The sequence below is a fragment of the Eumetopias jubatus genome, unplaced genomic scaffold, assembly GCF_037043125.1.
Source record: "Eumetopias jubatus isolate StellerSeaLion01/CBP00866 unplaced genomic scaffold, mEumJub1_p1.0 scaffold_13, whole genome shotgun sequence".
NCBI lineage: Eukaryota > Metazoa > Chordata > Mammalia > Carnivora > Otariidae > Eumetopias > Eumetopias jubatus.
The window spans coordinates 92,579,788-92,650,004 of record NW_028274819.1 but is presented as its reverse complement, the minus strand read 5'-3'; the positions used below and the strand labels follow the sequence as shown (position 1 = coordinate 92,650,004).

General features: G+C 50.4%; 1 protein-coding gene, 1 long non-coding RNA gene and 2 pseudogenes across 2 annotated transcripts; 2 read left to right on the top strand and 2 right to left on the bottom strand.

The window, feature by feature from the left end:
* Positions 1 to 2,609: 2,609 nt before the first annotated feature.
* LOC114226085 (uncharacterized) lies at positions 2,610 to 5,015 on the top strand. The gene is made up of 3 exons (XR_003612669.2): positions 2,610 to 2,860; positions 3,487 to 3,611; positions 4,497 to 5,015. It is a non-coding gene; the product is annotated as an uncharacterized LOC114226085 (long non-coding RNA).
* Positions 5,016 to 15,645: 10,630 nt separating this feature from the next.
* On the bottom strand, positions 15,646 to 16,484 carry LOC114203896 (peroxisomal coenzyme A diphosphatase NUDT7 pseudogene; annotated as a pseudogene).
* Positions 16,485 to 29,640: 13,156 nt separating this feature from the next.
* Positions 29,641 to 34,786, bottom strand: LOC148162680 (protein PIP-1-like). Its single transcript, XM_088017404.1, has 3 exons — positions 34,729 to 34,786; positions 30,614 to 30,727; positions 29,641 to 29,765 (listed from the first exon to the last, which is right to left on the bottom strand). Exons 1-3 carry the CDS (start codon positions 34,784 to 34,786, stop codon positions 29,641 to 29,643), a joined length of 297 nt encoding a protein of 98 aa, XP_087873530.1.
* An 8,534-nt stretch (positions 34,787 to 43,320) lies between these two features.
* On the top strand, positions 43,321 to 44,363 carry LOC114203747 (peroxisomal coenzyme A diphosphatase NUDT7 pseudogene; annotated as a pseudogene).
* Positions 44,364 to 70,217: the final 25,854 nt, after the last annotated feature.

Here is a 70,217-nt window from a genome sequence, read left to right as displayed (position 1 = left end):
CCCAATTTTGTAACTTAAGTAGTTAGTAGAGGACATTGATGGGAAGATAGAAATCCATCATGATCTAAGCAACATTTCAACCCATGTAGTCCTCATAGCCAACGTCCCTAGGAAATTGGTCCCCCATTGGGTTTTAATTCAGTCGGGTACTGTTTTCAGCTGGCTCCAAACTGAGATCTCCAGCCAGAAGCAGCTAGACCAGGGATGTGAAGGGGATCGCATTAGACCAATGAGGAAGAAACCTCACATGGGAGTCTTAGGATTGGCAGCTGTCCTGGTGACTTAGGTGGCTGTCCTGTGCCCAAGACAGACGACTTTGCATAAGGACAGGAATAAAGAGAGGGCATCAAGTTTCTGGGTCTTATTACCATCCCGGCCAGGGTACTGACTTCCAGCCAAAAGGCAATCTTCTTCTCCCCATAGAGTAGCCACGAGCTAGAGGATTACAGTCTAAGCAATGGGCATGAAAATGTTCCAATAAGACCGTACTCCTTGAAGGGTTCCTGAAATGAGAGTAAAGGACAAGAAGAGAAAGTACTCCCCAAGTTTGCACCAAAGCTCAGAGTTCAGATGAAAAGACTCAAAGGCCCCATGTTGGGCTCAAAATGATGTGGTTTTGGAGTAGTGTTGTTGGGGTCCAGAACTGATGGCCAAGAAGGAATTCTTTGGTGCAAAAAGGTGGTTTTATTAAAGCATGGGGACAGGACCCTTGGGCAGGAAGAGCTGCTGCCCCGGGGTTGTGAGCGGTGGCTGATTATATACTTGGGGGTTGGGAGTAAGGAAAAAGGGAGATTTTCAAAAGGATTTTCCTATGCTAAAGAGCAAGATACCGGAGGATTTGCCACTGTCAATTTAAGGTTGTTTTTACCTCTAGCAAAGCATTAATATTAAGAGTGTTGGGAGGGGTGCCTGGGTGGCTCAGTTGTTAAGCATCTGCCTTTGGCTCAGGTCATGATCCCGGGGTCCTGGGATCGAGCCCTGCATCACCAGGAAGCCTGCTTCTCCCTCTTCCACTCCCCCTGCTTGTGTTCCCTCTCTCGCTGTGTCTCTCTCTGTCAAATAAATAAATAAAATCTTAAAAAAAAAAAAAAAGAGTGTTGGGAGTTTCTTTCTGGAAGTTAGGTTATTGATAAGAATGTTTTTTTCTTGTAAATCACTGAGACATTTGTAACTGAGGGAGACTCCGGTCCCCCAGGAGTGTAATCTCTGTAAATTAACCATTTGTCTTTTCTTCCCTTAGCTTTAGGGCAGTGGGGAGTGCCTGAGGAATGTCACACATGTCCCACCTAGGGGGTGGGGTCTTGCGGGGTGTCAGCTTGTGCTTTGTCCTCAGCTTGCCTTCTGCCCCCTCATCAATATTGTTCAAGTATTCAGCAGTATGTCTGTCACGTAGCAAGTTCTCTATCAATGTCATATGCTGTTTTGGGATGGCATAGCTGACTCAGCCTCTTCAGACTTCAGAGGTGGGCTGGGGAATAATTATACCCCTATGGGGTAAGCCCTCCATTTCAGTGGGTTTCCTGTTCTTAAGTTGGGAGAGAAGGTTAGTGCAGGAGGGGAGCAAATATGTGCATTCTTGAGGTCCGCATTTGGGTAAGGGTGGACCCAAGTTCTGGGGTGTGCCTAGGAGTGCAGAGGAGCCTGAAGCCAAAGCTACAAAACTATTTTTCCCCCCAGATCAGTGTTTTGTTTTTAAAGATTTTGATTTAAGTAATCTCTATACCCAGCATGGGGCTTGAACTCACAACCCCAAGATCAAATGTTGCTCACTCTACCCACTGAGCCAGCCAGGCACCCCTCCAGATCAGTGTTTTGTTTTGGGGGATTTTTTTTTAAGATATTTATTTATTAATTTGAGAGAGAGAGAGAGAGAAAGCAGGAGTGGGGGAGGGGCAGAGGGAGCTGGAGAAGCAGACTCCCTGCTGAGCAGGGAGCCTGATGTGGAACTGGATCCCAGGATCTGGGATCATGACCTGAGCTAATGGCAGACACTTAACAGACTGAGCCAGCCAGGCACCCCCAGATCAGTGTTTTTAAATTACATTCCTCAGCATATAAACAACCCAAAATCTCTAGTCTGGAATGCAGTCTGCATGGAAGATAAACCCCTTCGGTTAACACTTGTGACAAGGGATTGAGGAGAGGGAGAGTGAGATGGCGGCTCTAAGGCAAAAATAGGTGTTATTGTGGCAACAGAACCCTGCAGAGGGCGTCACCAGCTAAGGCTGGAGCCCCCTTACAGCTTACAGGCTGAGGGCTAGTTCCAGGTTCAGGTTGAGGCGGTGAGTACTGCTGTCTTGGGGTGGAAAAAATTTTTGTGGCTAGCCCTTGCTAGGGCTGCTAGGGGGAGCCCTTTGTTGTTAGACTGCTCTTTTGTCAAAGGAGATGTTCCCTATAGTGGGGTTTTTGTTGTTGTTGTTGTTTGTTTTTGCAACAGTCAAGGCATGTATCCATTTCCGAGAAAGGAGATTTCAGTCTGGGCTCACAGCATACTCAGGCAAGTGGCCTAAGGATGAGAAACCACGTGGTGGTGTGCCCCGCCCCTGCAAGGCAGGCAGGAAGCCTGGGCTCCCACCGGCCACTCTGCTCCTTCTGTGGTGGACGTGCAACCCTTTGCCCCCGCTCCCATCGGCGGCCCTTCCCAGCTGGGGTTGTAAAGCCGTATACTCAGGGCCTGTGTGCCGGTGGCTCTGCCCTATCTTCTTCTGCGCCCTGGTCCTTCAGGCACAATGGGACCTGGCTTCCCCCAACTGCTGCTCCTGCTGCCCCCGGTGGTGCTGTTGCTGTCCCTCCCCTTCCTGCTGGGCTTCCAGTAGAGACCCTGCTGTGCATCGGGAAGTACTTTGGGGTCTGGCTCTAGGTGAGCTGTGAATTGGCGGCCCCGGAGAGGTGAAGAGCAAGGCACAAGGGCCTAACCTTAACCTCAGGGGGCATCACAGCCTTTGCCCCCTCACTCCACTGGGTTTCCTCCCTCTCTGCCTCCCCTCCCCTTTGCTTCCTCCACTTTTGTCCCTGCTTTTCCCTTTCTCCTTCCTCTCCTCTTCCCAATTTTACTTCATCTCCTTCCCACCTCAGTTCTAATCCCTGACACTCCCCAGTTCCTCAGGCTTTCTTGCTGAGAGCCCTAAATTTGAGTTGAAAGGGAGCAAAGAAAGTTTTGTGGGTGGTGAAGGCAATGTGGGCTGCCTTTTGGGAAGGATTGGGAAAATGGTCACGGGGCCATATGGGTGGGGCTGGAGGGGCTACAGGGTAGGACGCAACCTTCCCCGGGCAGCACAGTCCATCCCTGGGAGGAGAGGGGGATCCTGTCAGTACTCGCAGGTATGAGCCAAGCATCCAGAAATCCCCCGATTTCAGCCACCTCCTCGGGCCTGGGAATTGGCATTGTCCAGGCTGCCAGTGGCCCAGAGGGTGTGCACGCTCCTGACCTGTGGGAAGGCAGGGCCTGGAGAGCCTCATTATGTCTGTTTCACTTTCCAATCCTAGACTATTTCCAGAATGGAAGAGTCAACATCTGTAGGGCTTTCATTACCCTGGGGTTTCCCAGGCTGGGCAAAGTGCCATCCAGACTGAAGGGAGCCAACAAAGCTCTCTGAGGACAGACCATGAAGGTAGGTGGGGTCTGAGATGTCACCTGGGTGACCTTTACCTGATCGTGAGGGAGGTAGCTCTCAGGAGCCCTGGGGTCAATAGCTGAGAGACTGGGAAGTGTTCTTTTTTTCCTTAAAAAGTTACAAAAGGGGTCGTGGCCAGAATGCATCATGGATTTCCCCGTGGGTGGTGGTTTTAACTAAATTTCACCATAGCTCTATAATCAGCTCCCTGGAATTATAATCTGGAAATTCCTTACAGGGCTTGGCATTTGGCTCTTCCCTGCATACTCCACCCTCAAGCCCTGGGAAAGCTATCCCAGATCCGGGTTCTGGCACTGTTTGCAAAATTAATGCTTCCATTGTTTGAGCCAAGGGCTGAAATCAAAGTGGCAGTATTTAAATATCATCTAAGCGTACATATGATAGTGAAAAAAGGGCTGTGAAATCCTTTGGGAAAAACAAAAGTTGCACAAGCGTCCTGGATCTGGTGCTGGACTGCCACTGGCCCTTGACTGGACCAACAGAGTTATCAGGGGGAAAAGGACTTGTTGAGAGGCACCTAGGTCTTTGGGGAGTCCCCAGGCAGACTCAGGGTTGGGAGGAACTGGGATGAAAATTGCAGTGGGGCTTGTTTGTGGTAGTGCTTTTGGGAACTTGAGGCCTTGGGGGCAAGGTGAGGGGTTGGGGGAAGATGGCCCACTAGGGGCCCCCCTCTGTCATTGCAGGGTGGCTGATGTCCCTTCTTACCTGGCAACCTGACTGCTCAGGACCATGTGCTGTTTCTTCCCATTGGCCGAATCACTCATTCTTTCAACAAATATGTATCGTCTATCTCGAATGTGGCAAACACTTGATCTTGGAGGCCACAAATCAGAGATCCTCTTTTCTTGTCTTTCTCTCCAGATGACAGTCTCCCATATGGATACCAGGACCGTGGGGACCTCTCCATGCCCTTCTTGAGACCAAGGGCTCAAATTGGTTTTGAATCCCACCGTGACACTGTAAACGATTGTAGAGAGTTGGCCCTTCTTTGACCCGCTCAGTTACTCGTTTAGCCCTTTTCTGTGCCCCTGTAGCCTCAAAGGATGGGGCCCCCCTGCCCCAGCACTGTTCAAGCCCCGAAGCCTGCTCCTCCTCAGCTCTGGGTAATGACATTCGTACAGCTTCACCCACCAGATCAAGGCTTTCTGCTTCCCATCGCCCTTGCTGCTCTTTGCCTCTGATTCCTGTCCCCTCCCTTTCTCTCTCTGTACCTCCATCCCTCCCTCACCCTTTTCCATCTCCCTGTGAATTGCTTTCCTTCCCTTTGAAGTCCCAGACCCTTACCCCTTCTCCTTAGTTCAGGAAAACATAAATATATCATTTTGCCTAACTGTCCTTGGAATCTCATGTTTATGTGAATTCCCCATACGTACATCAGTAAATTTGATTTTTTTCCCGTTAATCTGTCTCCTGTCAATTTAATTCTTAGACCACCTATAAGAATCTCGAAGGGTATATAAAAATTTTTCCTCCCCCACAGTGTATTTGGGAGATTGGGCTCTGTAATGTGAAATATTTATGATTAGCAAAATGAGTGGAGAGTTCTTCAAAGAATGACAAGAGCAGCTACATGACCTATGTGTGTCACTGGCAGGAAGTGCAGGGGGCCAAGGTAGGGACAGTTGCCCCAGGACCCCCACTCTCCCAGGGCTCACAGGGTGGGGGATGACCTAGAGATTGCAAAGGACGCCGGTAGACGGCAAGCTTTTCGTCCACTTCCCACACAGACTTCCAGTATCTCCCAAAGGCCACCCAGCACTGGTCCCAGGAGCTCCCCCCAGGCCAGGGGTCTCTGCCCCGCCCAGGAGTGTCGGCCCAGCCCCTCTGCTTTCACTTGAAGAGGGTAGACAAGCAGGGGATCTGCCGGCTGGCCGGTATTGCTTTAGGAAGCTCCCCTAAAACCTCTTTTCCTTTTGTGCAACATTCACCTTAAGGACAAAAACCATTTTGTGGCAGGATTCCTAGCTGACATACCAAACTCCTTTTGTCTGCCCTCTCTCTCCTTCTCAAAAGAGCTCTCACTTTCTTCTAGAAGTTTCCAGTCCATTTTATGGCTGCCCTCAGGGTGAGTTTTTGGCAAGCAGAAACAGAAGATGTTGGAGAACATCCTCCCCCACTTGCTGGTTTATCTTGAAACCTGAAGTCCTCGGCAGGATTTCCTAGATAGTGAAAGGAGGAGAGGAGAAGAGGGAATGCCTTGGGGGCTGTGGGAGGATGGGATCTTTTCTTTCCACCCTGATTCTGACAGAGCCCGAATGAGCGGGTGACCTCACAGGGACACGGTCTAAACAGAGAGGTGGCCCCTCATCTCCACGGATTTCAGACTTGGCAGGAACCAGGAAGGCCCCAAGCATGAAGCCAAAACAGGGAGCAAGAGCTCCAGCAAAATCAAATATTTCTGCTCTAAGTTCAGGCAAACATTCATAATGTGATTGTTTCAAACTTCCACTGATGTGTGTCTTTTTTAGAAACTCCTCCTGATGGTAATGAGAGGAGGGGAGAAGCCCCTGAAATAGCAGAGATGGTTGTTTTAGTATCCATGGTGGGGGTAGTGGGGTGTCAGATTTTGTATGATTTTAAGAGAACGAGAAATGAGGTATTTCTTGGACCCCAGATTATAGTACCAATAAATCCATACCTATTCCACCTATACTTTTTGCCCAAGAAAACTTTCAGAGAGCCCTCCAAATCATGCATAAGTAATTTATATTCAGTTCAGATGAGCTTGAGCCCCCTCTGGTTTTTTAGGTCTTTGTCACAGCTCCACTGAATGTTGGACCAATGTGCCATGCTATCCCTGGTCCTGTATTTTCTGCCAAACAAGGCTGTGTAATGGGTCTGTGGGAAGGATGGGGACAGGCTAGGAACTTTCTCATGACCTGTACAACTCAAATTTTATACCTAAGGAAGGAAGGGGGTGTCATAAGTGCTCATTTTCTAGCTCATCCATCTGATGCCTCAGATACTAGGTGCAGCCGGGGTTAACACCTGTCTCCTGGTCAAAGCCTGTCTGCTGGCCTTGAGCCCCTACACTCCGAGACATGCCAAGACTGGACTCACTTGTAGTGCAGGCTGCTGGGGGCCAGGTCTTCTTCCCAGACGGTCTACCAAAGGAAATACCATGCAAACCCGCTGCTTCCAGACGCCCCTACTCTTTGGGATGTTGAGCCAACTGGAGCCCAGAGGAGGAGGGGCCAGCAAGAAAGTGCTCATTGCTCTGAGTGTTTCCTAAGGATTGAGGCACAGGTAGATAGTGATGTTGGTCGTAGTGTTCACCTGCTTGTGGAGGCAGCAGGATGCCCAGCTTCTCCTTATCTCCTCTTCTACCATATTCCTCCCAGGTGTGGAAAGGTCCGAGGGCAGAGGTTGGGGGGATGGTCCTTGTGGTCTTGGTCTCTACGTTCCTAGTCCTGCTACTCGGCACTCATGCTGATCTGGGAGGGATCTGAGCATAAGTGTCCTATTCCTGATCCTGAGGGAGACAGAGAAGCCTGAGAAAGGCAGAGGGTGCTGTAACCTGTGGGGCACAAGATGCCCTCGCTGACCAGAGACTCTGCCTTAGAGGAGAGCCTGAACCTCTCCCACCCAGACGGAGGGAAGGAGGGAGGGAGGGAGGTAATGCAGACAGAGAAAGATGGGGGAAGGAGGGGAGAAAAGTGAGCCCAGGGTTTAACTCACATCAGTGGCAGGTGAGGAGGACAGGCTGAGGGAAGGAAAGGGTGGCATGAATTCGGGAGATGTACCTGCTCAAGGGAGGCCTGATTCCCTGCTTCCCAGTGAGCCAGGGGAGAGACTATGCTGTCCCAACTGGGGTGGGGGGTGCTGTGCACATGCTCCCCCCACCTTCAAACCCAGAGCCTTGGCCCTCTAGCTCTCTTCCCACCCAGAGAAAAGTGATCTTACTGACACTCCGGAGCAGGGGTCACAAAGCAGAGAGCAGCCTTAAAGGTTCTCTTCCCAGCTGCACCTGAGCCAGAGAAGAGGTCATCAGATTTGAAGAGCCCCCCGTGGTTGTCAAAGCTGCTGCACATACACGCCCAGCTGGACTCCTCCCCGCAGGTCCTGGGCTAGGAAAGGCAGAAGCCTTTGCTCTGCCAGTGAGGACTTGCGGACTCAGCATCAAGCACCGTCCTGAGTCACACTGCTTTACAGAGGCAAAATTATGCTTCAATTTAGTTAAGACTCAGACTTTATCTGTTCCTATGGCCCTGGCCTGGCCCTCTAGACCCACCAAGGACTGTGCCACGCCCTCCCTCCCGCCGCATCCCCAGCATCCAGCTAGAAATGTCCAATAGTGCCCGTAGCCTTGAAGTTCTGGGTCATGTGGTTTTTTTTTTTTTTTTGTGCGTGTGTGTGTGTGTGTGTGTGTGTATTTTAAGATTTAAATATTTCTTTGAGGTAGGGGTGGGACAGAGGGAGAGGAAGAGAGACTCCCAAGCAGAACCTCGGAGCCCAACACAGGACTTGATCCCGCGACCCTTAGATCCCGACCAGAGCCAAAACCGAGAGTCAGACCCTCAACTGACTGGGCCACCCACGTGCCCCTGGGTCACAGTTTTTAAACAAGAAAGGGCATGCACTAGTTAAAGAGTTCTTCTGGGCAAAAAGCAATGTGAACCGCACACATGTCCTCAGCCTCAGCTGGTACTAGTGATTTAATTATGTTGTCCCTGGGCACTGTCCCCAAACTGTACAGCAGATGGGCCTTTGGGGACATCCCCCTCCCGGGTAGGTATATCTATATCCCCTCGAGCTGTCCAGACACTGTGTTTGCTGACACTCCAGCTCAGCTCCAGGAGCCCCACCTCCACCACCACCTTGGCCCCTCTGTTCTCCCCTTTGCAGGGACTTCGGCCCCCACCGGGCCTTCGAGATTGAGGCTCCCTGCTCCCTCGTCCCCAGGGACAGCGGTCCTCAAACTGCCCTCACCTCCAGCTGGGGCCAAGGGAAGTGTCTGGGCATGGGGCTCACATGCTTATTTCTCTGAAAAACTTTGATATGAATGCTTCTGGCCTCACTTCGTCTGTGAAGGAAAGGTCATGGTTTTCTTCTGTGTTTCTCTTCCTGTTTGTTGAAGCTTGTGGTTTTACACAGTTCCTGAGAAAATGCAACCATGTTATTTCACAGAACACTGAAAATTATAAGAAATCAAACGATGGTAAGTTTGGAAGGTTCAGGAGGCAATCAGCTGAAAAGGGAGACACCTGTGACCTCATCGATCCCACTTTATTTATTTACTCATTTCAGCAGCAGGATGGAAACAAGCTGAGCTGTCCCTTATATTAAATCCTTGGAAGTGCCAACACGAGGTTCCCCAGCACTGCCTGGGTTCCAGGGGACTCGCGGACACCTGCCCCTCACAGTCCGGGCTCCCATGTGGTGACGGTATGGGGAATGGCTTTAAAAGCAAAGGGCCATCAATTCCAAGTCTTGAGCTGAGCGACACTAAACAAACAACATATAAATAGATAAATAGCAAAGGAGAGAAAAATATTGCAAAGGATTTCTGCCTCTTCAACAAAGAATCAAAACGGAGAGAGTGGGGATCACAGAGAAAATAGCCGTGTGGCCACCCCTGTCCCGTTTGCAGCTGCCTGACTCACACCTGGGACAGCTGGAGAGCTCGTCCAGAGGCCTGTCCTGGGCCTCACTTAGGAGCCTTCAGGAGGTGTCCATATTTGCATGTCCCTTGCGGCTCAGCATCCCAGGCTCCTCCAGCTTCAGCCGGGGGGATTCTGCTCTGCTGCATCCTGAGGGCAGCAGGGGACCTTATCGCTGCCCCTGGCCATCCTCACACATGAGCTCAGCGACCTAGGGTTCAGGTGGGGCAGGTGGAGGAGTCTTGGCTCTTACACAGTCACAACATGGTGAGCAAGGCTGCCCCCTGCAGGCAGCCTCTGCGGGGAGGACACAAGTTCAGCCTGGCCCCCTGTCCTCCTGTGGTGGGCGCAGCACAGGTATCTGGCCCCATCGGGATTCAGGGGCTTCTCCTCCTTCCTGGGGGGCAGAGTGCAGCTGGTGACCCAGAAGGCACAGCTCACTTAAATGGCCTGGGAGACTCACCCGGCCTCCTTCCCCTCTCTCCCTCAGGGCCCTACAAGTTCTGCCAGGTGTCTCTAGAGAGATGCAGTCACCTCAGAGTCTTCCTCTCTAGCCCCTGGCTCTCTCTTTCCAAGGAAACACCTGTTTCAGTGAGCACCGTCCTCCAGCAGGTGCTGTTGGGTGGAAGCCCGGTGTCCATGGGATTCTGTCTCTGCACCTCCAGCCCGTGGGAAGACAGGGGCTCGTCCAAGTACATGTGCCCGAGGCCTGCTCTCCCCTAACCAGGAAAGCCCCCAGTTTATTTGGAAATTCTGCATCCAGGCATGTGGGAATGACGCACTTGACTCTCTCGCATGGTCACCGTGGGTTCCAAGGGCTAGCTCTCCCTGGACTCATGACCTCACCCTATTTCTTCCAGGGCTTCCCTTGTGCCTGGGCTGATGCCACCCCAACCCCCCTATGAGGGAAGTAGCCCCTTTGCTGAGTTTCACCCCTTTACCTTCAAAGTAACAAAGGGTATCTGTGCACACGGGGATTTTTCAATCTTTGAACTCCTACTCTGTAGGAGCCTTCCTGCAAATCTGAGGCAGGTGTGTTTGAGGTGGCACAGGGCAGGGTCCCCCGTCCCCACCGCAGGACAAGCTCGGGGGCCTAGTTCTGACCGAAGTTTGCTTAAGGTTGCCAGGCTGCTCTAAATTCTTGTCAGCCTTGAAAATCACATGCAGGCAGCCCTGTCCCTGCCTCTCTGGAGCTTGCAATCAGGCTGTACTTCCGACCACTAAGAGCGGACTCCCTGAGCTGCTCGCACAGCTGGGGCCAGACTTTGGTGCATCTCCCGACGTGTCAACGCTCCCAGACGTCACAAGGGGGAGCCACCGACCAGCTGCCCTGCCTTCATTTGGGAGGCTTGGGCTCAGTGGTGATCTCAGATGGATTATCTGAGAATGGTTCATTTTGCTTCTCTTGATTGCCCAATTAAGTGGAAAATAGAGAAGTTTCAATGGTGGTAGCAGAAATGAGACCTGTAGTGTGCATAACTTAGTGCTTGATCTCAAACAGAGAAGCAATAACTGCGGAGCAGATAGAATCTAGAGCTTCCGCTGAAGGCTCACGGACCTCAACTTTGCGACCAGTGTGGGGATCCGTGCGCAGGAGGAGTGGGTTCGAAATGCTGAAAGGAACATCTTATGGGTTGTGTCCAGGGGAGACGTGTCATTAGGAATTTCCTTTTTTTTTTTTTTTGTAAAGATTTAAATAGTCCCTACCCCTAATGCGGGGCTCAAACGCACAACCCCGAGATCAAGAGTCACACATTCCACTGAATGAGTCCCCCAGGTGCCCCAGGGATTTGAGATTTTTAGTTATCTAGGAATGGAAACCTGCTTATAACATGAAGCTCATTTCCCCATTACTTTTTCGCATACATCTTCAGGATCCGTGGTGCCTGGAGCCCACCTGAGATGGCAGAAGGTTCTGCCCAATGCTGAGCCCCTAGCCTTTCACCAGCATTGCTAGGTTTTTGAGTGGAAAATCCCAGCCCTTAATCCTGTCCCAATTCCAAGGGGAAAGAGTCAGGGGCAGTGTGCAGCTCCCAGACCATGTGGATGGGATTGGGCATCTGGTGTGGTCCTTCCCCCAGTCCAAGGTCCATGGGAATTGGGGGTGGTGCCCTGGGGTCTCTCTCAGCCAGGACACAGTCACATTCTCGGTTACTGCCCATAGATCCAGCTGCACCCGTCTGTCCCGTTTTGTGTAGCTGAAGGCCCCCGCTAATGGGGCTCTCGGAGGCCAAAAAGCCACAGAAACTGGTGGGCCTAGGTGAGCACTGAGAACTGTCAGAGCACTTGCCACCAAACCCAAAGATGGCTGAGTTCAGGGGAGCTGGTCATGGAACCGGTCAGGTGGGCCCTAGGTCCCCCTCCCACCTCAAGACTTCCGGGCAAGGAGGTGCATCGGAAACCACGGCACAATCACCCCGGGGCACGTTCTTTTTGGTGATGAGTTCGGGTCTAAGAAACCCAGAGGGTTAGCCAAAGGGATGCTTCAACTCTAAAGACCCAAAGGCGCCTCCTTCGGGCACACCTGCTTAATTTATGTCGAAAACCTATGGTCCTGGAAGCTGCAGATATCTACCAAAATGAAAAATGTTCCTGTGTCCTGAAAGCTTGTTGTGGTCAACATCAGGTTGGGGGCCCCAAAATATGGTGCTCGGCACGCATTTGGGTCCCGATGTGGCCAGACAGAAGTGTGGGGGGACTGCATTTGTGGCCAAGCGTCGTCCTGCCAAACCGCTGAGAGCCTTCAGGAGAACGACAACGGCCGTTAAGAAGAACTTCCCCTTATATGAGAAAGTGTGAGAAGTGCACGTAGAAGTAACGGTTTCCAAATTAAACAGGGATGCCTATTTTAATTGGCATACAAAAGCCTCACAGAGTCTTCAAAATCCAAAATAGCTTCATTGAGAGGGTCCTTGCAGAAGGCCACTGAGAAACGACAGGTAGGGGTTGTTCAACATGACCAGCAATTGTTGCTGTTTGTCCCACTCATAAACTACAAACTGGTTCTGTGATCGAAATTGGCCAGATTGCGGAGCCTCGTAGAATTAAAAAAAAAAAGTTTTTCTGCCTCCTCCCCTCAACTGAAAGGGAATGAGGTCCCCAGAGGGACAGAGAAGCATCTGCCACCTTCCTGAAGGTATTTACTAAAGAAGATAATGTAGTTGGAGGCTGGACCCACCTATGACAGCATTTAAGGTGCAACCCAGTTCCTCGGGGAGTTGGCAGTCCCCGGCCCCACCTTACACCTCTCTGCAACACTACAATGCGGCCCTGGAGGCCAGCCAATCTTCTCGGAGGCCTTCTCCCAACCCGCAGACCTCCCTGTTTATCTCAAAGGGCTTGTGACCTGCGTTCTGGCCTGGGCCTCTGAGATGTCACTATCACAGGACAGACTGCAGGGAGGTGATCATACCAGAAGCCGGAGCTGCATTTGGAACTTGGGCCCCTGGGAAATCCTGAGTGTAGGGAGTCTGAAGGTCTCTGTTCCACCCATCTGCACGGTCTGTTCGCATGTGGTGGAGACGGGGGCTGTTTTCTACCTCCAGGTGGGAGAGCCGAAATTCAGAACTCTGTGTAATTGACATAAAGAAAATCAAGCACTTTCCTAAATTAAGTCTTCGTAGAAATTCTCAGAATGATCATAGGAAGTACCCGCACTACTTTTCAGGTTCGTAGGCTCTGGGATAATCTTTGGCCAAGAAAAGCTAGTTTCAGTTTGGTTTCATTAAATGAGGCCTGTCTTCAGACTTAGCAGCATTAAATATCGTGCAGAAACACCACTTGTACTCTACCTGGTCAAACCAGCTCACGTTCCTCACAAAATTTGTCAGCAAGAAAAGCAGCTTGGAATGATGGCCGACTGTGTCTAACGTCTCATGAAGTTGTTGTGAATGGTCTAAACGTAATTATTAAGAACAAGGAAATTAAACAGAAATAGCATAAAATATTTTTAGGTGGACTTTTTAAGTTTCTCCAAATCGTTGGGTCATCTGAAGCCTTCAGTGTTCCTAAGTTAAATGAAATGATAGATAGTCATTAAGTGTCTAGGCCAATACAAACAAGATGAAAGACTAAAACATTAAATGCCAAACAACGGCTTGCTTTTACAGGGGCCACAAAAGAGACCTGGGTCTATTCGTGAACATGTTACAAACCCTGAAACAAAATTTACCTGAAGAAAATATGTTTCCAGACATTATAAAACATATTCGTAAATTTGCCAAGCCCCAGAACGTTAGTATAAAAGACTGTTCATAGTTGTGTACTTCTTTATTTTCACAAAAAATTAAGGTTTCTAAGGGTGCAAAATTCTAATGCACGTACTTAAAACAACCAGAAAAAATAAGGGAGACTTCCCCTAATGCAACAACAGTAGGATGTGTGTTTTCAATAACAGAGGATATAAAGGATGGAAAGGCCTTCTTTGTTGAGGGAAAAGGAAGGGATTTTGTCCTAAGAGAGGCTGATTATTTTAAAGTAGGGAAGAGAAAAAACACAAGACAAAGTCTGAATGTAAAAGGGAAAGTTGGAGGTTTACGAAAAAGGAAACTTTGCTAAGGAATTTTCATGTGTGGTCAAGTCAGAAAGCATTTAATTAATTTAAGTGAATTTTAGATTGATTGATTGATTTGAGAGAGGTGGGGGAGGAGAGGGAGAGGGAGAGAAGGACTTTTAATTTTTTTTAAAGATGTATTTAATTATTTTTAGAGAAAAAGAGCGCGAGCAGGGGGAGGGGCAGCGGGAGAGGGAGAGAGAGAGACGCAGACTCCCGGTGCAGGGCGGGGCTGCCCACAGGGCTCCAGCTCATGACCCTGAGCTCATGACCTGAGCCAAATCAAGAGTCAGTCGCTTCACCAGCTGCACCACACAGGTGCCCCAAAGTTACATGAATTTTCATATCACAAGTAAGTAGGTGCAAACTCAGCATTGGTTTTCTCTTTGTTAAAAGGACAAAGTTTCCCTGAGCTATTGGTGTGCTCTTGATAAGCGAGTGTATAAGATTTTCCTTTACTCTTTTCAGTAATCCGCCTAGAAAGCAAAGATTTGGGGTTTTCCTTAATACGTTATGATGCATGAAAATGTTTCTAACCATAACTTTTTAGACTTTCTTTCCTTCAACAGAAAAACTCTAATCCACCTGCTACGTGATCTAGCAAGAACTTCCTCAGACTTTGCTTCTGGGGAACCCGTCACTCTGGGATACTTGGACACCCACAGAGGATCCTAGCTTATGTCCCTCTATTTCCCAATTCAATACACACGTGCCTTCAATGCCTGTAGCTGCCGATGAAACAGGAGGGAATCTTCGTGATCTTTAAAACTCGGCATCCTGATGTTACAAGGTATTGCCGTGACACAGGTGGGGGTCATTGCCTCTTCATGTTTGCCAAATGAGTGGCTTGCTATTTGTGAATGAAGAAAATTCATGAACATTTTCTCTGCCCGGAGCAGTAGCCACCATTGTGCCAAATAGTGGAGGCCTGGTTTGTGACAGTGACATCATGGAATTCCCCAGCTGAGGTGACGAGGCAAGCACAGGGTGCTCTTCTCTGGCTACGCTGAACCAAAGAGGTGACCCATGAGCAGGGACCTGAGGAAGCAGGTGGGTGAGGCCTGAGACTCTGCAGGGAAAGGCCTTCCAGGCAGAGGGAGTAGCAAGTGTGAAGGTCCTGAGGAAGGACTTTGCTGGGGGCTTTGCCTGAATAGCTGAGGAGCCTGGAGAGTCTGGAGTGGCGAGGGTCATAGCAGGTGAGGGCAGAGGGCCCCTGGGACCCTGGATCTTGCAAGGCCTCGCAGCCCCTGTAAGAATTCCAGCTGTACGCGGAGCGCACCGGGGAGCCAGGGGAAGGAGTTGAGCAGACGGGGGACTTGATGTGCCCCCGGTGTCGCAGGAGCTCTCTGCTTGCTGGTGTGCAGGACAAAGCGTGGAGGGCGAGGAGGGCCCGGATGGAGGCTGGGAGACCAGACAGAGGCTGCTGGGGTCTTCCTTCTATCCTTCCTTCCTTCCCTTCACCTACCTTCCTTCCTTCCTTCCTTCCTTCCTTCCTTCCTTCCTTCCTTCCCTTCCCTTCCCCTCCCTTCCCTTCCTTTCCCTTCCTGTCTCCTTCCTTCCTTCCTTCCTTTTCTCCTTTGTGGATCTAACTGGTTTTTTAAAAACCTAATCTTCCAAATTTCTCTTTTTTTTTTTATATTCAACAAATATTTATTAAGTGCCTACTATGTGTTGGATACATGTGTACAAAAAAATAACATGCTGTGGGTGAAATTATGCAACACTATGAACACATTTTTCCAGTTCTGAAAGACTTTTGCTCTCTCAGGTAATACAGGGCAAGTGGGAAAAAGGCACGGTTTTTTACCTTCATATTGCAGGAAAAATAGTCGCACCTGTCAATTGCCGACAGCTTGTGTTACTGTTGTTCTTATGGAGAAGCACACACGAAATCCTCTTAGCTATTTGGATGGTGGTCTCATAAATCATAACTTGCTTGTAGCATGCTTATTTAGTTTCAGGAAGATCTCTTCAGAGGATGAAATCAGATCATTGAGATTAAACTCCATTTCAAAGATGGGATTTTCCCCCAAAATAATTAAGGCAAGGAACAGGGCAAGTTTTGCAGTTATTCCCTTGATCTGGTAAGTGACACCATCTCCAGGGTCTGTGTACTCAAAGCAATGAATAATAACATGATGACCATAATGTGTCAGGTAACGCTGGTGGTAGACATGTGGATGCAGGAAATATTCCAGAGGCACCAGGAACACACTTTTAACTTCATCGGGATTAGGCTGGGCCTGGAAGTTGTGGTCTATAAATCCTACAACTGGGGTTATCAATGTATCACTGTCAAGCAGATATGGCACCAGGCAGCAGACAACCTCCACTTGGTGAGGATGCAGCCCTACTTCCTCCTGGGCTTCCCGGAGAGCTGTATCCACATCATCCACATCTGCTGGTTCAGACTTGCCTCCAGGGAAGCAGACTTCTCCAGGTGACCTTCTTAGCTTCTCTGACCGGAGGGTGAACAACAGGTGGAGTTTTCCTTCTTTTGCCAACAATGGTAAAAGGACAGAATATTTGTTAGAGGACAAGTGAGAATATTTGGTCCCAACATCATGCTTTTTTAAGCGGGCCTTAGCATCATCTATCAAACTGTTTCTGACCGGCTCCGGGGACGCAGAGGGTCGTGCCATCCTGCAGGGGAAAGTTTGTTTCCGGACGGAGACGGCCTCAGAAGCGCTCGGCTGGGTGGACATGCCCCAAATTTCTCTTAAATAAAAAATTTCTACGATTCTTTGTGTGTACATGAACAGTTTTGAAAGCCTCTTCTGCACATCTGTTTATGTATCTTTTTAAAGAATTAAGTGTTTATTGGAATGAGGCAGAAATCTCTTTCCCCTGTCATCTGAAAGCCAGGCCGACCCCCTGAGCATTGTAGGCGTTATTGCCCCGTGGACTCCAGCATCCGGTGTTGCTCCTAACGAGAAGGATGTCACTTCAATTAGTCCACAGTCGATCTGCTCTTCTCTCTAGGAAATGGTCATATCTTCCTTATTCTTGCCCAATGTACTGGAATCTCACAGTGATGGTGCGGTGGGGTCTTACTCTGTTTCTCCTCCTTGACCCTTGCTAGACGCTTTCTACTAAAGATTCATGTCTCACTTGAGGAAACTGGTTTTTCGAAGAAAAATTCTTGCCATGGTTTCTCTGGAATGCTGTAGGTTGGTGTTGCACTCAGGGTCGACCTTCCACATCTTAGCAATTCCTCAAACACTTGTCTTTGTCATTTTTGTCTGCTCTGGGCGATGGAAGGCAAGACAGGCACCGGGGGAGACGGGGAGAGTCCAACAGCCCAGACGGGGTTTTCAAGAAGGAAGGAGCAGCCAATCACACACGCTTCCAGGGAATTAGGGAGAGAGAGGCTGACAATGTTGGGGCCCAGTGTCCCGACCGTTCTGCCCTCAGTGGCCCCATGAAGCTCAGGGCAGGGCAGCCTCTGGGAGCCCAGCCGGGCCTGATTGGGGTCTCACTGGCTAGAGTTGCAGGTCCTGGAGGAAATGCTTTGCGGCTGGTGTTGTTCACGTTTACCGTAAAAACTGGAAGCGTCCCACAGGGCACATCGCTCAGGTCCACTTGGGATTGGGCCTCCCCGCCCACCCTCAGGCACACTCACCCCAGCCTAAGCCAACACCCAGAGGCTTCCCAGGAGTCTACTCAGCCCCTCGCTGACACAGCAGTAGTGGATTCAGCCACGGGGAAACTCACGTCCGCTTCCTGCTCTTTGTCCCTGGGATTCTCCCCCACTCTGGCTGCAGGAGGCCTGTGGAGACGAGGCTCCCTGAGAGCTGATCGCCCAGAGCACGGGAAGCCCTGCTGTTCCTTCCCAGACAGCGGCTCCAACAGTGCTTACACGTGATTTGGAGGGCTCTCTGAAAGCTTCCTTGGGGCAGGAAGTGCAGGTGGAGTAGGTATGGATTTGTTGGTACTATCATCTGGGGTCCAAGAAATGCCTCATTTGTCATTCTCTAAACGTCATCCATAACGCGACACCCCCCCCCTCCCCGGATGCTAGAACAGTCCACCACTGCCATTCCGGGGGCTTCTCCCCTCCTCTCATCACCATCGGGAGGAGCGTCTAAAGAAGACACACAGCAGTGGAAGTTCATGACGTTTGCCTGAACTTAGAGCAGAAATACCTGCCTGTGGGGAGCTCCTGCTCCCTGTTTTGGCTTCATGCTTGGGGCCTCCCTGGTTCCTGCCAAGTCGGACATCCATGGACATGAGGGGCCACCTCTCCGAGTGGACCGTGTCCCTGTGCGGTCACCCGCTCCTTCGGGCGCTGCCAGAATCAAGGTGGGAAGAAGCGATCCCATCCTCCCACAGCCCCCGAGGCATTCCCTCCCCTCCCCACTATCTTGGTAATCCTGCCTAGGGCTTCAGGCTTCCAGATAGAGGGGCAAGTGGGGGAGGCTGTGCTTGCTTCTGTTGGTGCTGGCCAAAACGTCCTCCCTGAGGGCAGCCATAAAACGACTGGAAAATTCCTGGAAGAAAGTGGCAGCTATTTCGAGAAGGGGAGAGAGGGCAGACAAAAGGAGTTTGGTATGTCAGCTAGGAATCCTGCCACAAAATGGTTTTTGTCCTTAAGGCGAATGTTGCACAAAAGGAAAAGAGGTTTTAGGGGGGCTTCCTAAAGCAATACCGGCCAGCCGGCAGATCCCCTGCTTGTCTACCCTCTTCAAGTGAGAGCAGAGGGGCTGGGAGGACACCCCTGGGCGGGGCAGAGACCCCTGGCCTGGGGGGAGCTCCTGGGACCAGTGCTGGGTGGCCTTTGGGAGATACTGGAAGTCTGTGTGGGAAGTGGACGAAAAGCTTGCCGTCTACCGGCGTCCTTTGCAATCTCTAGGTCATCCCCCACCCTGTGAGCCCTGGGAGAGTGGGGGTCCTGGGGCAACTGTCCCCGCCTTGGCCCCCTGCGCTTCCTGCCAGCGACACACATAGGTCATGTAGCTGCTCTTCTGCTTTTACGAACTTCCCACCCACCCGCTAAGCATCAATATTTCCTGTCGTGAGACCCTTTCCCCAGATACCCCCAGGATCACAAGCGGCCTCGGGGCCGGCTTCCACCCTCTGTCCCCAGGCCCCATCCGCACGGACACTGAGCTCTTCTGGGCCTACATTCATTCCACAGCCAAGGGCTTGTTGTGTTGCATCTCCTGTGGTGCCTTATATGACAGCGATTAGACCGATTTTATTCTCCAGGATATAAGTATTGTCTCCTGCCCCCCACACCCCACGTGTGCGTGTTGGGGGTCCCTGTCCCAGAAGCAGAGCCGGGAGAGGACCTTCAGCCCTCCATCCCCTCTGGGCTGCGTCATAAAGTTCAGGTGCACTATTACGCGTAGCCATGACACCGGTGTACCCGGGAGGGCCTGGAACGATCCAACCATCAATTTCCCGGCTCATTCTGCTCCTGTGGCTAAGGTTCCCAGGGACCAGTCCCCTCCTCCAGCCACCAGGCGTGGTTCCTGCTCATCCCTGAAGAGCAGATTGCAGTTCCCTGACCGCCGTGGTATGATGCCTCTGACCCAGTCCCATCCTCTCTGAAAACTCGGGGTCACCGAGCCTCCTCCTCCTCCAGAGCCCAGCCCCACACTCCCTGGGGGATGCTGCTCTCCCCACGCGCAGCCCCGTCGGGCCCTCTGTGGCGGGAGGGGTCCTCCTCCCCCTGCCGTGGGGTAAAGTGCTGGCGATCTCATCAGGCCTCTGTCCCACAGACGGCTGTCAGCCACCTTCATAAATGAGGAGTGGGAATCCCTCCCTCCTCGACGGGGTGGGTAGGAGGTACACACCACCCTCTCGATCCAGGGATGGAAGCGCGTGTCCTGGGAGCCTCGAGCCCCCACTGGACTCAGCGTCCTGCAGAGAGTCAGGGAGAAGCTGCAAGGGGCTGCAACCCTTTGAGCAGCTGGGTGCTCTCCGTCCTCCTGTCCAGCTCTTCGGAAGTCATGACCAGGAGTGTCAGAAGAACCGCTTTGCCTAGAAACTATAAAATAGCTTTTCTGAGTCCATATGCTTATGGAGCCAGATTGGGCCCAAGGAAGCCCTCTCGGAAGGCCGAAACGTGGACAAGGGCCACCCTCTCTAAGGTGCACTGGCGGGACATGGGCTCAGGGATTGGAGAGAAACCGTTTGCGCCGAGGGGGCACCCAACCCGGGACCGGCCCCTCCCTGAGTGGGCCAGAGTCTCGGGGTCTGTGCCAAGCAGGCCCCCGGGTGCCATGTGCAGAGAGCCGGAGCCCAGGCCCGGGTGCCAGGTCCCAGCTGTGCGAAGCTGGCCGGGGTGCTGACCTCAGTCTCCAGCCGCACGAAGTGGGGGTAACAGGGCCCAGCACACTGGAAGTAGGGGCGCAGATGGCACTGCTCCTCGAGCTCTTGCCCGGGGGCCTGGCGCTCGGGGGACGCTCACATGAAAGCCATTATCATGTTGCATCTGTGCGGCCCTGGGGCCCATGGAAAACAAGAGTGGCGTCCTGGAATAACCAACCGCGCTGCTCCCCGGGGGCTTTGTGGGCAGTGCCGGTGAGGAAGCACGGCAGGAGTGGCCTGTGTGTGACCTTGCACTGAAGTCTGGGGGTGAAGTCTGGCCCCCCATGCAGCCTCAAGTCAAAAGGTTCTGGACCGACCGTCCCTCCCTTCCTTGTCTCCACTTAGGATTGTTCAACTTCAAATGGTGTGAAAACCATACACATTTGCTAGATACTGTACCTGGATTTTTTTAAGATTTCATAATTTTCATTCACTCATTCATTTATTTTAGAGACAGAGAAGAGGGAGAGGGTGCATGGGAGCGGGGGAAGAGGGGGAGAGAGAGAGAGAGAATCTGAAGCAGGTTCCACACCCCGCTTGGAGCCGGACGCTGCGGTGGCTCTCACGACCCTAAGATCATGACCTGAGCTGAAATCAAGAGTTGGACGCTTAACTGACTGAGCCACCCAGGTGCCCCAAAACTGTACTTCCATTTTAAATCAGGACCTTCCCCTGGGTGGGGAGAGGCACTGGGACACCCCGTCCATAGGGGTGGCGGTGGCAGGTCACGTTCCCAGTCACCCCGCTGACGGGGGGCGCCAACAACACAGACTCTGACAACCACTGTGGCCCTGCAATCATGCTGTTACACCTTCATGACCCTCGTCGATGAATTACAGGAGATATTGGACTCTGGTATATAACAGGCTTGCGTCGATGATTTTGCCCAACTCTGCGCTGCTGGGCATGCTCTGAGGTCCAAGGTGGGCCAGGCTAAGCGATGAGAGGGAGGAGGTGAGGTGTGTACTCGGTGCTCTCTTGACGTACGAGTTTGTAACCCAGGATGGCTTTGTCGGTGCATAACTTCACCGGATGTCAAGGAAGATCTGTGTTGCTGTCCGGTTGTTGCCGAAAAACATCACCGCAACTTAGTGGTAAACCACCACATACCCATTCTCGCAGTGGTCTGGAGTTCGAGAGCCTGAAATGAGTCTCAAGGGGCTCAAGGCCAGATGGGAGCTGCGCTGGATCCTCGCGGAGCTTCTGAGGGAAAATCCTCTCCTTGCTTCTTTCAGCTTCGGGAGGCTGCGGCGTTCCTTGGCTTGTGACCCCCTCCCATGGCCCCAACTCTTGCCTCCATCACCACTTTCCCCACTAGGGACGGACTGATCCGCTTCCTCTCAGAAGGACCCCTGTGGTTACTCGCGTCCCACGCAGAACATCCAGTCTCGTGTCCCCATCTCCAGGTCCTTAACGACATCTGTGTGCCCCCTCTCTACAGGACAGTATCTGCAGGTTCCGGAGACTAGGATGCGGACACGCGGGAGAGCCACCATGTGGATACTGTACCCTGTCCTGTCTGCAGTGCGTGGTATCCACACTGCACACGCCGCAGACACACATACCTGTGTGCACTAGGATGCACATGCGTATCTATCTATCTATCTTAAGAGATTTATTTTCAGAAATGGACTCAGTGATCATGGGGGTTGACAGGTCCCATGTCAGGCAAGCCACCTGCAGCCTGGACACTCGGCAGTGTCAGGGCAGAGTTTCTTCTTCTCCAGGACACTGTTTTTGTTCTTCAGGCCTGCCGCTGATTGGATGAGCTGCACTCGTGTTAGGGACGGGAATGTCTCTTCCTCGCAGTCAACTGATGGTCCACATCCACGAAACATCTTCCCGGCAACACCCGGACTAGTGTTTGACTCTGTAACTGAGGACGAAGCCTCCCCGGGTGGACGCGTAAAGCTCGCCATCCCCGCCATGGACGTTCACGTTTTCCATCCCGTCTGGGGCCCCTTCAGCATTTGTGTCTGCCGCCTTGTTTTCCACTCCTTTCTCTCTCTGTCTCTCCAATCCTGATTCTTCCGTGTGCGTCGGGCTGGGGGCCCGACGGTGCCCCGCACGCCTTGGAGGCGCTGTTCCTTCTGCTGCTTTGCTTCCCATCCTCAGATCGCATCATCTCCGTCAGCCTGTTGAACATCTCTGGTTGTTTCTTCAGCCAGTCAAAGGGACCGCTGACCCCTCTCGTAACTTGTTCACGGCAGCTGGCTTATCAGCTCCAGAATTTCCATTCGGTTCTTTTTTATAACGTCTATCTCCTCGTTGGTGTGATATCGGAGCCGCTGTCGGTTCCCTTTAGTACTTGAACAGACCGTAAGGGCTGCTTGGCCACCCTGCCTCAACCAGACATCGGGCCGTCTCACCACAAGGGTCTTCCCCCCGCTTTCCTGAGGGATAAAGGACAATAAAATGATATATATTTAAGGGGGTACCATGTAATGATTTCATACACACAGATTTTGTGAAATGATGACCACATCAAGCTAACTGATCACTTGGCACACTTACTTCTGTGGTGTGTGTGGTGATGAGTAAGGGACAGGCGGGGCTAGATAGGGACAAACAGATAGGGGGCTCTGTGATCAGGCTCACAGAAATCCCAAAAATGCAGAGGTCTGAGGAAACCAGAGATAAGGGAACACACCAGAGCACCCCGCCCTAGGCGTGCGAGGGGGGAGTCTCCTTTATGACCGTCTCCTGGGGTCAACAGAAAATAACCAGACCCCAAGAAGAAGTAAACCACTAAAGATGTTACCACTAGTCCTTTACCAAGGGTGTTGCCGGGAGAGAAGTTAAAAAGATTGAAGTGTGGGGCGCCTGGGTGGCTCAGTCGGTTAAGTGTCTGCCTTTGACTCAGGTCCTGCTCTGGGGGTCCTGAGATCGAGTCCCGCATCGGGCTCCCTGTTCAACGGGGAGCCTGCTTCTCCCTCTCCCTCTGCCCACCCCCCCCCGGCTTGGGCTGTCTCTCTCAAATAAATAAAGTCTTAAAAAAAAATTAAAAGATGTAAGTTCCATGGTGAGCTTTCAATAAAAAAACAAACCCTAAAAGCCCTCAGTGTGGGGACCCTCTCCTTCCGGAGAGCTTTATCTGTATCCTTCCTTAATAAAGCTCCATCGCTTTCCTCACTCTCTGTCGTCCGCGAGATTCACTCCCCGACTCCGTGAGACGAGAACCTCACTCTCCCACTTTGGTGAGATTCCCCTTGGCAAATGCAAGTACACAGCGCAGTGTTAACCGGAGTCACCAGGCTCACCATTGGTCCCTCGGCACTCGGTCCACATGCAACTGAGCGTTGAACCCTTTACCAACATCCCCCACCCCCATCACAGACAGTTTCTAGCACCACATCTTTGCTGACTGTGGGTCACCCGGGCCTGGGGCTTCGCTTGCCTCGCCTTTCTTGGACGCACCTGGACATTTGAGGTAAACTGTTGCAGCAACTCTGGGTAGCGAGTCCTCTTTCATCCCACCTCCCAGCGCTTTGGGGTGGTGTTTTCTTGACTACGGTTCGTGATTTGCCTGGACGTGTGCGGTGAAGTTGACTTGCCCGCAGGGAAAAACGTCTGCCCTCTCCCCGCAGAGGGTCAGCTGTGTGCACGCTCTCTGTGACCCGGGGTGGGGGGTCTAGCAGGACACTTTAGGACTGTCTCTTTCCCTCTTCCCTCCGTTAAGTTCTCGCCTCTGTGGCCTCAAGCAAAGGGTGAGCTCCACTGAGGACGGATAATGGCTCCGTGATTTCAGCAAGGCCCTGGGGCAGAGGAGTTCCCCTGTTTGAACTTGCTGGATGTCTTCAGGGCAATTCCCAGGGTTTCCAACCAATGGTTTAAAAAAAAACCATTTTTCACCTGTTAGGACCGTTTCGCTGGGGCGCCTGGGTGGCTCAGTCGTTAAGCTTCTGCCTTCAGCTCAGGTCATGGTCCGAGGGTCCTGGGATCGAGCCCCGCATCGGGCCCCCTGCTCAGCGGGAAGCCCGCTTCTCCCTCCACTCCCCCTGCTTGTGTTCCCTCTCTCGCTGTCAAATAAATAAATAAAACCTTAAAAAAAAAAAAAAAAGGAGTGTTTCGCTGGCCGGGGTGGGTGTGTAGTTCTCCTCCCAACACCATTCTGGAAAGGAATCCCTCCACCCGCTGTAATCTAGCATCCCGAAGAGGAAAAGTTATTTAAAAAAGAAATGGAGATTTAAAAAAAAAAAAAAAAAGCTAAAAAGGAAAACCAAGTATGGGTCACTTGCAGCATAGCTCTTAAAGTTGGGAGGAGAAAAATTTCCTGTGCTCCTGTTTGCCCAAACATGACCAAACAATGCCGACGTGTTTTATTTCTAAGAAATGAGACAACAGCACTCTCAAATCTGTTGTGTTCTGTTGTGTGCTGGCCTGCACTTTCCAAAAGTCTAAGCTCGTGCTTATTACTCTGTTTATTCACTAGGAGAGACTCTTGAACGGGCGGGTATGTGTATTCACACCACTCTTCGGTACTTCCCTTAAATATGGTGAACGCCGTTGGATGGGGACACATTCCCTCATTCACTTGGATCTCCAGTGCTTAGGCGATGGTAGTCAGGCCGCATCATTTCATTTACGATTGGGAAATGGAGATGCACTTACGATTGGGAAATGGAGATGCATTTACGATTGGGAAATAGAGATAGAGCGATGTCTCCTACCCACTTGTCTCCCTCGGTCAGGCCAGCGGAGGGGGCTGGGCCAGTATCTCTGGGCGGAAGGCAGGGCCCTGGCTCCTGAGGCTCTTTGTCCCCTCGGTGTCCTGGGGACAGGGGCCTTCGCTGCTCCTTCAGCCAGCACTTACACAGCCAGGGTTCTCAGAGGCTCTGGATGCCGGCGACCCTGCCCCGCTTCGGCCGGGTCTTGGGTCCGGGTCCAAACGCAGCGATGGGTCGAAGCCTCCTGCCCCTGCTGCTGCTGTCCTCACAGCTGGGCTTCCTGCAAGGTGAGCCCCTGGGGGGCAAGGGGCGGCAGCGGGGACTGAGGGGCGTCTGGGGGAGTGGGGCATCCCTCTGACTCTCTACCTGCCTGCCTTGTCCTGACTGACACCCCACAGGTCAGATTACCCCGGGGAGCTGTTATCTAACGGGGACATCTTATTTTTGTAGGGACACATTTCAGGGCCTTTCTGTTTGCAACTTGGTTCTTCATAACTTCGTCTGCCTAAACACTCTTCAGGTCCTCCCTCTGTTGCCCTTGAAGGTTTCAGCTATGGGGTTATCCTGGGGCATCGGGATGACCGCTCACTGCAGATTTAGTTGGATGTCCGGACCCATGAGGCCACATTGCACCCAGAGGGAAAGAGAAGGTTTTCCACTCACCTGCTGAGACTTGGGGGAAAGCAAGACTTGCGCCCAGCTGGTCTTCCGATGGCCTGAGGAGCAGGGAAGGGAGCCTGGCCTGGGATTGACATGGTGGTTGGGAGAGGGCCAGGGCCGTTCCTGCCCCCAGCAAGGGTCTGTGTGTTTTGAAACCCCCGCCGTGTCACTGGCAGCTGTCCCCGGGCCCAGAGGTGAGGCAGAAGGGGTCAGACTGGAGCGCCGTCCCCGGTCACACATCATAAAATGGGGTCAGACACTTTATCAATGGGAACAAATGTGGGGGTCCAGACCACTGCGGACACTTAGATGGAATCGCAAGTTAGTCTTCAGGGGCTTCACCACGTTCACACGTGCCGCTGACAGGAGCCGGGGCACAGCTTGCTGAGAGCCGTGTAGGTTCTTCGTCACCTTCCACGCAAACTTCTATAAGCCGGTCGGTCCGCCTGCGCGCACGCGCGTGTGCGTCTGTGTGTGTGCGTGCGCGGTGCGCACATAGTAAAAGCTCATTCATACTTGACCCACACAGATAGACACACACGCTACCCAGTTGTGCGAGCACAGTCAGAACCCTGTTAGTTCGTTTTGTGCTTATACTGTCACCACAAAAGACACGATTTCATGTTCAGTGTGAACCGTAACACTGAACCGATAATAGCATTCACAAAGGTCAGATGTTTGACCGTCTACAGTACACGTGGGCACAGCTTTTGTTGGATCCGAGGGCTGAGTGAAAAGTGGAATGATCGCTGGCATCACTGGCAACATCTGCTTGCATCCTCCCCCTTCAGCCAGGGGGACCAGCCTAGGAAGGGGCTAGTTGCTTTGCGGGTGCGCGAAGACTGGAGACTCAGAATACAAAGGACGCCAGATGCGTTGAGAACACGCTCATGTGACCCAAACGGAAATTCATCCTCCTGACCTGTGTTCCCCCAGAAGCTGGATCTGAGGTCATTTGTCTGGACAGTGGTCCCAGGGACACCTGCGCCTGCCTCCCCCCCTTCCTTCTTCTCCTTGCCTCGGTCCTCCCTGGCTTGCCTCCTTCCCTCCCTCTCATCTCCTCCTACCCTCCTCCATCCCTGGGCCTCGAGGGGGACCCTGTTGTACTTGGGCAGGCGTGTTTCCCCCAGGTATGAGCCAAGCACCCCGAAATCCTCTATTAGACTGAGCTGTGCCTTCTGGGTCACCAGCTGCACTCTGCCCCCCAGGAAGGAGGAGAAGCCCCTGAATCCCGATGGGGCCAGATACCTGCGCTGCGCCCACCACAGGAGGACAGGGGGCCAGGCTGAACTTGTGTCCTCCCCGCAGAGGCTGCCTGCAGGGGGCAGCCTTGCTCACCATGTTGTGACTGTGTAAGAGCCAAGACTCCTCCACCTGCCCCACCTGAACCCTAGGTCGCTGAGCTCATGTGTGAGGATGGCCAGGGGCAGCGATAAGGTCCCCTGCTGCCCTCAGGATGCAGCAGAGCAGAATCCCCCCGGCTGAAGCTGGAGGAGCCTGGGATGCTGACCCGCAAGGGACATGCGAATATGGACACCTCCTGAAGGCTCCTAAGTGAGGCCCAGGACAGGCCTCTGGACAAGCTCTCCAGCTGTCCCAGGTGTGAGTCAGGCAGCTGCAAACAGGACAGGGGTGGCCACATGGCTATTTTCTGGTTTTTCTTCCCTTGTCCTTCTTGGTTTTTTGAGGAAGCAGAAACCCTGAACATTAAGGCACAGTTAACACCCAAACTCTTCTCCATTTCTATTAGTTTGTTGAGGGTTGCTAATGGCTACATTTGGAATCAATGGCCCTTGGCTTTGGTGAAGTCATTACCCATATGAGATAATTAATTTCTCACATCTAATAAGAAATTCCCAGGCAAGAGAATTCATAGGCCCAGTTGGTCAAGCGTCCACCAGTCTTACCGTCAACTCAGACCAGAGGAGAGAGTCTCGTAAGGGTCACATGGTTTGGCCCTTGAGGAGGGGTGTCTACACCCACTCTCCCACCTACCCCGTGGCAAATTGTGAGTTTGGGTGTGACCCATGAATACAGAGGTAGCTCTACCCACCCTGAGACCATTACTAGGTGATAACCCAAGTCACAACCCATCTTTTTCTGAGGAGGAAAACTTCACGAGTAAATGAATCTCCCAGTGGATGAGAAAACTGCCTCCCGAGAAGGGCCAGGACACACCAGAATGCATGCGCTTAGTATCGGAGCATGTGCAGCCTCTACTGAAGGATGTGCAGGTAACTGAACCAACCTCTGTGTCCGGTGTCCTCTGCTGAGCCAGACCAAAACTGGGGCGCATGGCTAATGCCTTCAGCTGCATCCCCTGCATCAAAACTCATGAATAATTTGCAGGTGCACAGAGGAGCCCTGGGAGAAGGCGGTTTGGGGCACATGCCGGGGTCCTAATGATGAAGGAAGCCTCAGAGATAGCAGTGAGATTTCTGACTCGGTCCAGCCCTCATGGATGGTTTTGAGTTGCAAGGGTTCAGAGCCCGCCCCCCCCCAAATATGTCATTTGACACAGGATCATTTTGAGTTGAAAGTCATTTCTAAGATGCAGATACAAGGAAAACTCTCTGGCCGCCCTCTCTCCACCAGGGAGGGCAGGTGGAAGCTTGGTCACTGGAGGCAGCTCTAGACACCAGCCCTGAGGCATCTCCATAACAATCTGTACTAAGTAGCCTTTTCATTCCTTTCTTCATAGAGTTACCTTTCCATATTTTGCCACCCCTGAACATATAAACCCCTTTTCTTCTGTCACTTCTGTACAAAATACTTCTTTGTTTAGATGCTGTAGCAGCACTATTTGTGATTACTCATCCACGGTGACTGCCACGTGTAGGTGTGGATAAGGCTAGTGTCAACACGCTGTTTGGATGTCTTCTTCTTCCTCTGCCTTTTCCCAGTCTAGAATCTCAGGAGACCCAAAGCTGTTCCTCCCTACAGAGTCCTGTAAAGAGAGGAGCCAGAACAGAAGTGGGGATGTTGTTGCCACAGAGTGATGAGTGGACAGGGCAGAGCTCTGGTGTGGACGGACTATCACCAGTGCTGCTGGTCACCCTCAGGACAGCATGTGAGGGAGAATCAGGGGGACCAGTGATCTCCTGAGGGCTGACTGCTGGGGGAGAATGAGGACATGACACCACTGACAGGAATACAGGGGTTCCCAGGGAGGCCCACAGCAAGAGAGCTCTGAGACCCCGCGGATAGGCTCGTGAGGCATGCTGGGCTCCAGCCTCCATGTCGGGGAGGCTGAAAGGGTGGGAGTGGAATATCTGGTCAAGTCATACGGGTTTTACTTTTAATCAGTGTATGGTGCTCTGTAGTCCCATTTGCTGGGTCATTCTTTCCTTTGTAACAGAGGTCAAATGTGGGTGCAGTTTGAGGAGCCTGAACAGTGGGGGACAGAGTGGGGAAAGGAAGCAGGCTTCATCCACTGTGTTCATCAGAGCTTCTGAATTTTCTCTCAGGCATGCCAGATTACAAGATTACATTTTTTACAAATTGTTTGTGGTCAAGTAATAGTGGAATGCAGGCAGAAATTATGCACAACACTTCGAGTTCCAGCCATAGAAGCCCCCATGTGCCTCTCCATGCTTACTTCCCCTTCCGTAGAGAGCTTGGAGACTGTTAAAGATGGCGGCATAAAAAGTTGAAAGAAGCTGAGATCTCTAAATAATCACCACCACCTCGATGAACTGTGAGGTGGGTTAGCAATCTTTTTTATTATTTTTCATTATTATTTTAAGACATCAACATTTCAGAGATTTTTGTTACAGCTTGCCCCCTCCAACTCATACATCATTTACAGCCAACTCATTCCCTATGCTCTTCAGCTTCTGAGGACTCTCCTTCTTCCTTCAGCTAGCTGCCTCCACAACACCCAGGATGACAGAACCCACAGTCTCCCACAGACCCTGCCTTTTTAAAATGAAAATAAGCATGACTCGTGATTAGGGCCTCGAAAGGAAGAAGGCATGTTTGGACCTACCCACGCCCACACTTCTCACTCCACTTGGATTTTAAAGACTCTCCCGGAAGCATCTCACAATAAGGGAAAGAAAAGGGTGATTGGACCTGGCACAGAACTAGCTTATGACTTCTCCTTATAGGGAGCGCATAGTCAGTGCACAATAGTTGTAAGGATCCTGAGAGTTGAAAAGTGTGTTGAATCAGCTTCATCCATCAGGTCAGGGCAAAGCTGGGCTCCATCTTTAGAACTTGTTGCAGAAAGGTGAGTCATTGCAACATTTATCCTCCAAAGCAACATCCATATAAAAGATTGTCATAGGGGAACACACACTGCTACAACCTTGATATCCATATGAAAGGGTGTCATCTACAGAGAGAGAGAAGAGGGTAAGTGAGACCCCAGAGCCTGGGTTGCAGACCCACGGCTGTGGGGTCCAGCGCATCTTGGCATGCAGTGCTCAGTCAATATTGCTGAAAGGATCATTGCATCAACATGCAAGGTCATTGCATCAACATTGCATCAACAACTTAATCAAGGAACCAGGAGAAAATGGAATTTTCCATCAAGGACTCCTGTTCTCTTGTAGGGAGGAGTATCTGCCTTCCAGGATTGAGATATTTGAGATAGGGCCCCCTAGTGGGCTCCTGTAGGATAGCTCTGGGGGCTCTGTGTCCTAGGATTCAGGAGAGGGCAGGAAGGGGTGTCCTGTGTCCCACACAGGAGAGGGCAGGAAGGGGTGTCCTGTGTCCCACACAGGAGAGGGCAGGAAGGGGTGAATAGAAATTGCCCTAATCACCCTCCCCACTGCTCTCCCCCTACCTCCACCTCCAGTTTCCCAAAACTCTACCACACTCAAGTTCTACTCAGTGGGATTTTAACAGTCCTTCCTGTCACCCCAGGAGCTAACAGAGGATGCTGTCTTCTTCTCTTACAGGTACAGGCCCAGTTAGGAGCCACTGGCAGCCGAGTACCAGAACCAGATGACACAGATTCACAAATTTAGTTGAAAAAAATAAAATCAACCCCTGCCTATATTGGTGCTACTCCCATGGTTCCTAAGGTCGCAGTTCCCTGGGTCCTAGAGTCGCCTTGCCTTGCCCTGGGGGCCCTGGCTCCCTGTGGTCCCATGCGGGTCCCACTCCCAACCCTGACGCCCACTGCTAGCACCTAACTTCATGCAGAGGTCACCCAGGAGACGTCTTAGGCCCACCTACCTTTATAGACCTTCCTCAGAAAGCACTGCTGGTTGCCTTTAGCCTGGCAGACACTTTCCCCAGTCTCACAAACCCCACTGGCATTGATTCGTTGACACTGGAAACACTGTAGAGCTGGAAAGTGAAAATGGGCTCAATAAGGTTCTCCAGGCCCTACCTTCCACCAGGTCGGGAGGGAGCACAACCTCTGGGCCACGGGCAGCCTGGCCAGTGGCCAGGTTCCAGGCCAGATGAGGTAGCAGAAATCAGAGGATTTCGGGGTGCTTGGCTCATACCTGGGGGAGACACGCCTGCCCGAGTACGACAGGGTCCCCCTCGAGGCCCAGGGATGGAGGAGGGTAGGAGGAGATGAGAGGGAGGAAAGGAGGCAAGCCAGGGAGGACCAAGGCAAGGAGAAGAAGGAAGTGGGGGAGGCAGCCGCAGGTGTCCCTGCAGATGTCTGGCCCAGAGCCCCAGCTCCTCACTCTTCTCGAGCCTTAGGAGGGCAGCACCTGGCCCCTGCCTTCCCCCCGCAAATACTGAGCACCTGCTGTGTGCGAGGCGCTCTCCCAGATGGTGGGGACAGAGTGACAGGAGGGAGGAATGAAACAGGCATGTCACTTATTCCCTTAAGACAGCCAGTACATGGGGGAAGTGGCTGACAAAGGACAAGCGAGGAGGAGGGTCACAGGTGCCGGGACAGAGGAAGAGCGTGGCCTGAGCACAGGGACGTGGTGAGGTGGGAGCCCCTAGGGCTGTCCCGTCACGTGGGGCGTCAGAGAAGCGCTCTCAGGCGTCACATAAGCTCACACTTGAGCAAGTTAAAGGAAGAAGAGAAGCTGACTCTTTAAACACCTGGGAGGAGTTGGGGACTGGTTCCAGGAAGACACACGGGGGCAAGTGCGGAGACTGAGAGAAAAGCGCGGTGGCCCGTCCCAGGAAGGGAAAGGACAGCAGGGGCCGAGGAGAGGGAAGGCCGGCAGAACTAGGAAGTGAGCTGGAAGAGGTCCCGGGGGCCATACCCGAGGGTCCCTTCTCAGGGCTGCGCCGGCCACTCGGGGCCCTGCCCCCCGGGACTGCTGAGCCTGTGCCCCGTGACTGGTCCAAACGCGCGGGCCCCAGGACTTCGGTCAACCGTCAAAGGACCCTGCCTTGGGCTTCTCTTTCTTCTTGCTCTCTTCATCCTGTTTTGCTGGTTTTTCCAACGTCTCTGTGCCTGGGGCCAAAACGCCTTCACGGCCACCAGGTCTGGCCCACAGGTGACCCTCTGCCCCCGAGGAGACTCCCGTCCGTTAGCAGCTGCACACACAGCGGCTCGGCCTTTCGAGACTCCTAGTCAACCCTCAGCGGACCGGCGGGGCCCCGGGGCAGGGACCTCTCTGCGCCCTGCCTCAGCAAGGAAGTTACAGAACATGGGCCCTTCTGCCCGCAGCAACCTCAAAGACCGAAGGGCCCAAGTTGTTCAGGGGGCAGGTGATGGGAGAACAGAGCAGGGACCGGACTGGGCTGTAGCTCGAGTCTCCCTCCAGGCAGAGCTGCCGAGGCTCACGGAGGGTAACGGCCCTGCCGCTCCCTCAGGGACTTCCTTCACCGAGTGACCACGACAGCTTTGCTCGCCTCAGCGTGACCCCCTCTGCTAACCGCTAACACCCCCCCATCTGCAGGTTAGCAATCACCTTGCAAACACTAGGCCCGCTGATCCCCATTTGAGGGGGTCCGTGACTAGTGTTTTACAGACAATAGTAAAGGCAGCCCTATCTTAACGATAGCTAGCCCTCCGAGGTCCTGGAGACCTTGCTTGTCACATGCCCAAATTCCCTGGAGACAGACGCTGTCCCTAACCCCCACTCCCTAAACAGTATGGCCTCAGTCACTCCTCACAGCCCCCGTGCGGATCTCTGGGCTCGGCGGCCCTGTCCCCATGCTTTAACGGCATGAGAAAAAAACAAATAAAACACACACAAACACAAAAGCACAAAAAGCCCAGAAACACCCCAAATCCAAAGAGACGGGCCGTCAGTGGATTTCAAGCACGTGGTACAAGTACACTTGTACTTGCCGATAAGTCAGCGCAACGTTGATGGTGTGTGTGCGGCTGATACTATTTTAGATCTACCAAGGTAAATAAACAGGTTATTAAAATTACTTCTACATGTTTCTGACTTTTTGAATATGTCTACTCAGAAAATCCAAACTACATCAGGAGCTGGCCTTATACTTTTACTGGATAGGACAGTTTCCACCACCATAAGAACTGGGATTTTGCTCTGGAGAGGAGGCCATCGGAGGTTTAAAAAGAGGGCGAGGCATGAAGCGGTTTGTGCTGTGCAAGCAGGCTCTGGCCGCTGTGTGGACGATGGACTTTGAGGAAGGACAGCATACAAGAGGCCGAGGCGAGAGATGGGCGAGACAGAAAGCCACCAGTCAGTGGAGTCCCTGCAGCGCGCCGCCCCCTGCCCCCCAGCCTCGGATTCACCTGCACAGGCTGCGGGCTGCTCCTGCACACGCCTGTGACCCTGACCGGGGCCTGCGGGGCGAGCTGGGGTCCTACAGTGCCAAAGCCCCTGGAGGCGTCCCTCTCCCCAGAGCAGGTGGGGAATCGGTGGCTAAATGCTCCAGCTCTCTCCCCTTGAGTTGGGACAGCTTGGGGCCCGCTCCACACTGTCCTCCAGAAGGTCCCGGCAGCACTGGGCTCCACGTGCCCGCCGTGCATCTAGCTCGAGGACGCCTCCTTCACTAGCTCGCTCCCTTCCGTGGCTCGCTGGCTCACGCCCCTGCTGGCATCTCCTGGGACCACTGTCCAGACAAATGACCTCAGATCCAGCTTCTGGGGGAACACGGGTCAGGAGGATGAATTTCCGTTTGGGTCACATGAGCGTGTTCTCAACGCATCTGGCGTCCTTTGTATTCTGAGTCTCCAGTCTTCGCGCACCCGCAAAGCAACTAGCCCCTTCCTAGGCTGGTCCCCCTGGCTGAAGGGGGAGGATGCAAGCAGATGTTGCCAGTGATGCCAGCGATCATTCCACTTTTCACTCAGCCCTCGGATCCAACAAAAGCTGTGCCCACGTGTACTGTAGACGGTCAAACATCTGACCTTTGTGAATGCTATTATCGGTTCAGTGTTACGGTTCACACTGAACATGAAATCGTGTCTTTTGTGGTGACAGTATAAGCACAAAACGAACTAACAGGGTTCTGACTGTGCTCGCACAACTGGGTAGCGTGTGTGTCTATCTGTGTGGGTCAAGTATGAATGATCTTTTACTATGTGCGCACCGCGCACGCACACACACAGACGCACACGCGCGTGCGCGCAGGCGGACCGACCGGCTTATAGAAGTTTGCGTGGAAGGTGACGAAGAACCTACACGGCTCTCAGCAAGCTGTGCCCCGGCTCCTGTCAGCGGCACGTGTGAACGTGGTGAAGCCCCTGAAGACTAACTTGCGATTCCATCTAAGTGTCCGCAGTGGTCTGGACCCCCACATTTGTTCCCATTGATAAAGTGTCTGACCCCATTTTATGATGTGTGACCGGGGACGGCGCTCCAGTCTGACCCCTTCTGCCTCACCTCTGGGCCCGGGGACAGCTGCCAGTGACACGGCGGGGGTTTCAAAACACACAGACCCTTGCTGGGGGCAGGAACGGCCCTGGCCCTCTCCCAACCACCATGTCAATCCCAGGCCAGGCTCCCTTCCCTGCTCCTCAGGCCATCGGAAGACCAGCTGGGCGCAAGTCTTGCTTTCCCCCAAGTCTCAGCAGGTGAGTGGAAAACCTTCTCTTTCCCTCTGGGTGCAATGTGGCCTCATGGGTCCGGACATCCAACTAAATCTGCAGTGAGCGGTCATCCCGATGCCCCAGGATAACCCCATAGCTGAAACCTTCAAGGGCAACAGAGGGAGGACCTGAAGAGTGTTTAGGCAGACGAAGTTATGAAGAACCAAGCTGCAAACAGAAAGGCCCTGAAATGTGTCCCTACAAAAATAAGATGTCCCCGTTAGATAACAGCTCCCCGGGGTAATCTGACCTGTGGGGTGTCAGTCAGGACAAGGCAGGCAGGTAGAGAGTCAGAGGGACGCCCCACTCCCCCAGACCCCCCTCAGTCCCCGCTGCCGCCCCTTGCCCCCCAGGGGCTCACCTTGCAGGAAGCCCAGCTGTGAGGACAGCAGCAGCAGGGGCAGGAGGCTTCGACCCATCGCTGCGTTTGGACCCGGACCCAAGGCCCGGCCGAAGCGGGGCAGGGTCGCCGGCATCCAGAGCCTCTGAGAACCCTGGCTGTGTAAGTGCTGGCTGAAGGAGCAGCGAAGGCCCCTGTTCCCAGGACACCGAGGGGACAAAGAGCCTCAGGAGCCAGGGCCCTGCCTTCCGCCCAGAGATACTGGCCCAGCCCCCTCCGCTGGCCTGACCGAGGGAGACAAGTGGGTAGGAGACATCGCTCTATCTCTATTTCCCAATCGTAAATGCATCTCCATTTCCCAATCGTAAGTGCATCTCCATTTCCCAATCGTAAATGAAATGATGCGGCCTGACTACCATCGCCTAAGCACTGGAGATCCAAGTGAATGAGGGAATGTGTCCCCATCCAACGGCGTTCACCATATTTAAGGGAAGTACCGAAGAGTGGTGTGAATACACATACCCGCCCGTTCAAGAGTCTCTCCTAGTGAATAAACAGAGTAATAAGCACGAGCTTAGACTTTTGGAAAGTGCAGGCCAGCACACAACAGAACACAACAGATTTGAGAGTGCTGTTGTCTCATTTCTTAGAAATAAAACACGTCGGCATTGTTTGGTCATGTTTGGGCAAACAGGAGCACAGGAAATTTTTCTCCTCCCAACTTTAAGAGCTATGCTGCAAGTGACCCATACTTGGTTTTCCTTTTTAGCTTTTTTTTTTTTTTTTTTAAATCTCCATTTCTTTTTTAAATAACTTTTCCTCTTCGGGATGCTAGATTACAGCGGGTGGAGGGATTCCTTTCCAGAATGGTGTTGGGAGGAGAACTACACACCCACCCCGGCCAGCGAAACACTCCTTTTTTTTTTTTTTTAAGGTTTTATTTATTTATTTGACAGCGAGAGAGGGAACACAAGCAGGGGGAGTGGAGGGAGAAGCGGGCTTCCCGCTGAGCAGGGAGCCTGATGCGGGGCTCGATCCCAGGACCCTCGGACCATGACCTGAGCTGAAGGCAGAAGCTTAACGACTGAGCCACCCAGGCGCCCCAGCGAAACGGTCCTAACAGGTGAAAAATGGTTTTTTTTTTAAACCATTGGTTGGAAACCCTGGGAATTGCCCTGAAGACATCCAGCAAGTTCAAACAGGGGAACTCCTCTGCCCCAGGGCCTTGCTGAAATCACGGAGCCATTATCCGTCCTCAGTGGAGCTCACCCTTTGCTTGAGGCCACAGAGGCGAGAACTTAACGGAGGGAAGAGGGAAAGAGACAGTCCTAAAGTGTCCTGCTAGACCCCCCACCCCGGGTCACAGAGAGCGTGCACACAGCTGACCCTCTGCGGGGAGAGGGCAGACGTTTTTCCCTGCGGGCAAGTCAACTTCACCGCACACGTCCAGGCAAATCACGAACCGTAGTCAAGAAAACACCACCCCAAAGCGCTGGGAGGTGGGATGAAAGAGGACTCGCTACCCAGAGTTGCTGCAACAGTTTACCTCAAATGTCCAGGTGCGTCCAAGAAAGGCGAGGCAAGCGAAGCCCCAGGCCCGGGTGACCCACAGTCAGCAAAGATGTGGTGCTAGAAACTGTCTGTGATGGGGGTGGGGGATGTTGGTAAAGGGTTCAACGCTCAGTTGCATGTGGACCGAGTGCCGAGGGACCAGTGGTGAGCCTGGTGACTCCGGTTAACACTGCGCTGTGTACTTGCATTTGCCAAGGGGAATCTCACCAAAGTGGGAGAGTGAGGTTCTCGTCTCACGGAGTCGGGGAGTGAATCTTGCGGACGACAGAGAGTGAGGAAAGCGATGGAGCTTTATTAAGGAAGGATACAGATAAAGCTCTCCGGAAGGAGAGGGTCCCCACACTGAGGGCTTTTAGGGTTTGTTTTTTTATTGAAAGCTCACCATGGAACTTACATCTTTTAATTTTTTTTTAAGACTTTATTTATTTGAGAGAGACAGCCCAAGCCGGGGGGGGGGTGGGCAGAGGGAGAGGGAGAAGCAGGCTCCCCGTTGAACAGGGAGCCCGATGCGGGACTCGATCTCAGGACCCCCAGAGCAGGACCTGAGTCAAAGGCAGACACTTAACCGACTGAGCCACCCAGGCGCCCCACACTTCAATCTTTTTAACTTCTCTCCCGGCAACACCCTTGGTAGAGGACTAGTGGTAACATCTTTAGTGGTTTACTTCTTCTTGGGGTCTGGTTATTTTCTGTTGACCCCAGGAGACGGTCATAAAGGAGACTCCCCCCTCGCACGCCTAGGGCGGGGTGGTCTGGTGTGTTCCCTTATCTCTGGTTTCCTCAGACCTCTGCATTTTTGGGATTTCTGTGAGCCTGATCACAGAGCCCCCTATCTGTCTGTCCCTATCTAGCCCCGCCTGACCCTTACTCATCACCACACACACCACAGAAGTAAGTGTGCCAAGTGATCAGTTAGCTTGATGTGGTCATCATTTCACAAAATCTGTGTGTATGAAATCATTACATGGTACCCCCTTAAATATATATCATTTTATTGTCCTTTATCCCTCAGGAAAGCGGGGGGAAGACCCTTGTGGTGAGACGGCCCGATGTCTGGTTGAGGCAGGGTGGCCAAGCAGCCCTTACGGTCTGTTCAAGTACTAAAGGGAACCGACAGCGGCTCCGATATCACACCAACGAGGAGATAGACGTTATAAAAAAGAACCGAATGGAAATTCTGGAGCTGATAAGCCAGCTGCCGTGAACAAGTCACGAGAGGGGTCAGCGGTCCCTTTGACTGGCTGAAGAAACAACCAGAGATGTTCAACAGGCTGACGGAGATGATGCGATCTGAGGATGGGAAGCAAAGCAGCAGAAGGAACAGCGCCTCCGAGGCGTGCGGGGCACCGTCGGGCCCCCAGCCCGACGCACACGGAAGAATCAGGAGGGGAGAGACAGAGAGAGAAAGGAGTGGAAAACAAGGCGGCAGACACAAATGCTGAAGGGGCCCCAGACGGGATGGAAAACGTGAACGTCCATGGCGGGGATGGCGAGCTTTACGCGTCCACCGGGGAGGCTCCGTCCTCAGTTACGGAGTCAAACACTAGTCCGGGTGTTGCCGGGAAGATGTTTCGTGGATGTGGACCATCAGTTGACTGCGAGGAAGAGACATTCCCGTCCCTAACACGAGTGAAGCTCATCCAATCGGCGGCAGGCCTGAAGAACAAAAACAGTGTCCTGGAGAAGAAGAAACTCTGCCCTGACACTGCCGAGTGTCCAGGCTGCAGGTGGCTTGCCTGACATGGGACCTGTCAACCCCCATGATCACTGAGTCCATTTCTGAAAATAAATCTCTTAAGATAGATAGATACGCATGTGCATCCTAGTGCACACAGGTATGTGTGTCTGCGGTGTGTGCAGTGTGGATACCACGCACTGCAGACAGGACAGGGTACAGTATCCACATGGTGGCTCTCCCGCGTGTCCGCATCCTAGTCTCCGGAACCTGCAGATACTGTCCTGTAGAGAGGGGGCACACAGATGTCGTTAAGGACCTGGAGATGGGGACACGAGACTGGATGTTCTGCGTGGGACGCGAGTAACCGCAGGGCTCCTTCTGAGAGGAAGCGGATCAGTCCGTCCCTAGTGGGGAAAGTGGTGATGGAGGCAAGAGTTGGGGCCATGGGAGGGGGTCACAAGCCAAGGAACGCCGCAGCCTCCCGAAGCTGAAAGAAGCAAGGAGAGGATTTTCCCTCAGAAGCTCCGGGAGGATCCAGCGCAGCTCCCATCTGGCCTTGAGCCCTGTGAGACTCATTTCAGGCTCTCGAACTCCAGACCACTGCGAGAATGGGTATGTGGTGGTTTACCACTAAGTTGCGGTGATGTTTTTCGGCAACAACCGGACAGCAACACAGATCTTCCTTGACATCCGGTGAAGTTATGCACCGACAAAGCCATCCTGGGTTACAAACTCGTACGTCAAGAGAGCACCGAGTACACACCTCACCTCCTCCCTCTCATCGCTTAGCCTGGCCCACCTTGGACCTCAGAGCACGCCCAGCAGCGCAGAGTTGGGCAAAATCATCGACGCAAGCCTGTTATATACCAGAGTCCAATATCTCCTGTAATTCATCGACGAGGGTCATGAAGGTGTAACAGCATGATTGCAGGGCCACGGTGGTTGTCAGAGTCTGTGTTGTTGGCGCCCCCCGTCAGCGCGGCTGACTGGGAACGTGACCTGCCACCACCACTCCTATGGACGGGGTGTCCCAGTGCCTCTCCCCACCCAGGGGAAGGTCCTGATTTAAAATGGAAGTACAGTTTTGGGGCGCCTGGGTGGCTCAGTCAGTTAAGCGTCCAACTCTTGATTTCAGCTCAGGTCATGATCTTAGGGTCGTGAGAGCCACCGCAGCGTCTGGTTCCAAGCAGGGTGTGGAACCTGCTTCAAATTCTCTCTCTCTCTCTCTCTCTCTCCCCCTCTTCCCCCGCTCCCATGCACCCTCTCCCTCTTCTCTGTCTCTAAAATAAATGAATGAGTGAATGAAAAAATACGAAATCTTAAAAAAATCCAAGTACAGTATCTAGCAAATGTGTATGGTTTTCACACCATTTGAAGTTGAACAATCCTAAGTGGAGGCATGGAAGGGAGGGACGGTCGGTCCAGAACCTTTTGACTTGAGGCCGCATGGGGGGCCAGACTTCACCCCAGACTTCAGTGCAAGGTCACACACAGGCCACTCCTGCCGTGCTTCCTCACCGGCACTGCCCACAAAGCCCCCGGGGAGCAGCGCGGTTGGTTATTCCAGGACGCCACTCTTGTTTTCCATGGGCCCCAGGGCCGCACAGATGCAACATGATAATGGCTTTCATGTGAGTGTCCCCCGAGCGCCAGGCCCCCGGGCAAGAGCTCGAGGAGCAGTGCCATCTGCGCCCCTACTTCCAGTGTGCTGGGCCCTGTTACCCCCACTTCGTGCGGCTGGAGACTGAGGTCAGCACCCCGGCCAGCTTCGCACAGCTGGGACCTGGCACCCGGGCCTGGGCTCCGGCTCTCTGCACACGGCACCCGGGGGCCTGCTTGGCACAGACCCCGAGACTCTGGCCCGCTCAGGGAGGGGCCGGTCCCGGGTTGGGTACCCCCTCGGCGCAAACGGTTTCTCTCCAATCCCTGAGCCCATGTCCTGCCAGCGCACCTTAGAGAGGGTGGCCCTTGTCCATGTTTCGGCTTTCTGAGAGGGCTTCCTTGGGCCCAATCTGGCTCCATAAGCATATGGACTCAGAAAAGCTATTTTATAGTTTCTAGGCAAAGCGGTTCTTCTGACACTCCTGGTCATGACTTCCGAAGAGCTGGACAGGAGGACGGAGAGCACCCAGCTGCTCAAAGGGTTGCAGCCCCTTGCAGCTTCTCCCTGACTCTCTGCAGGACGCTGAGTCCAGTGGGGGCTCGAGGCTCCCAGGACACGCGCTTCCGTCCCTGGATCGAGAGGGTGGTGTGTACCTCCTACCCACCCCGTCGAGGAGGGAGGGATTCCCACTCCTCATTTATGAAGGTGGCCGACAGCCGTCTGTGGGACAGTGGCCCGATGAGATCGCCAGCACTTTACCCCACGGCAGGGGGAGGAGGACCCCTCCCGCCACAGAGGGCCCGACGGGGCTGCCCGTGGGGAGAGCAGCACCCCCCAGGGAGTGTGGGGCTGGGCTCTGGAGGAGGAGGAGGCTCGGTGACCCCGAGTTTTCAGAGAGGATGGGACTGGGTCAGAGGCATCATACCACGGCGGTCAGGGAACTGCAATCTGCTCTTCAGGGATGAGCAGGAACCACGCCTGGTGGCTGGAGGAGGGGACTGGTCCCTGGGAACCTTAGCCACAGGAGCAGAATGAGCCGGGAAATTGATGGTTGGATCGTTCCAGGCCCTCCCGGGTACACCGGTGTCATGGCTACGCGTAATAGTGCACCTGAACTTTATGACGCAGCCCAGAGGGGATGGAGGGCTGAAGGTCCTCTCCCGGCTCTGCTTGTGGGACAGGGACCCCCAACACGCACACGTGGGGTGTGGGGGGCAGGAGACAATACTTATATCCTGGAGAATAAAATCGGTCTAATCGCTGTCATATAAGGCACCACAGGAGATGCAACGCAACAAGCCCTTGGCTGTGGAATGAATGTAGGCCCAGAAGAGCTCAGTGTCTGTGCGGATGGGGCCTGGGGACAGAGGGTGGAAGCCGGCCCCGAGGCCGCTTGTGATCCTGGGGGTATCTGGGGAAAGGGTCTCACGACAGGAAATATTGATGCTTAGCGGGTGGGTGGGAAGTTCGTAAAAGCAGAAGAGCAGCTACATGACCTATGTGTGTCGCTGGCAGGAAGCGCAGGGGGCCAAGGCGGGGACAGTTGCCCCAGGACCCCCACTCTCCCAGGGCTCACAGGGTGGGGGATGACCTAGAGATTGCAAAGGACGCCGGTAGACGGCAAGCTTTTCGTCCACTTCCCACACAGACTTCCAGTATCTCCCAAAGGCCACCCAGCACTGGTCCCAGGAGCTCCCCCCAGGCCGGGGGTCTCTGCCCCGCCCAGGGGTGTCCTCCCAGCCCCTCTGCTCTCACTTGAAGAGGGTAGACAAGCAGGGGATCTGCCGGCTGGCCGGTATTGCTTTAGGAAGCCCCCCTAAAACCTCTTTTCCTTTTGTGCAACATTCGCCTTAAGGACAAAAACCATTTTGTGGCAGGATTCCTAGCTGACATACCAAACTCCTTTTGTCTGCCCTCTCTCCCTTCTCGAAATAGCTGCCACTTTCTTCCAGGAATTTTCCAGTCGTTTTATGGCTGCCCTCAGGGAGGACGTTTTGGCCAGCACCAACAGAAGCAAGCACAGCCTCCCCCACTTGCCCCTCTATCTGGAAGCCTGAAGCCCTAGGCAGGATTACCAAGATAGTGGGGAGGGGAGGGAATGCCTCGGGGGCTGTGGGAGGATGGGATCGCTTCTTCCCACCTTGATTCTGGCAGCGCCCGAAGGAGCGGGTGACCGCACAGGGACACGGTCCACTCGGAGAGGTGGCCCCTCATGTCCATGGATTTCCGACTTGGCAGGAACCAGGGAGGCCCCAAGCATGAAGCCAAAACAGGGAGCAGGAGCTCCCCACAGGCAGGTATTTCTGCTCTAAGTTCAGGCAAACGTCATGAACTTCCACTGCTGTGTGTCTTCTTTAGACGCTCCTCCCGATGGTGATGAGAGGAGGGGAGAAGCCCCCGGAATGGCAGTGGTGGACTGTTCTAGCATCCGGGGAGGGGGGGGGTGTCGCGTTATGGACGACGTTTAGAGAATGACAAATGAGGCATTTCTTGGACCCCAATTATAGTACCAACAAATCCATACCTACTCCACCTGCACTTCCTGCCCCAAGGAAGCTTTCAGAGAGCCCTCCAAATCATGTGTAAGCACGGTTAGAGCCGCTGTCTGGGAAGGAACAGCAGGGCTTCCCGTGCTCTGGGCGATCAGCTCTCAGGGAGCCTCGTCTCCACAGGCCTCCTGCAGCCAGAGTGGGGGAGAATCCCAGGGACAAAGAGCAGGAAGCGGACGTGAGTTTCCCCGTGGCTGAATCCACCACTGCTGTGTCAGCGAGGGGCTGAGTAGACTCCTGGGGACGCCTCTGGGTGTTGGCTTAGGCTGGGGTGAGTGTGCCTGAGGGTGGGCGGGGAGGCCCAATCCCAAGTGGACCTGAGCGATGTGCCCTGTGGGACGCTTCCAGTTTTTACGGTAAACGTGAACAACACCAGCCGCAAAGCATTTCCTCCAGGACCTGCAACTCTAGCCAGTGAGACCCCATCAGGCCCGGCTGGGCTCCCAGAGGCTGCCCTGCCCTGAGCTTCATGGGGCCACTGAGGGCAGAACGGTCGGGACACGGCCCCAACATTGTCAGCCTCTCTCTCCCTAACTCCCTGGAAGCGTGTGTGATTGGCTGCTCCTTCCTTCTTGAAAACCCCTTCTGGGCTGTTGGACTCTCCCCGTCTCCCCCGGTGCCTGTCTTGCCTTCCATCGCCCAGAGCAGACAAAAATGACAAAGACAAGTGTTTGAGGAATTGCTAAGATGTGGAAGGTCGACCCTGAGTGCAACACCAACCTACAGCATTCCAGAGAAACCATGGCAAGAATTTTTCTTCGAAAAACCAGTTTCCTCAAGTGAGACATGAATCTTTAGTAGAAAGCGTCTAGCAAGGGTCAAGGAGGAGAAACAGAGTAAGACCCCACCGCACCATCACTGTGAGATTCCAGTACATTGGGCAAGAATAAGGAAGATATGACCATTTCCTAGAGAGAAGAGCAGATCGACTGTGGACTATTTGAAGTGACATCCTTCTCGTTTGGAGCAACACCGGATGCTGGAGTCCACGGGGCAATAACGCCTACAATGCTCAGGGGGTCGGCCTGGCTTTCAGATGACAGGGGAAAGAGATTTCTGCCTCATTCCAATAAACACTTAATTCTTTAAAAAGATACATAAACAGATGTGCAGAAGAGGCTTTCAAAACTGTTCATGTACACACAAAGAATCGTAGAAATTTTTTATTTAAGAGAAATTTGGGGCATGTCCACCCAGCTGAGCGCTTCTGAGGCCGTCTCCGTCCGGAAACAAACTTTCCCCTGCAGGATGGCACGACCCTCTGCGTCCCCGGAGCCGGTCAGAAACAGTTTGATAGATGATGCTAAGGCCCGCTTAAAAAAGCATGATGTTGGGACCAAATATTCTCACTTGTCCTCTAACAAATATTCTGTCCTTTTACCATTGTTGGCAAAAGAAGGAAAACTCCACCTGTTGTTCACCCTCCAGTCAGAGAAGCTAAGAAGGTCACCTGGAGAAGTCTGCTTCCCTGGAGGCAAGTCTGAACCAGCAGATGTGGATGATGTGGATACAGCTCTCCGGGAAGCCCAGGAGGAAGTAGGGCTGCATCCTCACCAAGTGGAGGTTGTCTGCTGCCTGGTGCCATATCTGCTTGACAGTGATACATTGATAACCCCAGTTGTAGGATTTATAGACCACAACTTCCAGGCCCAGCCTAATCCCGATGAAGTTAAAAGTGTGTTCTTGGTGCCTCTGGAATATTTCCTGCATCCACATGTCTACCACCAGCGTTACCTGACACATTATGGTCATCATGTTATTATTCATTGCTTTGAGTACACAGACCCTGGAGATGGTGTCACTTACCAGATCAAGGGAATAACTGCAAAACTTGCCCTGTTCCTTGCCTTAATTATTTTGGGGGAAAATCCCATCTTTGAAATGGAGTTTAATCTCAATGATCTGATTTCATCCTCTGAAGAGATCTTCCTGAAACTAAATAAGCATGCTACAAGCAAGTTATGATTTATGAGACCACCATCCAAATAGCTAAGAGGATTTCGTGTGTGCTTCTCCATAAGAACAACAGTAACACAAGCTGTCGGCAATTGACAGGTGCGACTATTTTTCCTGCAATATGAAGGTAAAAAACCTTGCCTTTTTCCCACTTGCCCTGTATTACCTGAGAGAGCAAAAGTCTTTCAGAACTGGAAAAATGTGTTCATAGTGTTGCATAATTTCACCCACAGCATGTTATTTTTTTGTACACATGTATCCAGCACATAGTAGGCACTTAATAAATATTTGTTGAATATAAAAAAAAAAAGAGAGAAATTTGGAAGATTAGGTTTTTAAAAAACCAATTAGATCCACAAAGGAGAAAAAGAAGGAAGGAAGGAGATAGGAAGGGAAAGGAAGGGAAGGGAGGGGAAGGGAAGGGAAGGAAGGAAGGAAGGAAGGAAGGGGATGGGAAGGGAAGGGAAGGAAGGAAGGAAGGGGAAGGGAAGGGAAGGAAGGAAGGAAGGAAGTAAAGAAGGAAGGAAGGAAGGAAGGAAGGAAGGGGAAGGGAAGGAAGGAAGGATAGAAGGAAGACCCCAGCAGCCTCTGTCTGGTCTCCCAGCCTCCATCCGGGCCCTCCTCACCCTCCACGCTTTGTCCTGCACACCAGCAAGCAGAGAGCTCCTGCGACACCGGGGGCACATCAGGTCCCCCGTCTGCTCAACTCCTTCCCCTGGCTCCCCGGTGCGCTCCGCGTACAGCTGGAATTCTTACAGGGGCTGCGAGGCCTTGCAAGATCCAGGGTCCCAGGGGCCCTCTGCCCTCACCTGCTATGACCCTCGCCACTCCAGACTCTCCAGGCTCCTCAGCTATTCAGGCAAAGCCCCCAGCAAAGTCCTTCCTCAGGACCTTCACACTTGCTACTCCCTCTGCCTGGAAGGCCTTTCCCTGCAGAGTCTCAGGCCTCACCCACCTGCTTCCTCAGGTCCCTGCTCACGGGTCACCTCTTTGGTTCAGCGTAGCCAGAGAAGAGCACCCTGTGCTTGCCTCGTCACCTCAGCTGGGGAATTCCATGATGTCACTGTCACAAACCAGGTCTCCACTATTTGGCACAATGGTGGCTACTGCTCCGGGCAGAGAAAATGTTCATGAATTTTCTTCATTCACAAATAGCAAGCCGCTCATTTGGCAAACATGAAGAGGCAATGACCCCCACCTGTGTCACGGCAATACCTTGTAACATCAGGATGCCGAGTTTTAAAGATCACGAAGATTCCCTCCTGTTTCATCGGCAGCTACAGGCATTGAAGGCACGTGTGTATTGAATTGGGAAATAGAGGGACGTAAGCTAGGATCCTCTGTGGCTGTCCAAGTATCCCAGAGTGACGGGTTCCCCAGAAGCAAAGTCTGAGGAAGTTCTTGCTAGATCACGTAGCAGGTGGATTAGAGTTTTTCTGTTGAAGGAAAGAAAGTCTAAAAAGTTATGGTTAGAAACATTTTCATGCATCATAACGTATTAAGGAAAACCCCAAATCTTTGCTTTCTAGGCGGATTACTGAAAAGAGTAAAGGAAAATCTTATATACTCGCTTATCAAGAGCAGACCAATAGCTCAGGGAAACTTTGTCCTTTTAACAGAGAGAAAACCAATGCTGAGTTTGCACCTACTTACCTTTGATATGAAAATTCATGTAACTTTGGGGCACCTTGTGGTGCAGCTGGTGAAGCGACTGACTCTTGATTTGGCTCAGGTCATGAGCTCAGGGTCATGAGCTGGAGCCCTGTGGGCAGCCCCGCCCTGCACCGGGAGTCTGCGTCTCTCTCTCTCCCTCTCCCGCTGCCCCTCCCCCGCTCGCGCTCTTTTTCTCTAAAAATAATTAAATACATCTTTAAAAAAAATTAAAAGTCCTTCTCTCCCTCTCCCTCTCCTCCCCCACCTCTCTCAAATCAATCAATCAATCTAAAATTCACTTAAATTAATTAAATGCTTTCTGACTTGACCACACATGAAAATTCCTTAGCAAAGTTTCCTTTTTCGTAAACCTCCAACTTTCCCTTTTACATTCAGACTTTGTCTTGTGTTTTTTCTCTTCCCTACTTTAAAATAATCAGCCTCTCTTAGGACAAAATCCCTTCCTTTTCCCTCAACAAAGAAGGCCTTTCCATCCTTTATATCCTCTGTTATTGAAAACACACATCCTACTGTTGTTGCATTAGGGGAAGTCTCCCTTATTTTTTCTGGTTGTTTTAAGTACGTGCATTAGAATTTTGCACCCTTAGAAACCTTAATTTTTTGTGAAAATAAAGAAGTACACAACTATGAACAGTCTTTTATACTAACGTTCTGGGGCTTGGCAAATTTACGAATATGTTTTATAATGTCTGGAAACATATTTTCTTCAGGTAAATTTTGTTTCAGGGTTTGTAACATGTTCACGAATAGACCCAGGTCTCTTTTGTGGCCCCTGTAAAAGCAAGCCGTTGTTTGGCATTTAATGTTTTAGTCTTTCATCTTATTTGTATTGGCCTAGACACTTAATGACTATCTATCATTTCATTTAACTTAGGAACACTGAAGGCTTCAGATGACCCAACGATTTGGAGAAACTTAAAAAGTCCACCTAAAAATATTTTATGCTATTTCTGTTTAATTTCCTTGTTCTTAATAATTACGTTTAGACCATTCACAACAACTTCATGAGACGTTAGACACAGTCGGCCATCATTCCAAGCTGCTTTTCTTGCTGACAAATTTTGTGAGGAACGTGAGCTGGTTTGACCAGGTAGAGTACAAGTGGTGTTTCTGCACGATATTTAATGCTGCTAAGTCTGAAGACAGGCCTCATTTAATGAAACCAAACTGAAACTAGCTTTTCTTGGCCAAAGATTATCCCAGAGCCTACGAACCTGAAAAGTAGTGCGGGTACTTCCTATGATCATTCTGAGAATTTCTACGAAGACTTAATTTAGGAAAGTGCTTGATTTTCTTTATGTCAATTACACAGAGTTCTGAATTTCGGCTCTCCCACCTGGAGGTAGAAAACAGCCCCCGTCTCCACCACATGCGAACAGACCGTGCAGATGGGTGGAACAGAGACCTTCAGACTCCCTACACTCAGGATTTCCCAGGGGCCCAAGTTCCAAATGCAGCTCCGGCTTCTGGTATGATCACCTCCCTGCAGTCTGTCCTGTGATAGTGACATCTCAGAGGCCCAGGCCAGAACGCAGGTCACAAGCCCTTTGAGATAAACAGGGAGGTCTGCGGGTTGGGAGAAGGCCTCCGAGAAGATTGGCTGGCCTCCAGGGCCGCATTGTAGTGTTGCAGAGAGGTGTAAGGTGGGGCCGGGGACTGCCAACTCCCCGAGGAACTGGGTTGCACCTTAAATGCTGTCATAGGTGGGTCCAGCCTCCAACTACATTATCTTCTTTAGTAAATACCTTCAGGAAGGTGGCAGACGCTTCTCTGTCCCTCTGGGGACCTCATTCCCTTTCAGTTGAGGGGAGGAGGCAGAAAAACTTTTTTTTTTTTAATTGTATGAGGCTCTGCAATCTGGCCAATTTCGATCACAGAACCAGTTTGTAGTTTATGAGTGGGACAAACAGCAACAATTGCTGGTCATGTTGAACAACCCCTACCTGTCGTTTCTCAGTGGCCTTCTGCAAGGACCCTCTCAATGAAGCTATTTTGGATTTTGAAGACTCTGTGAGGCTTTTGTATGCCAATTAAAATAGGCATCCCTGTTTAATTTGGAAACCGTTACTTCTACGTGCACTTCTCACACTTTCTCATATAAGGGGAAGTTCTTCTTAACGGCCGTTGTCGTTCTCCTGAAGGCTCTCAGCGGTTTGGCAGGACGACGCTTGGCCACAAATGCAGTCCCCCCACACTTCTGTCTGGCCACATCGGGACCCAAATGCGTGCCGAGCACCATATTTTGGGGCCCCCAACCTGATGTTGACCACAACAAGCTTTCAGGACACAGGAACATTTTTCATTTTGGTAGATATCTGCAGCTTCCAGGACCATAGGTTTTCGACATAAATTAAGCAGGTGTGCCCGAAGGAGGCGCCTTTGGGTCTTTAGAGTTGAAGCATCCCTTTGGCTAACCCTCTGGGTTTCTTAGACCCGAACTCATCACCAAAAAGAACGTGCCCCGGGGTGAATGTGCCGTGGTTTCCGATGCACCTCCTTGCCCGGAAGTCTTGAGGTGGGAGGGGGACCTAGGGCCCACCTGACCGGTTCCATGACCAGCTCCCCTGAACTCAGCCATCTTTGGGTTTGGTGGCAAGTGCTCTGACAGTTCTCAGTGCTCACCTAGGCCCACCAGTTTCTGTGGCTTTTTGGCCTCCGAGAGCCCCATTAGCGGGGGCCTTCAGCTACACAAAACGGGACAGACGGGTGCAGCTGGATCTATGGGCAGTAACCGAGAATGTGACTGTGTCCTGGCTGAGAGAGACCCCAGGGCACCACCCCCAATTCCCATGGACCTTGGACTGGGGGAAGGACCACACCAGATGCCCAATCCCATCCACATGGTCTGGGAGCTGCACACTGCCCCTGACTCTTTCCCCTTGGAATTGGGACAGGATTAAGGGCTGGGATTTTCCACTCAAAAACCTAGCAATGCTGGTGAAAGGCTAGGGGCTCAGCATTGGGCAGAACCTTCTGCCATCTCAGGTGGGCTCCAGGCACCACGGATCCTGAAGATGTATGCGAAAAAGTAATGGGGAAATGAGCTTCATGTTATAAGCAGGTTTCCATTCCTAGATAACTAAAAATCTCAAATCCCTGGGGCACCTGGGGGACTCATTCAGTGGAATGTGTGACTCTTGATCTCGGGGTTGTGCGTTTGAACCCCGCATTAGGGGTAGGGACTATTTAAAAACTTTACCAAAAAAAAAAAAAAGGAAATTCCTAATGACACGTCTGCCCTGGACACAACCCATAAGATGTTCCTTTCAGCATTTCGAACCCACTCCTCCTGTGCACGGATCCCCACACTGGTCGCAAAGTTGAGGTCCGTGAGCCTTCAGCGGAAGCTCTAGATTCTATCTGCTCCGCAGTTATTGCTTCTCTGTTTGAGATCAAGCACTAAGTTATGCACACTACAGGTCTCATTTCTGCTACCACCATTGAAACTTCTCTATTTTCCACTTAATTGGGCAATCAAGAGAAGCAAAATGAACCATTCTCAGATAATCCATCTGAGATCACCACTGAGCCCAAGCCTCCCAAATGAAGGCAGGGCAGCTGGTCGGTGGCTCCCCCTTGTGACGTCTGGGAGCGTTGACACGTCGGGAGATGCACCAAAGTCTGGCCCCTGCTGTGCGAGCAGCTCAGGGAGTCCGCTCTTAGTGGTCGGAAGTACAGCCTGATTGCAAGCTCCAGAGAGGCAGGGACAGGGCTGCCTGCATGTGATTTTCAAGGCTGACAAGAATTTAGAGCAGCCTGGCAAGCTTAAGCAAACTTCGGTCAGAACTAGGCCCCCGAGCTTGTCCTGCGGTGGGGACGGGGGACCCTGCCCTGTGCCACCTCAAACACACCTGCCTCAGATTTGCAGGAAGGCTCCTACAGAGTAGGAGTTCAAAGATTGAAAAATCCCCGTGTGCACAGATACCCTTTGTTACTTTGAAGGTAAAGGGGTGAAACTCAGCAAAGGGGCTACTTCCCTCATAGGGGGGTTGGGGTGGCATCAGCCCAGGCACAAGGGAAGCCCTGGAAGAAATAGGGTGAGGTCATGAGTCCAGGGAGAGCTAGCCCTTGGAACCCACGGTGACCATGCGAGAGAGTCAAGTGCGTCATTCCCACATGCCTGGATGCAGAATTTCCAAATAAACTGGGGGCTTTCCTGGTTAGGGGAGAGCAGGCCTTGGGCACATGTACTTGGACGAGCCCCTGTCTCCCCACGGGCTGGAGGTGCAGAGACAGAATCCCATGGACACCGGGTTTCCACCCAACAGCACCTGCTGGAGGACGGTGCTCACTGAAACAGGTGTTTCCTTGGAAAGAGAGAGCCAGGGGCTAGAGAGGAAGACTCTGAGGTGACTGCATCTCTCTAGAGACACCTGGCAGAACTTGTAGGGCCCTGAGGGAGAGAGGGGAAGGAGGCCGGGTGAGTCTCCCAGGCCATTTAAGTGAGCTGTGCCTTCTGGGTCACCAGCTGCACTCTGCCCCCCAGGAAGGAGGAGAAGCCCCTGAATCCCGATGGGGCCAGATACCTGTGCTGCGCCCACCACAGGAGGACAGGGGGCCAGGCTGAACTTGTGTCCTCCCCGCAGAGGCTGCCTGCAGGGGGCAGCCTTGCTCACCATGTTGTGACTGTGTAAGAGCCAAGACTCCTCCACCTGCCCCACCTGAACCCTAGGTCGCTGAGCTCATGTGTGAGGATGGCCAGGGGCAGCGATAAGGTCCCCTGCTGCCCTCAGGATGCAGCAGAGCAGAATCCCCCCGGCTGAAGCTGGAGGAACCTGGGATGCTGAGCCGCAAGGGACATGCAAATATGGACACCTCCTGAAGGCTCCTAAGTGAGGCCCAGGACAGGCCTCTGGACAAGCTCTCCAGCTGCCCCAGGTGTGAGTCAGGCAGCTGCAAACGGGACAGGGGTGGCCACACGGCTATTTTCTCTGTGGTCCCCACTCTCTCCGTTTTGATTCTTTGTTGAAGAGGCAGAAATCCTTTGCAATATTTTTCTCTCCTTTGCTATTTATCTATTTATATGTTGTTTGTTTAGTGTCGCTCAGCCCAAGACTTGGAATTGATGGCCCTTTGCTTTTAAAGCCATTCCCCATACCGTCACCACATGGGAGCCCGGACTGTGAGGGGCAGGTGTCCGCGAGTCCCCTGGAACCCAGGCAGTGCTGGGGAACCTCGTGTTGGCACTTCCAAGGATTTAATATAAGGGACAGCTCAGCTTGTTTCCATCCTGCTGCTGAAATGAGTAAATAAATAAAGTGGGATCGATGAGGTCACAGGTCTCTCCCTTTTCAGCCACTTGCCTCCTGAACTGTGCAAACTTACCATCGTGTGATTTCTTGCAATTCAGTGAACTGTGAAACAAACCATGGTTTCATTTTCATTCCCCTTAGAGAGCAGAGCTTTGGAGACTGGGACAGCATACCTTAGGTCCTGCCTCTGCTCAGAGCCAGGAAGGGGGTCTGGCTAGGCTGAATGTGGTCAGCAAAGCTGTTTGCAGAGCCTTGAATTCTCAAAGCCCAGGCTGAGGCAGGATGCTAATATGTACCAGTATCTACTAGCACATGCCGACTGCTGGGCACTGTGGTGGGCTCTTTACATGCTTGATCATGACCTGTCCACCCGCCCCCCTCCTGCCAAGGCTGGACAGGAAGTGATGGCTGCACAAGGTTAAGTATCCTTCCTGATATCCCAGATATGGCAAGTGTGGTACTGAGCCTGCGTCTAAGAGCTTTTGACAATGTCACAGTGTCCTTAACATCTCTAGAACCTGAGAAAGTGGCAGAAAGCCAGCACAGTGCGGTGGGGGTGGTGCAGAGATGAGTCTTCTCTCTTTGGTGACCCATATGTGGGTCTCCTTCCTGTGCACTATACCTCGGCTGTTCTTCCACGCTGGAAAGTAGAAGGTCAGGCTGTTGCATGCAGGTCGGAGGCAAATCCTTCCATCAGTTTTTCTCCTTTCTGCCTACAACATGGCTTGTCTTCTTCTCATGCCTCCTTTCTTTTGCTCTTCTTCTCTTTGTCAACTTACTCTGAGTGAGTTAGTGCCAGGGAAGGCATAGGGGGCAGGAGAAGCAGGGTCGGGGCTGACACGTTGTCCACCATGTGGGACCCACACAGCTGACTAGAGGCCGCTTTGGACTCCCGGAGGTTTAATCCATACCCTCCACCACACCTTCTCCTGCATCGTGTCTGCCACACTCATTTCCCTTTCTCGGGGCCCTGCTGGCCCCCAGCCCCATCAGCCCTTTGATCAGCGGCTGGGTACCAATTCCAGATTCTTCTTTCCTAAAAACCACCCTGAAAACCCTGATATTTGGGATAGCCAGAAAACAGCAGGTAAAAATGAGCTTAGCATGGGAGGGGATGGGGCAGGGGGTTTAGAAGCAGACCTGAGAATCAATGACAGGAACTGGTTTCTATTATTCGGTGGCTCAAGCCAAACACGCAGATCTCGGTGGATGTCAGGAGAATCCTGGTCTGTTCACTAGCCCAGGTCTGGCCTCTCCCTTCACTGAAGTCTAGTGAGAATGTGTGGAGCAAGCAGCTTTCCTAGTGGTGGGGGATGAGGGGAAGAGTCCCTGGGTTTACCCAGCAGAGCACTGCACACATGTAGATCCAGATATTAGGGTGAGGCTTGATCTTCTTACTCAATTTTTGAACAATTTGGAGGGAGGTTGATTGCAAACTCATGGACAGATGAAGATAGATGTTTTAGGGTTCTAAATGTCCCAGCTATTGAAGATCAATGTGATTAGCAGAAGTGACTAGATAAATGATCAATGTGTGGACATGATAAAGTGATATACTGAGGGAAATGTCCGCGTGCTCTGTATTTAGGTTCAAGACGATAATCTGGTAGTGACCTCAGGCCTGTTCTCTGCAGCTGTTGGCCTGGTATGAAGCTGTACCCTGAACAACAGGAAGAGGAAGACAGAGACAAAAGGTATGTTCAGGGCGTCTGCCTCTCTCTGCTCACATTTTACGATCAGCACTGAGGAGAAATCAGGCCATGCCTTTAACACTTGGCTTAGAGATTCCCTCAGCTAAAGTCCAAGGTCATCACTTGTCAGTTCTACCTTCAAAACACTAAAAACAAGACACTAAACCACAAGTTAGTAAAATTCTTTTCCCCTTATAGTGAGGGTTGCCTTTCCTCCAGTTTCTGATAACATATTGCTCATTTCCATCTGAGACCTCACTGGAATCACCTTCAACCTCCGTTTTTCTCCCAACGGTCTTTTCAAGGCCATCTACACTTCCTCTCAATGTCCCTGAATGTCAAACTCCTCCAGCCACCACCCATTACTCAGGTCCAAAGCTGCTTCCACACTTTTGGCAATTTGTTCCAGAGGCCTTGGACTCTGGAGACCAAAATTTGTATTGGTCTGTTGGCTGCTAGAACCACACACCACAGACCGTGTGGCTTCAACCACAGAATTTTTTCTCACAGATCTGGAGACTCGAAGTCCATGATCAAGGTATCAGCAGGTCTGGTTTCTTCTGAAGCCTCTTTCCTTGGCTTAGAGATGGCTGCCCCCTTGCTGTGTCCTCACCTGGTCTTTATTCTGTGTGTGTGTGTTCCTAGTGTCTGCTTGTGTTCAAACTTCCTCCTCTTATAAGGACACCAGTCATTTGGGATTAGGCCTTGTTTTTAACTTAATCACCTCTTTCAAGGCTCTACCCTCAAAGGCAGTCATGTGCTGAAGTACTAGGAATTAGGGCTTCAACATATGAACTTTGAGGGGACACAATTCAGTCTATAGCCATACCATTTGGGTAAAAATGTAGAGATGCATAAGCCTATCTGTTAATAAATATACAGAATACTTTTGTAGTATACACAAAAAACTTGAAATATCAATGGCTCCTACAGAGGGGACTGGGGGCCTGAGATGAGGGGAAATTTTCCTTTTTCTCTACGCTGTTTTGTAGTTTGATTAAAAGTTTTCTAAACTTAGTTTTAATTTTTGAAACATTGGAATATAATTGACTCATAACATTGCAGAAGTTTAAGGTGGACAATAAGGTGATTTGATATATTTATAAGTTGTGATCCGATTACTGCTGGAGCGTTAGCTAACCTCTCTCACGTTACATCGTTACACTGTATGTTTCTTTTTTTATGGTGGGAGCACTTAATGACTAGTCTCTTAACAACTTTGAATTTTATATTAGAGTATTGTTGGTTATAATCACTACACTGTGCATTAGCTTCCCAGGACTTACTTATCTACTAGTTCCCAGTTTGTATCTTTAAACAACATCTCCCCAATTCCCCCACTCCCTAGTCCCTGGTAACCAACACTTTACTCTCTGTTTTTGCAAGTTTGGCTTTGTTAGATTCCACATAGAGGTGCTATCTATATAAATGTCTTTGGATCTTATCAACATTTTAACAGTTTCTTTTTTTTTAAGATTTTTTTTAATTACTCATTTGAGACAGAGAGATACAGAGAGAAAGAGCATGAGCAGGGGGAGGGGCAGAGGGAGAGGGAGAAGCAGGCTCTCCGCTGAGCAGGGAGCCCCATGTGTGACTCGATCCCAGGACCCTGGGATCATGACCTGAGCTGAAGACAGAGGCTTAACCATGTGAGCCACACAGGCGCCCCATTTTAATGGTTTCTCATCCATGAATATAAGTTATCTTTCTACTTGTTTGTGTCTTCTTCAATTTCTTTCATCAAGGTCTTATGGTTTTCCTTGTACAAATCTTTTACTTCCTTGGTTACATTTATTCTTGAGTCTTTTATTGTTTTTGATGCTATTGTGAGTTGATATTGTTTAAAAGTTCTTTTTCATATGTTTCATTATTCTTGTATGGAAATGCAACTGATTTCCGTATGTTGATTTTATATCTTGCAACTTTACTAAATTTGTTAATTAGTTACAACAAACTGAAGAGTCTTTAGGATTTTCTATGTAAGATCATATTATCTGCGAATAATGACAATTTTACTTCTTCCTTTCTGATTTGGATGATTTTTATTTCCTTGTCTTGCCTAATTGTTTTAGCCAGGACTTCTAGTACTATGTTAAATAAGAATAAGAATAATATGTCTTAGAAAAAGTCTTTTTGCATTGAGACAATTAAGTGATCTGTTAGCCTCCTGTATTTGGATGTTCAATTCCTTCCTTAGGCTTGGGAAGTTCTCGGTTATTATTTCTTTAAATGAAATTTCTGCTCCCCTTTCCCAATCTTCTCTTTTGGAAATCCAATTATTCTAATATTTGTCTTTTAGATGGAGTCCTATAGATCCTATTAGCTTTTTTTGCTGTTTTTCATTCTTTTTTTTCTTTGTTTGCCTCTAATAGGGTTATTTCAAAATTCCTATCCTCTAACTTACTTCTTCTGTCTTCTGTTAGCTCTAATCACGGCACATGCTCTCTATGACATACCTAATTTCATTCACTGAATTCTTCAGCTCTAGAATCTGTTTGATTTTTTTAAATAATTTCTATCTCTTTGTAAAAATTGCACTTTGATCATGTATTTTTTGACATTTCATTGAATTGTCTTTCTGAGTTTTTAATTTGTTGGGTTTCTTCAAAATAGTAATTTTGAATTCTTTTATCAGATCACAAAATTTTATTTCTTTGAGCTTGGTTACTGGGGAATTATTATTTTATTTTGTGATGACATGTTTCCTTGATTTTTTCACGTTCCTTGTAGTTCTGCATTGCTGCTTTCATATTTGAAGTAGCAAACATCTCCTTAAATCATTGTTAGTGACCTTTGGATGATGTATTTTGTTCAATGCTGTTATTATATGGACATTTCTGTCTTTGTAGCAGTATATCTTTTCCACCTTTCTTGCTCTCTAATGCAGAATTCTTAAGTTTCTGCGTCTTCTCTCATTCTTACAACTTCTCAGGTTGCCAGCTGGGAACCTCTCTTTTGGTTTCAAGAAGGTGGTGCTATAGCTCATGTTTGTGGTTTCTTTTTCACCCTTAGACCAAAGTCTCTTTTCTTTCTTTTTTTTTTTTTTTCTTTCTTTCTTTCTTTCTTTCTTTCTTTCTTTCTTTCTTCCTTCCTTCCTTCCTTCCTTCCTTCCTTCCTTCCTTCCTTCCTTTCTTTTTCTTTCTTTCTTTCTTTCTTTCTTTCTTTCTTTCTTTCTTTCTTTCTTTCTTTCTTTCTTTCTTTCTTTCTTTCTTTCTTTCTTTCTTTCTTCTTTCTTTCTTTCTCCTTCCTTCCTTCCTTCCTTCCAAGATTTTACTTATTTATTTGTCAGAGAGAGAGAGAGAGAGCAAGCACAAGCAGGGGGAATGGCAGGCAGAGGAAGAGGGAGAAGCAGAGTCCCCACTGAGCAAGAAGCCTGATGCAGGGCTCCATCCCAGGACCCTGGGAGGGTGACCTGAGCCGAAGGCAGATGCTTAATTGACTGAGCCACCCAGGCGTCCCCCAAAGCCTCTTTTCTAAGCTGTTCTTCCCATCTGCTGGAGCGCTGGGTACAAGGTGCTGGAGCAGAGAGATGGGAGGTGTGGGTTTAACACCTGGAGCATTGGGGGTGCCCATGGACTCAGTGAAGACATCTCCAGGTGTGGTACTCACAGAGGCTCATGGGTGGACTTCCTACTGAGTGAAATCCCTTTATTATCTTTTGAAATTCCTATCTGACTCTTTCCCAATATCCTCTTACCTCCCCAAGTCATGGAGTTCCCACCTCCGTGTTCTGGGTACTGATGAAGAGAAATGGGTTTCTTCAGCTGTGTCCTGCACAACTGGGGTAGTTAGGCACTCACTCACTGGCCCCTTTATCCCCCCATGGGAGATTGCCACTCTCCTATAGATCAACCCCAAGCAGTGTTTCCTTGGGAGGGGAAGGGTGATGCTGGAAAAGTTTCTTACTGTTGCCTCTGCTGCAACCAAACTCATACTTTAATCTTTTTGGATCCACTGAGGTGTTAGAATCTCCCCTATGTAGGGCTGAACTTCTGCAAATTCTCTCATGCTGATCTTCCCAGGTCAGCACTTTCTAGATTTTTTTTTTCCCTGATCAAGGTAAAATGGGTCTGGGCAGGTTTGCTGGCTCCATGGGTTCTGCAGCCTGTATTGAAGTCTGTCTGACTATTACCAGATGCACACGTAGATGAGACTCCTCCCAGGTCTCTTTACATATTGTTCTAGATCTCACAACACCCACAAAGGCACTTTTGCTTGTGGATGAATCTCTAATCACTGTTTAAAAAGTGGGATAGAAAGGAGGACAGTCTTACACTCCCATGAGGTTGACATCACTAACTCAGTGTGACTTTTTAAAATCACATGCATGCATGATCTATGTCATTGTATGATCTATGTCATCTGTTTAAAATAGATGCATTGGTAAAAAAGAAAAAAGAAAAACCATATGCAGAAGAAGTCTATTATAACATTTCTTTTATCTGCAAAAATTTGGAAACAATCTAGATGTCCAACAACAGGGGAGATTTTTAATCTATGTTGAGATGGCTATTAAATCAAACATCAGGTACACTTAAGCAATGGTTATTATTCTGTTAAAAAGCCCTGTAAAAATGACACAGAAACCTGTTTTTGGGGGGCGCCTGGATGGCTCAGTTGGTTAAGCATCTGCCTTCAGCTGGGGTCATGATCCCAGGGTCCTGGGATCGAGTCCTGCATCGGGCTCCCTGCTCCTTGGGGGTCTGCTTCTCCCTCCCCCTCTGCTGCTCCCCCAGCTTGTGCTCTCCCTCTGACAAATAAATAAATAAAATCTTAAAAAAAAAGAAACCCATCTTTTGTACTTGTATTAGTGGGGACTAATTCATCAGCATGACTTGCTCTTGAACTAGCTTACAGAATCACATTTCGGAACCTCCTCGAATAGAGAGGTAGAGGGGGAAAATGGTTCAAACAGGAAATCAGGAGAAGTAGAATCCAGAGGGGTAAAAAACTGAAAGGGGAAGAGAAATACGGAAGTAGAAAGGTAAAGAAAAGAAATGGAGATGTGGAAAGAAGCAGGGAAAAGACGCACATGAGGTGGTAGAGAGACACGAGGAACTGAGGGAGTGTATGTAGTGGATAGAAGCTCGGGCTGTGGTGACAAACAGACACGGATCCAACTCTGGCTCCAGCACCTGTTTGGCAAGTTACTTATTATCTATGATCTCAGTTATCTCATCCATGAACTTCATGGGATTGCAGTGATTCTTCATTCGTTCCACAAACACTGAATATTTACTACATCCCAGAGATGTAACCTTCATGGAGGTTATATCATAACGAGAAGAGACAGACAATAAAAAAATTAATAACAAAATGCATTTTTGGAAAAAAAGATCTGGGATAAGGAGTTCTGAGGAAAGAAATGGGAGTTGCAATGTTTAAGTTAAACATCCCCAAGAAGGTAGCATTTGAGTAAAGCTTTAAAGGAGCAGGGGAGGCTCAAGTCACAAGGAGCTCTGGGGGAAGGGGCAATTACTTGTAATGCATGCACAGTACTTAGCACATTGCCTGACCTGTAAAAATAATAAATGGGAGCATAAAATGGTGGTGAATGGACTGAAGTAAAAGAAAATTGCTCAGAAGTACATCTCAGCTATTAAATAGACACTGGGTTTTACAGTTTGGACAATTTGATTAGAGGATGGGCAGAGAGATCACATGGTATTAACAAGTGAGATCATTTTCTAGGTATCTGAAAAAATCAATTAAAGAGTGTTAAATAGACTATTCACCAAATGAATTAATTTTTAGTATTTTTCCAGCATATTTTTATCTGAAGGAGTGGTGAACAAGGGATCTTGTAACTAAGAGGTATGAGCTCTTTGCATAGCTGGGGTTGGTGGGAAGAGTAGAAAGACCTGGACTCTCTTAGGGGATTCCAAGGAGGTAGGAAGTAGCCAACAAATCAATTCAATTGCTGGCTCTTAACTGTCTCCCCTCCCTCCAAAAGTTAAAAGTAAGCAGAGGCATAGAAGACTCTACTAGAGTTATTGGTATTCATGTTTACTCTTTTCTTTATCTTTAAGAGAAGAATGAAGATCTCCAAATGCGGTTTCAAATTCATGCCTTAGCTTTGCCAGGATGTTAGGTCTGAATCTTATTCTAGTTCTTCATTTTATTTTATTTTACTTTTTAAAAGATTTTATTTATTTGAGAGAGAGAGAATGAGCAGAGGGGCAGAGAGAGAGAGAGAGAGAGGTGTGAGAGTGAGAGAAGCTGAGCAGGAAGCCTGATGCAGAGCTTGATCCCAGGACCTGGAGATCATGACCTGAGCAGAAGGCAGACGCTTAACCAACTGAGCCACCCAGGTGCCCCTAGTTCTTCATTTTGGATGAACTCTTGCAGGGGCGTTTTGATGAGCTGTAAAGAGTAGCTTTTCTTTCTTTCTTTCCTTCTTTCCTTCTTTCCTTCTTTCCTTCCTTCCTTCCTTCCTTCCTTCCTTCCTTCCTTCCTTCCTTCCTTCCTTCCTTCCTTCCTTCCTTCCTTCCTTCTTTCTTTCTTTCTTTCTTTCTTTCTTTCTTTCTTTCTTTCTTTCTTTCTTTCTTTCTTTCTTTTCTTAAAGATTTTATTTATTTATTTGAGAGAGAGAGCCCAAGAGGAGGTAGGGTCAGAGGGAGAAGCAGACTCCCCACTGAGCAGGGAGCCCGACATGGGACTCGATCCCGGGACTCCAGGATCGTGACCTGAAATGAAGGCAGTTGCTCAACCAACTGAGCCACCCAGTTCAGTAGACATTTCCAAAGGGTAAGGTCCTTTCCAAAAGGATAATCTTTAAGAGGTATCCACACTGTGTCTGGGGCTGAATGAAGACCTCACAATTTCCCTCTATACCTTTCTGGATATTTACTGCCAGATATCCTGTGAGTGCTGGACACTCTCGGAGCAGTAAGATACATTCCTTGTTTTCAGTTAGGAAGTCTGACACAAACAATTTCATTACAATGCGATATGTGTTGGGACAAAGGTAAACATGGGATGGTATGGGAGCACAGATCAGGGGCACCATAAGCTAGTCTAGGGGTTCTAGGTTTGTAAGAGATGATTGTTGGGTGAATTGTATGAGGATCATTTAAAGCCAGCTGAAGGAAAGAGTGGGCGGCAAACATTCTAGAAAAAATATACTGTAAGACCAAAGAACTGGAGCTGGGCAAGGTGTACATGGGCAACCACAAGCTGTTCAGAATTATTCAAGGATAAAGTAAAGAGCAAGAAAGAGTGGGAGAGGAGTCTAGAGAGGAAGTAGGCAGAAGGCCATCGGTTAGTTTGTGTGCCAAGCTGTTTTAGTAGATATGGGAAGAAGATAGCAGATTTACAAAATATTTGGCAGGTGAAGTCTTACTGATAGATTGGATGGGGGTTGGGGGGGGGGTGGACAGACCAAACTCCTAGATTTCTGGTTTGGATATAACTGGAGGCATTTAGACTGGGAATTTAGCGGGGAAAGCAGTTTGCATGGGAGGACCATAAGTTCTCTACAGGACATGATGAATATGATGGGTCGGAGGAAAAGCCAGGTGGCAATGGCACCAAGAAGCTGGATAGAGAGGTCTGGGGATCCAGAAAGATGTCAGGACCATGGATAAAAGGCTCGAGACCATCAACCTGTACAGTAGATGGTTAAATGCATCCCAACACCATTTGATGACTATTATTTTGAGAGTTAATGAGATTTTTTTTCCCGGTGAATTCTGTAAGAAAAGCTACATGAGAAATACACTGAGGAAGAAACACCAGGAAATGTCAGTGTTAATGGGGCGGGCAAAGAAGACTAAGACAGGGTGAGAGATAATGGTCAGGAAGGCCGAAGGAGCACCAGGAAGGGGTAGAGTTGTAGATTCCAATGGACAAGAACTCCGGGGAACAGAAAAGGTGAACAGAGAATAGAACCCTTGGAATGGGTGTGAGTGAGAGAACAACCAACAGGAAATTTTCCAAGTAGACAACCTGCAGGCTCTCTGGTGTCTCCTCTTCTAAGGGTGCTAATCCCATCAAGGAGGCTCTAGTCTCCCGACTTCATCTAAACATAATTACCTTCATATGTGGGGTTAGGGCTTCAACATATGAATAGGCAGGGGTAGCAGGATTGGTCCTTAATAAACAGTGACTCCAGGGGAGAGAGATTTGAGCAAAGGTCCCTGGAAAGCTGGTAGAGAGGAGTACTCTTGGAACACTTCTCTTTTCCAAGATAGGACAGGAGAGGCTGTGTGCTCGTGTCAGCTGGGAGACCATATCAGACAGTCAAGATTCTTCAGGCTCTTGGTTGCTTGTCCCCTAGGAAGCATTGCTGACCCATCTACTTCTAGTTATTCATCCCCTCTCCCTCCCCAACCATCCACACATCCAGCCATACCTGGCACACACCATGGAGAGTCTTGGCTACAGCAGGGCCAGGGTAGAGAACGACAAATCCTCCCCATGTTGCCAGGCTGAGGAAGGCATGGTGGTGGTGGGAGGGGGCAGGGGGTGTGCCTGTGTGGGGAGGGAGCTGGGAAAGAGAAGTTTGGGAGCTCTGACAGGGATGGCAGATGAGGCTGCCCGTCTCCCCACCCAGCTCCTTCACTAGAGCACCTCTGGTGGGCTGATGCGGACCTGCTTGGACCAGTGCTGTAGGGGGCGCCATTTCCATTGGTGTAGCCTGAGAGGTGATGAAGCGCCCCTGGCCTGGGCCAGCTGCTAATCCCTCTATTCGAAGTCTCCATTTCCACCTTGCCCTTTGGCCTGGGACGGTGGCCTCTCTGAGTGGGACATGTGGGACAGGGAGGAATGTGCGGAGGGGCGTGCCAGCCCTGGGACACGCTGGCTCTGAGGCTGAGGCCTAGCAGGGCTTCACATTCTGTGGTGTGAGGGGGAAAAGTGTGGCTGTGGGGGGAGTGTTTGCTTATGTTGGGAAGTGGTAGGGCTGTCAAGAGAATGAAAGGACACAGGAAGAGAGCTTGGGGGAGGGTCGTGTTCAGTCTTCACCTCTTTCGCAGGCCCAGTTTTATCTGGGCCTTGTGTGGCTGGAGCACAAAGTTAACAATGATAAGACAATAAGACTCTAGGTAACACATATCAGATACTTAAAAGGCATCATTTTATTTAATCCTGGCAAAACCCTTGCAGATAGGTTGTATTATTGTCTCCCTTTGCCACATGGAGCAGCTGATGCTTTCAGAGAGGTTAAATAACTTGGCCAGGGTTTCAGGCCAGTAAGTGCTGGAGTCGGGATTTGGGCCCTGACCCAATGGTGACAGAGCCTGTGCCTTTAGCCACCCTGCTCCAATCTGGTCCAGCCTCAACTCACCTCTGGAGGTTTGATAGGGATTGGGGTGAGCCTGGAAGCCTGGGGAGTTCTGTATAAGGATAAGCTGAAAGTCCCCAGTCAGGAAATCTGGAGGGGCAGCAGGAGAGGTTGGGCCTGATGGCCTATAAGGTCCCTGCCAGCTCTCAGAGGTTGGGTCTATGAGAACCTTCTCTGCATGTTGCAACCATCAAGACTCCCTCTAGTCTAACGTGTGAACTCCCCAGCCTGCTTGTTTCTTGAATAGTCTGGAAAGCTCACAGCTTGGCATTGAAGACCCAGCCTTATCTGGTCCTATTAGACCATCTGAATGTCTCTTCCATCGTGGACTGAGACAGAGACGTGGGGAGCTGGGGCTCGGGATGCTCTTGAGCATGGGCAAGGGTGGAGGAAGTGAGACCACGCAGGAGTGGAGGTGGTGACCACCCGTCTGGGGAGGGTGGCTGTGGGCTCAGGTATGAAAAAGTAAGTTTGAACTGAGGTAAACATGTGAGGAAAACACATAGAAGACTGTGACAGCTGAGGTGTAGGGGAGGGAAAATGGAGGACCCACCATTTTGTGCCTGGAATAACGTGAAACAGAAAAATACTGAGATAATAAAAATCTTAGCTTGTATTTTCTGGAGATCTGAGGTGGTAGAACAGGTCAGACCCTTTTCTAAGTACGTTATATTAAACACTCCCAGCTATTTCATTGTACTCTCTTGGCAAATGAGGTTCCTGATGTCTCAGGGAGGCTGAATACCTTTTAAGAGACGGGAGTAGAAAGGAAGTGGGAATTCAGGAGGTGACATTTTCATTGGGGGAGATTATGATGACTCAACATTTGGAAATGATTGACAAAGGAGAAGTCCTATAAACATGTCAAAAAATTCTTTTTTTTTTTAAGATTTTATTTATTTATTTATTTATTTATTTATTTATTTATTTATTTGACACAGAGAGACACAGCGAGAGAGGGAACACAAGCAGGGGGAGTGGGAGAGGGGGAAGCAGGCTTCCCGCGGAGCAGGGAGCCAGATGCGGGGCTCCATCCCAGGACCCTGGGATCATGACCTGAGCCGAAGGCAGAAGCCTAACGACCGAACCACCCAGGAGCCCCTAAACATGTGAACTTCTAAAGGCTATGGACCTAACATACTCTTGTTTGTTTTTTTTAACTATGACAGCCAACTTCATTGGTATTCTTATTTATTTACTTGTTTATTTATTTATTTTTAAAAGATTTTATTTATTTATCTGAGAGTGAGAAAGAGAGAGAGAGAACACAAACAGTGGAGGAGTAGAGGGAGAGGGAAAAGCAGACTCCCCACTGAGCAGGCAGCCCGATGCAGGACTTGATTCCAGGACCCTGGGATCATGACCTGAGCTGAAGGCAGATGCTTAACTGATTGAGCCACCCAAGTGTCCCTTCTGTTGTATTTTTAAAAAACTCAACTCTCTGCCCACAGATCCGGCTCCTCGGCCCCTTCAGCCGCAATTCCGCGCCGGGAACGACCAAGCCACAACCGGACTAAAGGGGCTAACATACTCTTTTTGTTCCTTTCCCCAGAAGGCTGGTGGGACATCATGGCAGCCAAGAGGAGAGTGGGTTCCGAGGAGACGGGGGTCAACCTGGGCAAATGCCACTTAGGCGTCTAAACACGTGGACAGAGAAGTCACCACTGGATTTGATAACATGGCATCATTGGTAAGCCTGGCTAGAGTAGAGGGTGGCCACTTGATTGGGTTGTGGCTGAGCGCAGAAGACAATGAGAGGTTGGTGAGAACTGGTAGAGAGAATGGAGAAACTCTTCAACAGGTTTTGCTGGGAAGGTGAGGAGAGCTTTGGGGTAACAATAGCAGAATAAGCATTAACACAGATTTCCTCCACTTCCGTCATAACCACCACCTACACCTCCATCACCCACATACCATTGCATCTTACTGCCATGGGCAGGGAACTAGCTGAAAAACTCTGCAAAGAGATGGGGAAGAGATATTAAAGAAAGGAGAGGAGCCCAAGTGTTGGGCCAAGGGCACAAGGAGCCCCTGGGAAGCAGAAACACAGAAAGTCGCACATCAGCAGACTAGCCCAAAGCCAAGTGGGGAGAGGGTGGTTGTGGTGGAGGAGGGGGGTCAAACCCAAAAGAAGTGGGCATGTCAGCACAAACCCCAATTAGACAAGGGACCCCAGTCTTTGTGCTCCTGGGCACTGGGGTGGCTTCCTCACCAGACAGGGTATCCAGTGTGTCTGGTCAAGCAGCCTGGCTCCCTTGCATCTGATCCCTGGCAACCCCAAGGGAACTGGCAGAGATAGTGGAGGCCCTCTTGCCCAGTGGGCCAAAGGTCCTGGTTTGGGGCACAGGATTCCCTGTGTTGGGGGTAAGGAAACACCTATAGGCCTTTGTCTAAAAGGAAGCTTCTGGGAGTGATTCTGGCTGGAACTTTAGACCTCCTTTCATGCCACATTGTTGCTGCCTCTCCAAGGCTGGGTCCTCTGTTCCAGCCACCCTCCCCCACCCCTTTCCCTACCTGCTATCCTTGGAAGCGATGGACAAGTTCCAGTTGCTGCTCCCAGTGCTGAGAGCCTTCTGTGTGTGTGTGTGTGTGTGTGTGTGTGTGTGTGTGTGTGTTTGCGTTTTCTTTTGTTCTTTTGTCCCCGTCACCCTGGGTGAGACACTAGGCTAGCCTGGGGCAAGGGGCAAAAGACTGGGTGGAGGAGGAAGCTGGGGATTGGGTCCTGGGCTGATGTGATCAGCAGCAGAGGGCATCACAGGGGCTGTGTGCTGCTTGGGCTCTGGCCCTGACCTCTGGCTGCTGGATTTGCCAACCTAGGTGCTGGTCTTGAATCTGCTCAAGGGCTTATTTCGGAGAAGTTACTGGCTACAGGCACAATGGTGATGGGGCCCTTTATGCTTTAGAGCTGGTGGGGCTGCAGTAAGGCAGAGGCAGTGTTCCATCACCTCCATATCACAGGCCTCAGGGGCAGCATTATCTGTTTGGAAAGGGGCACTAAAAGACTTGACTTGAAGCTGCATTTCAACAGGAAACACACAGATTGCACTTGGATGGCAAGTTTATTATTTCCCCATGTGCACGGATAAGTCTTAATCATCAAGGCATCAAAATCCTGTCTCCTAGCTCCTAAGTAAGCTTTGGTGCCCTGGTCAATGCCTGGTTGTCCTGATGCTTTATTCACCCAGGGATCTCCAATGAACTCATCCACCCTTTGTTGGGTCACCATTTTTCCCCATTCCTCTTATTTGTCTTCTCTCTGCTCTCTTACCTCTCCTATAGATATCCTAATGAAACTGCAGGCATTTGAATCTTGATGCTAACCTTGGTTAATCTGGCTGGGATTATTCATATTTAAGGGGATGGAGAGAACTTGAGGAGACCCCAGAAACATTCAGGTCTCAATGGAAGCAACACAATGGAAGAATTTCAGGTACCATGTATATGGTGGGGAATTATATCTAGGCCAGGGTATCTGAAATCCCCAACTCTCTGACTCAACTACACTGGGTCTTAGCTCTCCCACCCAAGGGTTTGGCCTCCATGTCTGCTCATCTAGCCTCAACCATAGTGTGCATGGTTTGCTAAAGATTTTCAAATGGCCAGTACCAGGAAGGTGAAGGGAAGGGCAGCACGACAGAAAATGCAGTGTGCAGAGGTGGGAAAGTACCCCCTGAGACTAATCCAGGTAAAGCTCTCTGTGCTGAAGCCCTGCTAGCCTGAATGGGCATCTTCTGTCTTGGTGCTCCTGTCCAAGGGAGCTCAGGGTGAGAGGTGGGCATGTCCCTTCCCTGCAGCCCCAAAGGTGGTGGGCAAAAGACTCTTTCATGTTGAAGCCATCAATCCCACTCAGCTGGTTGGAGCCTCTCCACCTCATCCCTTTCTTCTTTCCCTTCAGAGTGTTGGCCTTTTCAATGCTCTGTAGTCATGCAACATCTAGGCCACTAAGGGAATGGTGTTTCGAGACAGCCGCTAGGCAGGCAGGGGCTTCTCTGGCCTAGGTACACGGATACATTGGGGTGAAGGTTTGGGACAACTTCACAGTTGGAGATGGGAGGTTTGGGATCATAAACAGCTACATGCAGATCAAGGACATATATGCTGCTAAAGTCATGAGAGCTAAGTAGTTGACCACTGAACCAAATGATGAGTGACAAGAAAAGCATGGAATTTAAAGGAATGGGAAAGTCAAAGAGTTGGGTGAAGAACACACCCTTAGAATGCGGAGGGCTGGTCAGAGAAATAGGATAAAGTCCAATCATACAGGCAAGACCTTGGTGATTATTGATGACCGTGGTCAGAGCATGTACAGGTGAGTATTGGTGGCAGAAGCCAGAAGAAAGGGCACTAATGGTGTGTGGATAGAGCTGAACTGGAGGTAGTGAGTGTGGCCATCTCCTCCCTGCATGTCAAAATGTTTGGTATCTAATACTTCTGCTTTTCTATTTTCCACTGATCCCTTTTCTAACATTATTCTTAACACCACTCATTAAATTCCATATGATTTCACTCATAGTGAAAAAAAAAAAGAACATTGTCTTCCAGGCAGATTTTGGGTCCACCGTATTGGCTATTGGCTACTCCAGTTGCCATTTTTTTATTAACATATAGAGTGTTATTTGTTTCAGGGGTACAGGTTTGTGATTCATCAGTCTTACACAACATGAAGCACTGACCACAACACATACCCTCCCCAATGTCCATCACCCACCTCATCCTTCCCACCCCCTTCCACACCGGCAACCCTCAGTTTCTTTCCTAAGATTAAGAGGCTCTTGCGGTTTGTCATTTTTAAAAGCAAACAATTCTCAGGGCAAGCTTTGACATGTCACAGTAACATCCGGAAAGTTTTTTTTTTTTTAAGATTTTATTTATTTATTCATGAGAGACAGAGAGAGAGAGAGAGGCAGAGGGAGAAGCAGGCTCCCAAAGAGCAGGGAGCCTGATGCGGGACTCGATCCCAGGACCCTGGGATCATGACCTGAGCTGAAGGCAGACGCTTAACCATCTGAGCCACCCAGGCACCCCATCCAGAAAGTTTCGTAGATCGTGCAGCCATGTCCAATACTGACCTTGCAAACAGATTTCCTAAAGTTGCCTCCATTTTTATTTCAAATACTTGAGAACTAACATAACCTGTGATAAACATCCTGCCACAGCTACCACCAACTTTGCAGCCCCTGTCACCCTCACGTTTGGTTTTTGAGTCTCCGGCACTTCTCATTCAAGAAGTTTCAGCCTCCTGCCCACCTGTCAGCCATGTGACCCTGCCCTCAGGCCTGCCGGTGGCCTGTTCTGCCCTGACCCCTCTGCCCTCATGGTCACCAGCTCCTCTGCTGGCTCGAGAGCTCCCTCCTGGGGAGCATAACCGATTTTTTAAAAAAGAATTTATTTATTTATTTATTTATTTATTTATTTATTTATTTATTTATTTATTTGAGAGAGAGAGCACAAGCCGAGGGAGTAGGAGAGGAGGGAGAAGCGGAGCAGGGAGCCCGATGCGGGACTCGATCCCAGGACGCCGGGATCATGACCTGAGTGGAAGGCAGACGTTTAACCACTGGGGCCACCCAGGCACCCCCCGCACCCCCCAGCATAACTGATTTTATGTGGGTGCACCAATCAGTTATTCAGGGCCGTGTAGAATTCTCTTAGGTCTGATAGGCCCTTAGCAGAACCTATCAACTATGCTTGCAGGTCCTCTCCGTCATGCTGGATTTCCACATTTAGATAAGTATTTAAACTAGTAGGGACAGAGAGAGAGGTGAAAATAAAATAATAAAAGGAGAAGAAGGGGGAACAGAGGAGAGGAAATAAATTGTAGATGACACAGGGAGTTGTCTGGTTGTCCTATTGGTGGGGTGAGTTGTCCCTCGGCCCATGCCACTTTTTCTTTAAACTTTCAAAAAAAATTTATTTATATATGTCTTTTTATATTTATTTGAGAGAGAGAGAGTGCGAGTGGGGGGGGGGAGGGGCAGAGGAGGAGGGAAGGAGAATCCCAAGCAGGTTCTGCATTCAGTGCTCAGTGCAGGGCTTGATCCCGTGACCCTGAGGTCATTACCTGAGCTGAAATCAAGAGTCAGGTGCTCAACTGACTGCGTCACCCAGGCGTCCCTTGCCTATGCCACTTTTAATCACCCATCTGGTTCACCCTTCTGATTCTCTCAAGTGCAGGGTCAGAAATTGAGTCTGTTCTTTTTGCTTTTGTTATTCAAATAAATAAATAAACCAAGCACCATGTTTGAGGGCATCGGCAGATCAGAGAGTGAGACCTGCTTTATAAAGTCAGGAAGGAGTTGATACCCAGACCCCATGACTCTGAATGTCTGATATTTAGAGAAGCCACTGAACAAAGGGGGAAGCACTTTGGACAAGGCCGTGATTCTGGAAGAGAGATACACAGACCTGCCTAAGAGAGACACAGGGATACGGAGAAGGGCAAGGTATGGTCTCACTGCCACAGTTATTGTCCTAAAATGTCACTGCAGAAATTATGGGCCACACAGCAGATAACCACGTTCTCTGCCCAGATAGCATCTTGTAATCTGTGGTGTTTTATAGCTGGCCTTGGAATTCAGTTAGCCACTGGAGGGGAAGGGTGGCAGGGAGAGGGAGAGGTAACATATGCAACCATTGAGATTTTTGACTTTAAAAGCCAGTAACTGGTAGCAGCTCTTTCTGCCCATGGGTCTTATCCCTGTGCTTTAATAAAAATCACCTTTGTGCACCTCCCCTCCGAAAAACAGTAATTGGATTGTACACTACTATTGGAATATAAGGTTAATAAAACTACAAAACGGCCTTAGAATTATCTCAGATATTATAATTTTGTAATAAAATTAGTGTTATGCTGAAAATAATATATATACACACAAATACACACGTGTGTACCCACACACACATCTCACACACACACACACACACGTGTGTGTGTGTGTATGTATATACAAAATTCATTGTATACATGTCAGGAACCAAGCATTTCAGCACAAGAAGAAAAGAGATTCAGGGACACCTGGGTGGCTCACTCGGTTGAGCATCCGACTTTTTTTTTTTTTTAAGATTTTATTTATTTATCTGTCAGAAAGAGCGGGCACAAGCAGAGAGAGGGGCAGAGGGAGAAGCAGGCTTCCCGCTGAGCAAGGAGCCCGACGCGGGACTCAATCCCAGGACCCAGAATCATGACCTGCGCAGGAGGCAGACACTTAACCACCAGGCGTCCTGAGCATCCGACTCTTGATCTCGGCTCAGGTCATGATCTCATGGGTCATGAGATTGAGCCCCTTTGGGCGCCGCACTGGGCATGGAGCCTGCTTAAGATTCTCTCTCCCTCTCCCTCTGCTCCTCCCCCCTCAAAAAAAAAAAAAGATGTGAATATAGACAAAAATGTTAAGAAAAAACAGTCATAAATTTCACTGGAAATATCAGTATGAGTTTATGACAAATACTCACTTTTTAAAAAGTGTTCCAGTTACCCGAAAACTTACTGGCTTAAAACAAGTGTTTTTTGTTTTTTGTTTTTGTTTTTGTTTTAAGTTTGCTCACAAATCTGCAACTCAGGCACCCTTGGCAAGATCGCCTCAGCTCAACTCCACGGTGCTTGAGGCCTCAGCTAGAAAACTCGAAAGGTTTGGAGCTGGAACATGTGGCAGGTCAGGCATGTCTCTCACTTCATGTGGCCTCAAGGCTTCTCCGCGTGGTCTCCTTTCTGTCTAGTACGGTAGCCTCTGATGAATCAGAATTCTTATATGGCACTTCAAGGTTACAGCTGTTCCAAGTGCAAAGCGCAAGGCCATTTATACCCTAGCCTTGAAGCAATGCAATGTCATTTCCACAATAGTCTATGTCATGCAGGGTCAATCACCTTTCAAAAATCCCTTCCATCTCCTTTATTATTATTATTATTATTTCATTTTCACTTAACATAAGATCTATGTTTTCAGCACATCTTAAGTCTATAATATAGTACTGTTATCTATAGGTGCTATGCGTATAATAGATTTCCAGGACTTACTCATCTTGCATAACTAAAACTTCATTCTCCTTGTCCAGCATCTATCCATTGACCCTTTTCCCAGCCCTGGGTGACCATCACTCTACTCTCTGCTTCTTTGAGTTTGAGTATTCTAGATCCCACATGTAAGTGAGATCGATCACACAGGATCTTTCTGTCTGGCTTATTTCACTTAGCCTAATGTCCTCCAGGCCCATCCTTGTGGTCACAGTGGCAGGATTTCCTTCTTTTTTTAAGA

What these genes read in the sequence shown, in the direction of transcription:
- LOC148162680 (XM_088017404.1), bottom strand. Translation starts at nt 34,786, where the DNA reads ATGGGTCGAAGCCTCCTGCCCCTGCTGCTGCTGTCCTCACAGCTGGGC. An exon ending in ACAGCTGGGCTTCCTGCAAG is followed by an intron (nt 30,728 to 34,728) that starts GTGAGCCCCTGG and finishes TTCACTTTCCAG; the next exon opens with CTCTACAGTGTTTCCAGTGT. An exon ending in TCTGAGGAAGGTCTATAAAG is followed by an intron (nt 29,766 to 30,613) that starts GTAGGTGGGCCT and finishes CTCTCTCTGTAG; the next exon opens with ATGACACCCTTTCATATGGA.